The 63870-nt window shown below is 29.3% G+C and overlaps 1 protein-coding gene across 2 annotated transcripts; it reads right to left on the bottom strand.

Moving 5' to 3' along the window:
• Window positions 1–5316: 5316 nt before the first annotated feature.
• On the bottom strand, window positions 5317–55673 carry LOC129958436 (UV excision repair protein RAD23 homolog B-like). 2 transcript variants are annotated; one of them, XM_056070927.1, is made up of 10 exons: window positions 55430–55673; window positions 43520–43598; window positions 37171–37250; window positions 32426–32499; window positions 26281–26428; window positions 25713–25785; window positions 19504–19697; window positions 14774–14840; window positions 13376–13524; window positions 5317–10827 (listed from the first exon to the last, which is right to left on the bottom strand). In XM_056070927.1, exons 1-10 carry the CDS (start codon window positions 55493–55495, stop codon window positions 10720–10722), a joined length of 1038 nt encoding a protein of 345 aa, XP_055926902.1. In that variant the 5' UTR covers window positions 55496–55673; the 3' UTR covers window positions 5317–10719. The 2 variants fall into 2 exon arrangements, with proteins under 2 accessions (XP_055926902.1, XP_055926903.1); XM_056070928.1 differs by lacking the exon at window positions 55430–55673 and adding an exon at window positions 47367–47514.
• Window positions 55674–63870: the final 8197 nt, after the last annotated feature.

The following is a 63870-nucleotide window of genomic DNA, read 5'->3' as shown; positions in this document are numbered from 1 at the left end:
GAAAAAAACGCGTTATTGTTTTCGCCTTTTAGTTGCTTCAAAACGAAGAAGAGATTATCGAAATCTATATTATCCAGTATATATATATATATATATATATGACTAAATGTATCATAAATTGAAACAAATGCCAGTTTAGATAAGATTTACTATAATATACAGAGTAATTATAATTAAACTTCCCCTATAAATAGCATCTCACAATGCAAACGAGTGAAAGGATTGCAACGAAATTTGGTATATAGACTATAAATGACATGCGCTTACAAAATTAAAAAAAAAAAAAAAAAAAAAAAAAAAATCCAAAATTTCCACCAGAGGGCGCATTTTCCGGAAAAACATTAATTTTAACACAATAAACGACCAAAACGCAATACAGAAACAATATTAACATTTACTGACTAGTTTCTGATCACTTGTCATCGAACTATATTAAGTAAAGGTAAAAAAAAAAAAAAAAAAAATAACAGTACGCTGTTAGAGAAAAAACAGTTCAGTTTGCAGAAACAAGAACAGATTAGAACGAAATTGCACAAGAGGAGCAATTGTTAATCATGTCTAGGATGATGTAGGGAAAGGTGCTCCATGTGACCACCTTCATTCACCTGCAAAATTGCAAGTCGCAGGACAGTGTGTTCAGCAGCAGATCGTAACTGATCAGTTGTGGAGCTTCGCACATGAAACGTTATGGAGTTTTTTGTCATTTAATGTCGCAACAAGATACCGTCATCATTACAGCCAGAAACATCGACATGGAAACATGACAACGTCTGCAAACGTTTCATACTCTAACCTGTTTTCTACGAAAGCATGTAAATCTCGACTTTTTTCCTAGAACAGCTTTTCTCGGTTTCACATTTTATTACTCCTAATTCTCGTTCTGGATTGCTAATATTGTTTCTGTATTCCGTTTTGGGCATTTATTGTGTTAAAATTAATGTTTTTCCGGAAAAGGCACCCTCTGGTGAACATTTTTTAACTAAAAAATTTTTTTCCGAAATTCCGTGAGCGCATCTCGTGTATAGCCTATATACCAAATTCAATCCGTTCAATTCAATATACCAAATGCAATCCGTTCATCCGTTCGCGTTGTAGGATGCTATTTATAGAGGAAGTTTAATTATAACCACCCTGTATAACTGTTTATTGTTTGTATCTTCAGACCTCTCCGTCCGCATGTTTTCTTTCTTTTTGTTTTTGCTATTTTCTTTATCTTGTTTTATTTTCTTTTTTCTTTAATTTTCTTAGCACCTAACACATATACATATGAAATTTTGTTTGAATTGCTAGTCCTTGGTTTTTAGGATAATAAATGATGAACGACTTTCTACGTTCGAGCCATTATATAAGAATTTCATTGGGCGACATTCTACGTTCCAGCCGGTTGAAGAATTAATATTAGTTGAGATTGCAGTGTATATGTACCAAGCATAAAATATTTATACTGTTCATTCACGGATTCGAAAACCGTCGCGCTTTTGCGCATGCGTTTATTTAGTCAAAATAAAAAGGGTGAAAGGAAAGATAAATAGAAATTTTAAATTTAATAATAGGGTGAACTCAGATTATCCGTGGACATGGGAAGCATAAAAAACTGCTGATAACTTATAATATTATCGGAAAAAGTACTAATACACAATAAATTGCTTTAGAGTAATAATAATAATTATTATTATTATTTATAATTGTTATTATTATTATTTATTTATAATAATAGTTATTATTATTTATAATTATTATTATTAAAAGGCCTAAACATCAAATTATGATAAATAAATGGTAAAATTTGGCAATTCGGTTTTCACAAAATAGTATTTTTTTTATGCTAAACACTTTCTTGTTATTGAATTTTTTGATAACATTTTGATATTAACAACAATAGATAATCTCGGTCACATTTAATGATATTATATAAAATTATTTTCGTGCCACTTCTGAAAGCTTTTTTGCCACTTGAACTGTCATAGCTATATAAGCAATCAATACACAAATTTGCTTTAAACTAAAATAGTACGGTAAGAAACGACACGACACTCTCAAATATGTGGAGAAAACTTGAACGAAAAAGTATCTAATGGAGCGGAAATCAAGGTCGAAAACTTCCGGAAATGCGCTCATCCTTTCGTATCTCCCTCCTTAGCGAGGTAGAATCGTTGAAGAGGGGTAATCTTGGGATACTGAAACGAACAGCATGTGCAGCATAATTTTGGCAGGTACGTGGCCGAAAAGTTGACACTTTTGAAATAAACTTCAATTTATTTCACCAAGCACGTTCACATTTTATTCACGGCAGGGTATATTTGTATAAAAGGAGAAGCAATGATAAAAAGAAATGTCTGTTTACATCACGACACAAGAGCGAAGTATTTGAAAATTTTTTAAGGGCTTTTTACTGAGAGATAGAGATGAGAAGACAGGGATTTCTTTGACAGATGTCGATTTAGAAAAGGGAATCTTGTCTTTGAAAGGAATGTGTGGGTGTTAGGAATTTTTATCCTTTCGCTCGGAGGGTGTGAAACTTGCAATGATCTTTATGAATTTTTTAGAGAGCATGTTAGAAATAATTAAATAAAAAAGTGGGATTTGGATCAGGAAATAAAAGAAAATTTTAGAATAAAGTAATATGGACTGATTTAGGATAAAAAATATAAATTAATTATGAATTTAATTAAATTAAGAGATATCATTACATATATGTATGTATGTATATAAACATAATTTTTAAGTTTGAGGCTTTAGTAAGCTTTTGGTGGTTGTAGAGCATATCGTTAATTTGAGAATTTTTAGCGAAATTCTTTCTTTTATATTTTCAAACAACCAGCTAGAAAGCAGAAAGTCGTCCCAACGAGTTTCGCCAATAACGAATGGAAAGTAGAAAATCTATCTTTGTATATACAAGCATATAGGGAGATTCAGGTGATAGATATCGTCGGTCAGTGGGTTAACGAATAGTTCTTATGGTCAAGTTTTAACATCTCAAGTACCAAAGTCTATTGCATGCAGTTTACTACATAAATGAAACTAAAACAAATATCATCTGAACAATGTCGCCTAATAAATATTCATAAATTTCAAAAAGAATCAAGAGATCTAAAACGGTGGTTTATAATTTTCTAAAAAATCCTGGGATGTATGGTATGAAAAAGCGAACTGGGTGACCAGAAATTCTCATCGTCGACAAAAAAGAATGATTGTAAGAAGAGCTTGCGAGAAAAGAGAAACCGCAAATGAAGTTAGACAAAATTTGAGTTTACCATGCTCAACAAGGACTGTTCAAAATGTTTTGAGTAAACATCCTCAAGTTTCTTATGGGAAATTAGTGTCACGCCCCCCTCTTACAAATCATCATAAGAAAAGAAGAGTTTACTTTGTCAAAAAATCCATTTCTCTTCATCAAAAGTGGGCTGATGTAATTTTTTCGGACGAAAAAAAAGTTCAATCTTGATGGACCTGATAGTTTTCGTTATTTTTGGTATGATCTGCGAAAGACCAAGGAAGTGTTTTCCAGGCGTCAATGTGGTAGTGGCTCGGTTATGGTATGGGGCGCTTTTGCGGCAAATGGAACCACTCCAATTGTATTTATCAACCATAAAATGAATTCGGACAGGTATGATGATATGTTAGGAGAAAGTTTGTTACCTGAAGCGCCACTAATTACTTCAGAGGACTATATTTTTCAGCAGGATAATGCTTTGATACACGTTTCTACGAGTGCAAAACTCTGGTTTGAAGCTAATTCTGTAAATTTACTTGATTGGCCGGCGAGAAGTCCCGATCTTAATCCAATCGAAAACTTATGGGAACTTCTAGCCCGAGAAGTTTATAAAAACGGCACACAGTATCAATGTACACAAGATCTTGGGAAAAAATATCCGTGGACATTTTTAAAGATCTTTCAGGATCTATGACCTCTCGGCTTATTCAAGTGATTGAATAAAAAGGTAGTTTTCTTGATTATTGAAACATTTTTTAAGTATTTTACAACATGTCCTTATAATTTTTTCCGTATTTCCTTTAATGTTAAATTTTGTAAAATCAATATTTTGAAGCTAAATTATGTTTTTTATGTGGTATAAGTGTTATCACAAAATTATGCAGCAGAAGTAAGAAGTATAAAAAGTTCATTTGGGTGAAAGGGAAATAAAGCATATTTTCATGCAATTACATGTTGTCCTTATACTTTTTTCGCGCACTGTATATACTTACGTTCATGCTCTTCGGTGTGTCTGACTTACTGCGGGTAAATCTCCCTAAATTTAAAAGTAAATCTACATAATGTTTTTCTTCTACATGCTCTTGCCTTCTGTAAAAAAAAAAAAAAAAAAAAAAAAGATGGTGGTGAAAGAGGAGGCATTCACTCACTACTTAGTTGGCACTTTCAAATATGGACAGTTTTAAGTTTCTGAATTTTATAAAATAGAATCACTAGTGCCTTCCAGGTTTGATTGAAATTTGCTTCCGGTAATTTGGTAAGATTTATTGGCAGATAAAATTTTTCGATCACCACTTCCCAAATTAGAAGCCAAATTTGCATAGACAGTTGATTCGAAAAGTGACTGAAGTTGACCAACGACAACAAGCCGGCAGATGCTACAGTGCGACATGAGCGAACAAGTCGCTAAATGCACCAAGAAGTTTCGCACTTCCACCGCGATGAGGCACGGGATCCCAACTTTTGATTTGCATGAGAACTCTTAATTGTTTTTAAAAATCGAGGAGGAAAAAAAAATGGAAGGTGTGTGAACCTACTGGTCGTTGCGATTTTTAAGAATTAAAACATCAAAAAAATAAAGGTAATCCCAATAAATACATTTAATACCTTCAGTTATGATTGTGATCTTTTCTGGGTTTACTAAGTTGTCACATTGAGATTAAAATCGGTTGTTTCCGCAATTAGGTAGCCAGGCACCCTTTTTTAAAACATTTTTTCGTTGTCTTTTTTTTTTTTTTTGGTATTTTATGGAGAACCAACTTTGTCAATATTAAGCCTTTTTCAATAAAGAAGATGCTAATGTTTTTCTGCCGCTGTCGTCAAAATTTGAAATCTGTTCCCCCGCTTCGTCATTGTAGGCAATTTCCGAATCCAACACAGTAGAATGTTTATTTCTGTAAAATATAGGAAATTTTTCAAAAATTGGTTGATTATATCAATTTCACCCAATGTTCTTCTTGGCTTCTTTCGAGTAGAAAGTAATTAGCATTACAAATTGTATGACTGCTGAAACATTTTTAAAAAATTCAGAAAAAGTTTGGTGACGTAATTTTACCATTCAAAAATACTGATGTTGTAAGTGAGAAAGAAAAAATATATATATATAATTTTTTTTAACACTGAAACAGACAGCAAGTTTATTAGAATACTGATTTCGGAAATCATAACATAAATTCATATTTTCTTCTTGCACAATAACATATATGAAACTGACGTGATGACAGGGAAATGTGCGAGATTCAGTCAGTAAACAATAAATATTAAAAGTATCAAATGCATTTTTATATTACTTACTTGCCAAGACAAAGTGAATTAAGTAAATGTAGGTCAATTACTTTAAAATATCTCACAAATGCAAGTATTAAGCTCTTTTACATAATTTAATTCATCTTTAGTATTAGTAAGGAAACAAAATACATTATGAAATTCATTTTGAAACACTGACAATTACTCTTTTTGAAACATATGAAATTATGAGTTGATAGTAAATACTCTTTATGGATCAAGAAAATTATCTGCATTGCAAGATATAATTTGTATATCATTACTTTTTACCTCACATAAATAAATGAGCCATTACATTATGACCATCTAACTTTCAAAAAATGAGTACACATAACCTTAAATATAATTTGAAGAGCTATACCACCTGTTTTCATATAGATGATTGAGTGTCAAACAGAATGAATGAAGTTGTCAATTTAGGAAAGACCGAAGACCATATTGCAACAAATTCACTTCACAGAAACTTCTTATAAAGAACAAAGTGGTTTCTAGGGTTATCACATATCCAAATGAAGCAGTATATGAATGGAGCAATTGACATATCTTCATATAATCATATATTATTTTAGCTTAATGAAATCAAAATGGCCAGATTTTTTTACATTGTTTGCAGCAATGGCACACATGTAATGGCGAAAATTAAATGGCAATTACAAAATTTATCCAATACTATGTATTTTAGCTCATTGCAATCTTTCTAGTACAGAACTATGTATTCTATGATTTTATATCAAATAACCAAAATGTGTCTTCTAAATGACTGCATAAATCACACGGATTTTTTTTTTTTTTTTTTTTTTTTTTGCCAATTTGGTTTTAAATTCCAATGAAAAGTGAACTGCCGGTAATTACTTATTATGAGGTTCAATTTGATAAAGTACTGAAAATGGCTTAACTTATTTCAAGGTTCATTACTCAGGTAGTAAATAGAGACCGGGAACATAATGCTATATAATCAAATATTGAAAAGACACATTCATGAGATATTTTTAATCTCATCCTCTTCGTATCAAACATGATTGGCAATACCAAAATATTTATCATAACAAATCAAGTATATCATTTTCTTTTAAGCCCAAATTGAAAATTCTGGGATAACACAGTTTAATGCAGAGAAAAATTATCAAGATAATCAATAAATTTATAGATGAATTCCTAATAATTTCACATTTATTAACAATATTATATCATATACGAAAATAAAAATGCTTGATATCAATATTTTGGCATCAGAACCATCACCAACTGCATCCTTACAGTGCCAATGTCTAAATGAATAGCACACTTTAAAATAATGATTATAATTAAGTTGCTTTTTTTGTTAAATAGTCGTAATGTAACAGCTCAGCAAATTATAAATGTGCACACGAAATTAGATTGATTTGAACTCTTTATCATTTTACACGTGGATGCAATAGACCAAATGGAAAGCAGCAGGTAAACATTTGTTCTCGATTCTCCATTTATCATACTGTTCACAAAATACCTCTGTGCAATTTCAGCTCTTCCAGCCAAAAAAATTTTTGAAATATTGCAATTAAACTGCTTTATAGCAAAATTGAAAGTTGTTATGCAAATAATAGTCTTTAACATTCTAAATTATGAAAACAAAACAAAACAAATAAATTTAATATTTAGTATAAAGAGTTATGCACCACAGTAGTTCAGAAAATATTTGAGTTTCCAATTTTTATTTTTAACACATATGTAATAAATCTAGAGCATTTTATTCAGAAACTAATAAAAAATGTCTTTAGAGTACACATTTGATTTGTTCACATTTAATGAAAATAAAATAAAGATACTAAGGAAAATTCTTAATTATAACAAAAAAAAAAAAATCTACAAGTGTACTCAGCGCGAATAAAATTTTAGTCTAAAATTAGCAAAATTCATGAAAAGTGATTGATTAAAGCATAAACTACAGTAAATGTCATAAATATATCATTGACATACATACACACACATACATACAAACACAGATATTTTCAGTATATGAGTATATGATAGAATTAACAGAGGTAGAAAAAAATTTCACAAGTATGTAATTGAATGTGCTTCAGAACTGAGTTTGTTAATATAAAAGTTAGCAGGGGGTCAAACAAATAATCTATATCCCAATGGAGTATTCTAATACTGGTTAATGTTCTCAGCACCTGAGTATTATTCAACTATGTAAACATTTTTTTTTTTTTTCAAAAATAATGCACTGAAAAGAAACAAGGTACATAGAGAGAAAATCTTACTTCTACTGAGTGGGAAAACAGCTTTATATATTAGCAGAATAATCTGCACAAAACTAGTCATATTGCAGTTAAATCAATGACAGTTGCCAAAAAATGATATGGATACAAAGATCCAACACATACATTCAGAAACGAGCATATACTATAAATTACATTTTAAGGTAATTAAAAAGGAAACATATCAATTAAAAATTCTCAGATAATAGATTTCATCTTAATATATACAATATTTTCAAAATAATAATAATATTAATAAAAAAGAGTAATGTAAAAAAAATCGCATTCATAAGAATGATATTAAAAAGCAGAAACACTAGGCAGATAATCACGCCTTCTTCTAACCAAACACAACCAGTATACCGAGTTAATTTTAAACGTTTACTAAATTCAAAGTTTACAGGCTTTTAGATTGTGCATCTTACAGCTTTGAGACTTAAAAATGAAATTAAGTATGAAGAATAGAAGCAATGGATATATAACTAAAAAAATTAAGAAAATATTCAAATTGTGAAAATATGGATTAATTGCAATTTCATTTTCAATACAGATAACTAACAAACCTTTTACACAAGAAGCAGCTTGTCTGAGGATTATAATTTCTAAAAGAAAAAAGTTCATTTTTTTACTATATGTTTACTGTATGCGATCATATACTCCTGAAAAAGAAAATTTGCTGCAAAGAAAACAACAAATTCAAACTTTTATGGGGGATAAATACAAACACTCCATGAAATATAGCATAATCTACACCTATTTACACAATTAGACTCGCACAAAATTAATATCATTGGAAATAATACCATAGAAAAGTGTGAATATTGCAAAATCTCAATGAGATCAGAGGGATTTTAATGTTTCATAAACAAGAATTCATTCATTTGTATTTTAGCTACAAGGTGAAATATTTCTCACATTCTCTGGAAAGACAAATTGGTATTATGAAAACTAAACCATTTAGTTTAATGATAAAACAAATATTGTGAGAAAAAATTTCAACAGACAATATGATGTAAAGGCAATACACCCTGGTGAAAATCTGAGAATGCAAAACAATATGTTGAATTTCGGAAATTTTCAACTGAAATTCAACAGCAATTAATAATTTGATACAAATAGATATTACTTTGCAAGATATTTGGTTACAAATCTCTTATTGCATATTAATATGAATCCCTGATAGCAAAAACAGACATTTGTGCCAAACACAAATAAACGAAACTTTTTAGAAACCACATCATAGAGCATAACAGTTACAAGAAAACAGAAATGTAGCTCCATCCAATAATTCCTTTTTTAAAAATAATCATCAGTAATAAACACCCATATTCTATGGTAATTTTATTCGAAATATCTTGCTTCACAGCATACTAGAATATTAATTTCAAATCCAAACTATTTATTTATAGATATGAATGATAAAGGAATGTTATTTAAACTTCGGAATTGACCTGCGTATGACTATTTATGTTAATTGTACCAATCTCTTTCAACCCTTTATCCATAAAGCATATTGATTTTTTAATACGACCAGGAATGGAATATTCTAACTAAAATTAATCGTTTATTATTTTACATTAAAACCATTTCACAAATTTATTTAATAAATTTTAAACAAAGTCTTTATTCCATTTTATTTCTAAAAATATAAACAGTCAAAGAACTTTTCAAAAATGCTCAACAGACATTACACATTTTGCATGCCTAAAAATATTTGCACCAGTTTCTAGCAGATACATCAATTGGAAAAACTCGTATTTTAAATGTATTTTGTTCGGCTAAAAGAAAAGGGGGGGGGGATGGAGTGCGTAAACAAGAAGTAACATTCTTCAACCCATGAAATGTCTTGGAAGAAGCTTAAATGATCTTATTATGTAGGGAGCAAAATGTCAAAACAATATTAATGGCAGGATCATTTTAAAAACACATACTTTGCTTTCCAATCAAATTTTGATTTATATTTTAAAGATAAAAATGCATTTTTCAAAAAAATTTTAAGTTACTTTCAGTTATTTTACATTGTGAAACAGGCAACAGTAAATGGAAATAATGCTTCCCAAAGCGATACATTCAAACATACACATATACATCGATACACAAAACAATTATTAGAAGATACTACATTATTTTCCACGGGGAAAAAGGTTTCATTTCGATTTTCAATAAATAAATAATAATAAAAGAAATATCTTAGAATAGTTCAGAAGATTTAACATTTAGCTTCATCAGGATTATTGAAAAATGATGTTACACCAAAAACGATCAATAACAGTGAAATGTTATTACATGTATAACTGTAGCAGATATGATTGATACATATTTTGAAACTCATCAAGATATGAATCTCACCAAAGAGAGGAATGGGAAATCTATAAACTTATCTTCAAAGACGAATTAGTAAAAACTTAAAGGAAAGCAAAAGTAACTATTCCTTAAATAAATTATTTGAAAATACGAATTTAATCTATATTTAAATGGAAAGATAGTTAAATATTTCCTCCCCTTACTTTAATACAGAATTCCCATTCTCTCCAATGATTTTCAAGCAAAATAAAATAGCACTCAAAAAGAGATGCAAGGAATGATTCATTAAAGTTTTCAGGTTTTGAGTATCCTATACAAAAATCAACTCTCAGTAATCAAATATAAGATAAAGAAATAAGCATAAGCAGCCACCAAGAATGTTTTAAGCACAGAATTATATATTTTTCATATAATTCTGTTGCAAACATGAACAAATAAAAGTATACATACAAAATACTTTAAAAAACAGAGTATTTTTTCATAACAGAAATAAATTCATATTTAACCATAAGATAATGTAAAAAAAAAAGACCCTTTTACAACACAATCTAAATTAAGTACAGAAACAATAATGAGTACATCATTGCACTGAGTTTTTCAAATGCAAAAAAAAAAAAAAAAAAAGTTATGAAATGAAGATGAAACATTCAAAATGAGACAAGTTTCATAAAAATTCTATTCAAACTTTTGTGAAAAAAGGTAATCAGCAGCAGCATTTTCATCTCGGTCGCAGACAAGATAAGCTTCAACGACTTTGTTGTCTGAAAAGCCAAGCTGTTTCAACTAAAAAAAAAAAAAACAATTAAATGAAAATTTGCAAACACTTAAATGCAAGGCAAAAATGCAAGTCTCAAAATTTCATAAATATTTATTAAACTAAAAATCAAAACTGCTGCTGATGCACATAATTATTTCGGCTATATCAAGCAGGCCATGTACTTCTAGAACAAGGGCTTATCTTATTTTATTGAGTAAAATTTTAAAAATATCATTCTAAAAATACATACAAGATACAACAAAAATATATACAATTGTACATATATTATATACAAAATCCCCATCTCCCCCCTCAATACTTACACTAAAGAATAAAAAAAATAATAATAATAAAAGCAAAGACAAAATAAAAGAGTCTAAAAATGTAATCAATGCAAATAAAATCACATAACAGCACCAAAATTAAATAACCAATATATTAGTCATAAGTTAAAAGTACAATATAAAAAAAAAGCATTAGACCAAAAATTTAATGAAAAGAAATAAACAACACTAATATTATCAACATAGGTACTTAAGTATGGAACTCAATGACACACACAAGAAGTACAGTTAAACCAATTTATTAACTCAACTCTGAACTCAGAACACAGTGACTGACAGATCTGTTTTTATACTAGCAGGGAAAGTTCCTGAATACTTTTCTGGAGACAGTAAGAAAAATCCAGAACACTTATCTGGTAAACTAAAGAAAGGTCCAGAATTTTCTGGAACATAAAATAAAGGAAAACATAAAATCAAGGAATTAAATATTTACACAGACTGTGAATCGCATCGTCTCTAGCGGGATTCGAACTTACGATCTCTTGCTTATGAGACCAGTGGCCATGGAGAGTTGACTGCCTCTTTTCAATGTGGCAATATTAAAACTAAAAAATTGTAAAACCAGGGGTGTTTGTGGGACCCCAAAAAATCCCCGGAAACTTTTACGGACTTACTACCGACATTTTGGAGTTTCGAGAAGGGGGGGGGGGGAGAAATGGAAAATTACGATTATGAAGTATTGAATGACCTAATTATAAAAGTTCAATGAATTACTTTTTTTGCAAAATTAAGACCTTTGAACCCAGGTCACGTGATCGCACATCTGGTCGAACGAAGTCTCTCCCTTTTTTTTCTGCCGCGCCTACTTGCCGAAAAGAATCCAGAAGAGAATGTCCGAGAACCGGGGGAATGAGTCATAACTCGCAATAAGGAAAGAACAAAAAAGAAGTTTTTCCCCCTTTTCACGCATTATCACTGCCTTTGGAGAAAGAAAGGAAAAGTTTTCACCACACACACTGACCTTGCGTTTTCTGCTTTCAAAGCAAACAAAATTACCCAGATCAAAATAAATAATTCATTATTATTCCTACTTCCTTTTGAACGACGATCCCCGGAATTTCCGGGTATCGAAGTTCAAAATCCCCGGAATTCCGGGGTTTCCCCGGAGCACAAACACCCCTGTAAAACTCCCTCCCCCACCTCCAAAAAATTTATTCGTTAAAAGAAATGGAAAACTTTTTATTGATGTGAATATGTAAGAAGACTAAAGGATAAATAAAATCAAGTACATAGTTAAAACAAATTGTATATACAGTTAACTCATGATAATAGAGCATGGCGATAAAACAGCCCCGATACACGATGGCAATAAAAATAACACAAATTAACAGGAAGAAGCTTTTGCACGATTTTAATTTACGAAGGAAGACCTAGAAATGCACTTTTGATTTAACATACAATAGAATTCAGGATCTAGATTAAATTTGTTGTTTCACTTAAAGAAAAAATGGCCAACTGCTTTTTGTGTGCGAGTATGTGTTAAATAGCATACCTTTTTTTGTATTTGTGGTCAAATAATTCGGGATTAACAGTCGCAGATAATTGAGAGTTTACTGCACCATAATTTAAGTGGTCATGACAAATTAAAAAAATTACTATAACATATCTAATTCAGAATGTTGTTTCAAAAATTGAGACACATTTTTCTTAAAAAATTGTCTATAGATATAGAATTAAAAAGAATTTCTCTTCTTATGCACACAAATCTGATATATACATTCTGTCGTGCATAAATAAGTTCTTCTGAGAGAAAATAATAAATTTATCAAAGTCATTATCATCAATGTATAATTTAAATTATAAACCAATTTCATTTATCAAGATTCAGTGCGGCCTTACAGCCTACAATTTAATTTCCATCTAAAAGCGGAAAAACAAATGTTAAGATTCAAGGCTGGAGCCAGGCATAAATTTTTTAAATATGCGTAGCAAAAAAAAAAAAAAAAAAAAAAAAAAATATGGAGAATCAGAATCAAATTACAACAATGAACCCAAATTTTATTAATTAAACTAAAAATTTGTAATAAATTAAAAATTTATTTTAGAAAATAAAATGATTCTCAATGCTTTTTTAATGTAAAAGCATTGGTTTAAGGAAACCTGAAAAAACTATTTCCTAAGCACGTTATTTAAATAATGCATCAATAAAGAAAAATGCGAACTTTTATTCGAATATTTATAAATAATTGAATAGTATAATCATGACTTTTTAAATAAATAAAGCACCTACACGTTCAATGGCTTCGTGGTCTCTATCCATTAACGTTCCAGTCATACCAATACCAGCTGCTGCACCACCCAACGCATCGGTAAAAATATCAAACATACCATCAGATCCGGAGAACAAACCAGAAGGAATATCCTCTGCAGACATAGCGGCTAAAAAATGTTAACCATATGATAAGTGATTTGTAATCAATTAGCACAAAGAGAGATGTAAAAATAGTAAAATATTTTGAATGTAGAAACTTATAATTATAGCAATAAAAATTCAATAAGAGAAAGTAAAGTTGCAATAAGAGAAAGTAAAGATTATTCTGTATTTGTAAGCAAATTTATACATAAATAATCTTAAAAATTAAGCATAGTGTGTAACGCACGGGCATGTATTCTGAAGGATAAAATATCCTTGTGCGCAAATTATTAGTAATAACCAGAGGCAGTGGTTTCCCTAAACTTTCTTGCATACTACCTGATAAAGTCGTTATCCCAGAGCATGTCTTGAATGGCATTGGTGCACAACAGTTACGAAATATTAACCTTTGGCGTGAATGTAGCATTTTTACTGAATCAATCATGTGATTTTTGGGAGTTTTGGCGATTGATCTCTGGCATGCATTTAATGGCATCTAAAAATCGAATTTGAGTTTTAGGCGAGTTTTTCCAATCAATTGAAGTTAAAATGTGACCCAGAACTACACTTGTAGTCACAAAATGGAGTACCTAATTTGATATATTTTAGTTATTGAGTTGACATGTTTCTGAAAGAACAGACCGACACGCTAGTTAGATTTGACTCGTAATTTGATAGGTGTCTACACAACAGATGCTAAATCTAAGCACCGAATTTTATCCATCTCGCTCTTTTCATTTTGTAGTTATCGTGCTAACTTATATACGAACATCCGGAAAGAGACTTCTGGTTATTCAATGCAAATAAATTCATTAGCAGAGATACTGATAAAAACCACAAGCGATTAGTCGTCAGGACCGTTCTATGAAAGATCAGCTGAAATCTCACGGCAGAGTTAATCTTAACTCTACAATTCAACTCAACAATACAAAAAAGCATTCAGAGCATCCCTCGTCTTTGGTACTTATGTATTTGTATTGCAGCACCTTCCAGCCATCCTTAGCACATTGGCTTAAAATTATGAAAATTAAAGGTTTCATTCACTTGACCCAATGGTTTCTCTTGATGTTATACCATCTCTTTCCAGAGAAATATTTGGTAATATAATAGCATATTGTAGAAAATTTTTAAAACCTTATATTAAACAAAATTATGAAAACAAAACAAAATTATGAAATGCTGACAAGTCAGAATGCATTTAAATATTATTGGACATTGTCAATGCTCCCAGAATTAGCAACAATATATAAAGTGGGATAAATTTAATCTACATACCTGAATTCATGCTTTCAAAAGCACTACGGGGATCCATTCCAACTGCTCCTCCCATTTCAGCATAATTCTATATGGGGGGAAAAAGCTATTTTTACTAAAAGAAACACAAACATCATTTGCCTGAAAATAATTATTATTCTTTTTTCACTGAAAGTTTCAAAAAGAATTTACACATTGGTACAAATAATATTTTCCATAGTTTGCAATCAAGTATTATAATACAAAGATTTGCAATTGCTAATTTTCCATAAATTCTTACAGATAAAAAAATGCAACTGCCAGCATAAAGCAAGTTTCTGGTTCAGCACAATACTAAAGGCTTTTAATTTTGAAGCTTCCAAGAAGGTTGTTAAAATAAAATATATAAGGTTAGCAAGAAATAAGTTACCCAATTCAGAGGGCTCTAAAATGCGTTCAAGTGATCCAAATGAGATAAAATTTGAACTACAGATTATTGAGATGATGCGCTTTACATTTAATAAATAAAAAAAGTACAAAAATTCACCGTTAGGTGGCATTGTCATACACATAAAATCATTTAATATGGTTTATAATTGTTAAATAAAGTAAAATTAAAATTGCTCAATATGTCCCCCTTCATTTTCAACTATATGTTCTAATCGGCGAATCATATTTTCTATAGATGACCGGAGTGTGTCTGCCGGAATATTAAGAATATGGCACCGAATGTTGTCCTTCAGATCTGGTAGAGATTTGATGGTAGATATTGTCCTACAAATGACCCCACAACCAAAAGTCGCAAGAGGTGATTGTCCTGCGAGCGAGAAAACCATGGTATTGGGAAATGATGGCTGATAACTCGTGATTCTATGAAATACTGTATTCACAATCGCTTTACACAATGATCAGTATGAGGTGGTGCACCGTCCTGCATTAAGATGATGTCTTGACGGCATCCACGCTGTAGAAGAGTTGGGATTACAAAATCCCTCAGCTTATCATGGTACCTTTGCCCTGTGACGGAACAGGTTTGGATTCCATTTGCGGTTATCTCTTCAAATAAATACGGTCCAATCATAAAGGTAGCTGTATAACCACACCACACTATCACTTTTTCAGAATGCAAGGGTTGTTCCTGGATAACGAGAGAGTTGTGGGTGTTAACTTGCCCATTGGGACATAAGTCGACCTCATCACTCCACAGAATGTTTCATGGCCAAGTTGTGTCAACCACCAATCGAGGAATAAACTGAAGTGCAAAAGTTTTACGGTCCTCTAAGTCCCCGTCCTGCAACAGGAGCACAGACTTGGTTTTGTATGGATAAAATTACAAAATCTGCCGTACGAGTTTTCTTCCAGTTGAATAAATCCATAAAAACGGCATATCTAGAATACGGGAAACAACTGGCAAACACACTATTATGCGGCGACTGACTGCTGCCTTCAACAAGCGCGGTCGCAACCTTTTCGACGCTAGAAGACAGGGTCCCCCCCCCCGTTCTCTACCTGGAAGAACGCCAAGTTGCCCAGTTTTTCCGAAATTTCTGCATTCCTGGATACATAGGACCCCTTCGTATCTGCTTTATACGACGAAATTCCCTTAGAGCTGCAACGGAGTTTCGTTGGTTCTGGTAGAACAATTTCACCAGTAGTGCTTTTTCCTGCAACGTAGGCATGACGAACAGAGAAGAAACTAATGTTCGTGCAGAATCCGCCTTCTTTTTATCCAAAGAAAAATGGTAATAGACATGCGCTGTAACGCAAATTATGTTTAACATTTTCAATATATGCAAATAAATGCTATGTGTTATGCCATCTATTGATGAATTTTTGTACTAAATTTTTAAAAATAATTAAATGTAAAGCGCATTATCTGAATAATCTGTAGGTCAAATTTTACCTTATTTGGACCAACAGAATGCATTTTAGAGCCCTCTGAAGTGGGTAACTTATTTCTTGCTAACCCTGTATTTTATTACACAAATATAATTTTATGGTAACAAATTAGAATTCCATTTTAAAACAAATAAAATATTTGTTCCTAATTAACTTTATTAATTATCCTGTTATTAAAACATATTCAGCCATCACAAGGATATAAGTAATAATAGACCATGCTTCTCTATGCATAATAGATTTCATTAGCTAGAATTTCATCATTTAATATTTCCTTCACTTCACTTACATTATCATTTGTATTTCTGGCTGAAACAACATATTTTTCCACTACTGAGAAAACAAACAACATTCACCAAGAAAAATATAAGTAGTTTAATATTTTTCACAGGAAGAAGTTTGCTTTCAATAGCACTTATACATTGGTTTTTGATCAAAGATTAAATACCTTATTTTTGCAAGCATTTGCACTAATACGGTAGAATGTTTTATAAATTGCTCACTAAGTTACAGATAATTTTAGGTAATTACTATGTAGCAAAAATTTATATTCAAAAAATTTTACTAATGCAATCCATATAAAAATTTAAAATAAAATTTAAATATCTTTACTGACTCTAAAGCTTCAAAAAATTACTCAAATACAAGAAGTAGGAGTACTGAATAACAGAATTAATCTCACTGTAGAAAAAATTAAAATACCTCACAGTTGACTTAACTGGTTTTTACAAAAGTTAACAAATTGTAAATACTAATAAAACTAAAAGTTTAAAACATTAACAAATGGAAGATAAACATGAACTTTGGTAAGAGGAAAAAATTTGTTTTGCCCATTAGTTATATATTTTAGCTTTTAACTTCAATCAAAATATTAGTTATCTCTTCAGAAAGGGGGAAGTGGATCTTTGTACAGGGTTGCCAGCATTTCTGTTATTTGAATTTCCCTGACACTTCTAGGTTTTTAAAAAAATTTCCCCGATATTTTTCGGATGTTTCTAATATCTTCAGAACGATTTCGCTTTATTTTATTCTCTCTAATTATTGTACAATATGTTCTTAACTTTATTTGGAAAACTGTTTTACACTTTTAACTAAAATCAATGAAAAATAAAATTTAATTCTCAGGGAAAAAAAAAAATACCCGCATCAATTTTTACTTATTGAATTTCAGATACCCTTCAATTATATAAAACTCTTCCCATTTTTTGCCAATATATTAACCAGCATTAGAAGACACAAGCCCATCTAGACCAATTTCTTGCCAACCAGTCATATCTCAGAACTGTTTGTCAAATTTACTCACAAAAAATGCAGTACAAAAACACATGCAAATTGGTGGAGTGGTTAAGAATGAAATAATCCGTTTCCTTCCAGTCGAGTCTCCCCTAACCATACTGTTTACCAACGTGCCAATCAGAAACGAACAATAATTTTACTAACCAAAAAAAAAAAAAAAAAAATTCATTGACAAATACAAAATGAAATCGCTGCATCAAAATAAGAAAATTCTTCAATGAAAAAAAAAATGCATTGACTTTTAGCTCACCAACTAAAATAATAATAATAAAAGTCGTTAGCACGCTGGCTCAATGCTTAACCTGTAAAATGGAGAAAAAAGTGAAAAATTGGTCCTAAACAATTTTTTTTCTTTATTTCATAAAAAAGAAAAATGTTTTAATGGTATAAATTTCCAAAAAGATAGTATGAATGAATTCTGTAAATTTTTGAGACAAAGTGTTTTATAGACATCAAACAGTGCAAGAAAAATACTGCCCTTCTCCTTTTAAAATTTTTTCTTTTTGAAAAATTACTAGAGGCATATGTATCTATAATGTAAGAAACAAATTAATTTATCGTGTTTATTTAAAATTATAGAGCATTTTGCTGAACGTATAGTGAATTTTAAACTATAATAAAATTTAAAATATGTTAACAGAAGATATTAGCAATATGTCCATTTCATGCCGTCCATAGCATCCATTCATATGAAGAGTTTAGTAAACCATGTTCATAATGTTTAAAAATAAATAAAAAAAATATTTTACGGAAATAATAGCAATAACGTCAGATATTTCATAATTCAACAAAAAGATCACCAAGAAGAGGAAAAAATAGTTATTGTAAAATGCTTATTTAATAAAAATAAATTGTTTTGGAACTATTGTTTGGTCAATATTTTACAAGCTGTTTTGAATATTAACACCCAAAATTCATAATCTCACTTTCATAACACATGATATGTCGATTTAATGTTTGAAGGTAGAAAAGGGAGGGGGAGAGTAACTCCATATGTATCTATTTAAATAAAAGAGACCCATTAAGGCTTAAAATCATAACAATAATAGGAGCTGTGCTTTAGTTAAGCTGCCTTTTCCCATAGTACACAAAACCATTTTTGATAATTATGGTGACAGCTCGTCGTTCTGGGGAAAAAAAAAACTTTTGGAGAAAATATTATATATTTATACATATGTACAATAAAATTAGATATGATGGTTAATCTTCTTCCATAGTCTGTTACAGACTATCAGTAAAAGTCAGTTACAGACTATCAGTAAAAGATTTTCATTAGTTGCCAACGATGTTTCATTCTACTTATGATAAAATACCATCACAATATCAAGTACAATAAATATTAACCGATTTATATATTAAAAAAAATCCAGTTTTATAATAATTTTTCCTGACCTCTCCCGGAATTCTCTGACGATTCCCGGTCGGCTGGCCACCTTCTTTTAGCACATTCTTGCAGTATTTATAACTTACTCCAAATACATCACATTACTCTTAATTTTATTAGAAACTTTGCAATTTAAACAAAAAAACTTTTTGGAACCAAAAATAACAAATAATACATCAAAGTCACAACATACTTGGGATACTTGTGCTAAAAGCTCAGGATCAGGTTCACGTGAACGATCATGTTCTCGAGTAGTATGATTCTGATACTCAGCAAGTGCTTCGGTGAAGAGCTCAAAGATTCTATCTTGACTTGGAAGAATAGACTCCCTTGGATTTGGAGGATCAGGTCGTGTCATATGACGCAAAAGATTGGCATCTGAAATATCTGGTTGAGAAAAAAAAATCATTTAAAATACTTAAAAAGGAGGGGGGGGGATATCATTACAAAAAAATTACCGCACATAGAAATTGCATTTAAAAATGCATAGATTATCAATCCCATTTTCCAGAAAGAAAAAAAAAAAAGAAACATTTTCGGCGGGAAATAAAATTACTCTGATTTAAAGCCTTAGCCAAATTTGCTACACAACTCAATACTACTTCCTTTAAAGTATCTATTTATAAAGGACCTATTAATAAAAAATAACTAATTTATTATAATCCCTCAAATTAAATCACTCAAGGAAAAAATATATCTTAAAAAAAATAATAATAAGGGATAATGTTAACTTTCAGTCACCAACCATAACAAGATTTGGTTAAATCAAACAATTTAAATTTACTCATTAAATGGGTGATTTGTTAACAAATCTGATATTTCAGCTCCAAACAAGAAATCATTTTAAATGAAGTTTCATGTAACTTTCAAATCATTTACTAATATAAAAACCAATTCAAATGATGAATTTAATAGTAACTGTTCAAAATTTTTCTGAATAAATTTGTTAAATTTAACACTTTTTAAGAAAAAACTTTATAAAAGTAATTAAAATTGATCATTTACTTACACATATTACATTACTTTACAGCACTTTAAATAATGGAATTGATTGCAAAAGTTGGCAACTCCAGATTTCAGAAATTTGCTTTTATTTGACACCACACAGTGAAATTTGATGGGATAGTTCTCTCCTATATAATAGAAATATTCACGCTGCTATGTTCGATCTCTTTCAGTTCTTAATCGATTAACAGTTTCATATTTTTTTTATTGTCTGCTGTTTCTTGACTTTCTGCTTACATTTAATAATACTTCCTTACCCAAATTATTGATTTTACTTTTACACAAGCCTGTAAAATGCTTGAATTACTGACGTTTCTTTAATACGTGTATGAATCACAACAGTAAAAATGCAAACTTTTTTTTTTTGTTATTATCACCGAATTATTGAATATAATATTCATCCAATTTGCACCTCACTTCAAAGAATCGCTTTAATCACAAATGGAAATAATTAAGCAAATACCCTCAGTATATTGTCGCTATTACACTACATTTTGTTCTAAAATGCAAATACTTTCTACTTGGTTTTTTAGTTAATCTTTACCCTTTACAATTTGAATTATAAAATGGGCACACAACGATTTTTTTTTTTTAATTTCCATCTTTAACACTTCCATTCTTAGCTCCTTATTGTGGTGCTAGAAGGACGTCTTGATTGGGGGGCTGCTCCTGCTCACCACCGTCACTGGACCAGAGTTAGAGAGTTGGATACTAGACTCTATACAAGACGATGAGCAACGAAGAGCAGACGGCTCTTAGAAAGAATTTTAATGAATATGACGAACTGTAACTAAATGACGATGACGAACAGTGTTTTTATTTCCTAAGCATTTTACTTTATTTTAAAAACTTAAAAAACAAAATTATTTTGTTTGGATGTAAGAATTTATTTGAATTTAAAGAGAAACTTAAGTTTGCAAAGTAATAAAAAGTGATTCTGCAAAAAGTAAAGGTGGTTTTGATAGAATAAAAACAAAATATGATCTAAATCATAGACTTGATACTTTTGACAAAGTAAAACTAAAATCTGAGCATGGGGATAGATTTAACTCTAAAAACGAAAGCGCGAATAAAGTAAAATTTAGCGGTGGTCCTGAAAAAATGAAATATAATGATTTTGAAAGTCGTAAAATTTGTTTATGACTGTGGGGACACAAACCACATCCCAAGGTTTTGTATTCATAAGGATAAGTGATTTAAATGTTTTGAATGTGGAGCTTTTTGCCATAAAGCTTCAGAATGTCCAAGAGTAAATTCGAAGTAGCTTACCAGAAGTCGCAACCTTGGATGTTAAGTTTAAGCCTACACTTAACAATAAAGTAACGATTGATAAGTTAAACGTTAGTTCACTTATCGATACTGGAAACCAAGCGACATTGCTTAGTAAATCAATGTTTTTAATAAATTAAATGTTAAAAAAATTTGTGCCCATTGAATTCCACCTTAAATGGATTTTGCAAATTTTAGATTTCGTATCTAAATAGTTTTAAGATATTTGAAGTTTTTAAGTGTTGTCAGTCTAAAATTGTGAGGATGTGGTTAAGTTTCATTTTCATTTCAAAGAAATTTTCCATTCTTAAAATTAGTTACTTAAAAATAGCTTTGAATAAATCAAATCCTTACATTATATGGCAAGCATCTTTCATTACTCATTTCTGTTTAAGCTATACGTTTGTTTTGAGCTTTCTTTACTAACTAATAAACATAAAAACTTTTATTCAAGACCAATATTATTTTTTACATTAACATTTTTTTCTTGGAAGCTCCTTTTTTTACTTGCAGTTACATGTTTTGTAGGCTCTTATTTATATTTGTAATAAAAAGCATCACAATCGAAACGTTCTTGAGTTCCTAAGACACATAATGATTAGAAAAGATGTCAAACTAGTGAAAACAACAATTCTGAAAATCAGCTTTCTACATTTACTAGTGTGACAAGACATCAGGATTCAAATTTTTTAAATACATGTATACACAAATAAAGTAGAAGATATTCCTGCATACAACTATATAATTGTGAATATTGAAAATAAAATCATTTAAGTACAAAGTTGAGCAATAAAAAAAAATCTAATTAGTTCAATTACTAGTTGTTAAATTAAAATTAGAAGGTTTTTACATACAAAGATGGGTATTTAAAAAATATATATATATCAAAATGGAAAAGCCGCAAATCTTAGTTCAACGAAGCTACGAAGCTCGCCCGAGTCGCATGGATATCACTGTGCACAATTCCTCGACCCTCCCCCTTTTGAGTGTGATTGACTGATTACTATGGTGCATGTTTTGTTCCATTACAGATGCTCACCTGGATGAATTTGGGGGACAGGGAGGTTTTTAAAAACATTCAAAAGTTGTTCCAACATATATTTGCATAGTAGCTGTCTGCTAAATAGAGACGTTTTTTGTATTGTAATCCCTTAAGAACACAGGCTGTTACTTCTGTTTTTTAGTGGTGGGGATTTCTTTTTTATCCGAAAGAGAAACTTTAGTATTCCGAGATACCTGAATCAAAATGACCTTAGAAATGAGACAGTTTTAATCTGTTTAATTATTATTTCAGAAAAGAGTACTGTTTTAACAACTTTTATGTTTTTTTTTTTTTTTTTTTTTTTTTTTTACTTTAAGCTGAATGATCTGTTATTGAAATAATTGAAATTAAGGTAATTAAATAATAATTTGAATTAAATATATATTCAATCATATTGAGTTTAAATAGTCTTCTTGAGCATTCTTTAAATAGAAAGGAAAAAAAATTATAAACAGAGTTCTACAAAGATGATTAGTTAGTGTCTTCTGCCATTACAAACTTTAAATGCATTTCCCTCCAGATCTTTGTTTTCGTTGATGCAAATGTATTCTATTCAAGATAGCTTATTGAAAATTTCTGTGCACATTTTCATATATGTGCACTAAAAGAATTAATAGGTCAGAGGATTAATTATTTTTTAATAAATGTTTAAGTTGATATTTTTATATTATATCTCTTTCAGGCTTCAGCTGGGAAAATAATTAAAATTTTACAGTCACATTTTTAATCCCATAAAAACTTTTGCTGCCAATAGCCCAAGAAATAAAAATCAGCTGAAATAATTTTTTAAAAAATAAGTTTTTAAAAAGTTAATTTTTTAAATATTAAAATTACAATTTTCGTTAAACTTGCTTTGTCTTCTAAAATCACTTGAATAATAAAATATACAAAAAGTTCACTAATTACTTTTAATATTGCTTCCCATATAAAACTTTTGATAGTTTGAAAACTCCTCAGCTTTCAATAAGTTTGTGACCAAGAGATTGTCTTTCTTGAATATAATACCAATTATAAGATATTTTTTTTAATATAAAGAAAGGATTAAAAAAGAAGTAAAGGATTTCTAAATTTGAATGATCTCTAAAGAGAATTCTATACTTATGGCATGAAATATTGAAGGGAGACATCATGGAATGTATAAGTAGCAGTAATTTTATTTCCTCAATTTTCATATTTTGAGATTCTAAATGAAATTATATTTGTATTTTATAATTTCATTTCATTAGTTTGAAATCAAAAATTTCAGTAAACATTTTTCAATCTTATAAAAAAGATTTTTTTTAAATACTTCAATAATTTAAGATATTTAAGAATTTTTCAGTATATGAATACTATACTAAGTACTATTCACTATAAAAGAACTTATAGTTATTTTAGTAGCTGAAAATACAACTATTACTTTAAAATAATATTTGCATATAGAAATAATATAGAAATATTTTCCTCCAAAGATTTTTTAATTAAAAAAATCTGGCACTTTAGATAGTTACTTCCTGGTATGAAGTATAGAGAATGTACTGTAATCGTCAAAAAATTAGAACTTGAGATTCTGACCAAACTCTACATTTCAGACCTCCCTAAATTTAAAAAACATTTTTCTCTCCTTAATATTATGTCTATCTGCGAATACGATAATTAAAAAATGCTTTAAACTAATATGTAAAATTTGGTATACAGACTTAAGATCAAATCTATAGATTTTTATCACACGTGAATGAATCCATTCAGAGGAAGTCTATTCTGTCATGCTGTTCAAGTATAAGTGAGCTTCATAACTATAAAATGCAAAAAGAGTTATAGACAGAAAAAATTTGGCACACAGGTTTAGCCTCTAAAATCTGGTTATTTGTCAACTTTGAACCAAATCTGTTAGTCTGCCCTTTCATACGCATGTAAACTCAATTACTCATAAATGAATTGGTTTATATCAATGAATTCCGATATTTGATCTTGTGATTGCAATGCCAGTTCCATGTCAAATTTTGATAACAATCTATTGGAGGAGGGGGGGGGGGTAAAATCATTTAAAATACATCTTCTAATGATAGATTCAGTAAAAATGCTACTTCACACTTAAGATCTATATTTCATAACTATCATTCATAAATGCAATGCAAGATATTTGCGATCATATCCAAAATTTTATGCAGAGAAGGGGGAGGCAGGACTTATACTGGCGAGTATTGAGTTATTTTACTTTGATGAATAAACCAAATTTAATTTTTATTAGCACAAATGTCATTCAGTTAGTGCAAAATATCATTCAAAATTCAAGTTTAATATCAAGTATACAATTATTCTCACTTGTTTTGGTTATCGTGAGATTCAAATCATGTGAAAATTTATTTCCACTATCACTATAATGCATTTCGTTTGAAATTATGTTCTTAACTTTTCATTTTCTATTACTGCTTGCAATATCAGACAATGTTTATTGTCCCAACACTATAAAAATTGTTAATTACTGCAATTAAATATTTATTTATTAATTAATTGATATAAAATTGTAAGCATTTCTGAAGCTCCTGTAACCAAAATAGAGAAACTATATTCAAATTCTATTTCCATCTAATCTTCCACCCCAAATGTAATGGATTTTATGGTATACTACTCAATATAAAAACCAGATGCAGAAATTTGTTCATGAGAAAGTGAAAGCTCCCCAAATAAAATAAAATGGGATCTTTTCAAAATATAATGAGAAAATCATTGCTGAGTTGATGAATCATTGATGTGTTATACTTATTTAAAAATAAACCCAACCTGATGTAAACAAGGTTTCAACATTTTATAAATAAGCTAATCAGTTACTTGCTGGATATTTTTCTAAGTAAAGACAAAATTAATCCCACATGGATAATTCTTTTTTTTTTTTTTCTTCCTTCAAATAAAATAATAGTTTTTAAAGAAATCTGCTAAGTAAACTAACAAATAAGCCAAATTTTCCAATATTGCAATGATTTCAACAACAAAAAAGATGAAGAGAGCAATAATAATTTTTTTAATACCATGAACACTTAATTACATAGTTATATAAACCAAAAATGCAAATTATAATTTTAGTTGTTTACTCCAACTTGACTTACCATTTGGATCCTCAGTGGGTCTTGACTGGCTGGCAGATGGCGGATTACTTCTTGATGGGCCTGGATCAATACGCTGTATAAAAATACATTGACTTTTAATATACATTTCCTTGCCATATGAAATAATGAAACAAAATTGTTGTAATTTTTTATGAAAGCAGTATTTAACACTAAAAGAATGCTTGAAGTTAAGATATGTATTTTTTAGTTATAATGCTATCTCCCCATTCCAGTTGTTTTCCTCATTAAGTTAAAGAATTTAATTAACAGAGCAAAATGCAATAAAATATTTTCTTAAACAATACAGTATACAGAAAGACACACAGCAGTCAAATAAGATCGATTTTACTAATGTATTTGCATTTGCAATTAAAATTATTATATACACACACCTCATTTTGCAATTTTTTTTATTTTATTTATTTATTTATTTTTTGTTATAGCAAACCAGACAACAAAAATGCACAGGACAGAATTTTATGCACAAGAATTTTGTTATTTGACTACGAAAATTAGGAAGTTATTCAAGTAAGTTAAAAACCAAGCCTTTGTCTTTAGAAATACTCACATTAAACAAATAATCCACAGCCCGATCAGGATTATTAAAGCTGGCACACAAAGCTCGCTCAACATCTTCTCTTGAGAAGCCCAGCTCAACAATGTGCTGAACTAACTGTTCATGTTCAGCACATAAAATGCGGTCACGCTCAGCAGAACTAAAAAACATGATGTACATGCTTAAATAGATAATAACAATTTTATAGAGAAAAATTTCATGAATTTGTATAAATATTAATAATGCCTTAAACGCCAAAGTAGTTCATCTTTCCTTGAATAGCTTCAGCAAACCTAAGGTCTATAATCTTGGTCTAAGACCAATGATGTCTAATGAGATGATGAAACTCAATGTTTAAATATTACTGTGCTATTTTGATTAAGACATAACACATAAAAAATAAAATGTGTATTTCTTGAGATGTTTATAAAACAATTAATTTTGGGAGTAAATTAAAAAGATTTTTTGTACTAACAATGTAACGTCAATAATGTGTACGCCAATAATGTATACACGATTTTGTCTGGAAACGATTTGCCATCAACTGGGAAGTTTCATCATCCCACTCCTATATATATATATATATATATAAAGAGTCCTTCATGAACGAATAGGTCAAAACGAATGCAGCATTAAATGAAAAACTAGTCAGCTTGCCATTTTTCTGAATATGAAGCTAGTTTGAGAACAATTGTGTGGATACTGCTGTTCCCATTTGCAATTAAGTGGAACTTGCTAATCTCATTCATGAAAGCCACATAGATAGTTTAACACAGTCAAGGACAGTGCGGTTATAGAAGTCAAATATTTATCCCATCCATAAATACAAATTATGCCTATACCCATCAATAAAAGAAAAATCTGCAAAAATATGTTTTAGTTGCCATACCCAACAAGAACATTACTAAATAAACTTTTCGAAAAAATCACTTGAATCCAGAAGATAAATACATGACTTTGTAGTTCTGCCCACATTTTAAAACTTCCTTGAACGTTATAAATTATTGAATAATGAGATAAATACAGCAACACAGGCTGTTATCCCCTGAATGCTGATCAGCGAGACAATATGGTTCCGGAAATTTCAAATTTGGCTAAACTCGAACGAAAGGGTTCGCTTATTGCGGTTGTATGGTGAACACAGTCAGCAACAGGCTTCGATAACAAATAATGACGCTTATTAACACACAGAAGATAAATCACAGCCGAAACGTAAACAATACATAGCAGCCCACAAGTAATAATCGATAGTAAACAACAACAACACATAAAGCGGCCAGACAGAAAGCAAGAGGAGGTAATCAATGTACCTATTCACTAAAGTCTCTGCAAAAGCATGCTTATCTCCACTATCTCCTCGCTTTAGCTGTACCAACTTCCGACTTACTACTATACGACTAGCTAATTCATATACGACTCGATGCTACTTCGATACTTATCCCCAAAACTCGGCTCCTGGTTCCATTTCTCAATCCACTAATTGCTTGAGCTCCACCCAATGCTGAACTTCACTGATCACTTCGCTGAACTGATCCAACTAATTCGTCGTTGATTCGTCGTTGAGTTTTTATATTATTGATATTTCGCATCTTTTGATTTTTATAGTAAGGTTTTAACTTAAACATACCAATAAAATCTACTTAAGTGAAAGGCATTACTTGAAAAATAATATGAAAGGAATCAATCATATGCTAATGGCAAATAAATTCAATGGATCTGTTCTCACTAACAAAGCAGTAATGTAAAGTCTTAATATAAAAGCTTAATTTACACTGAAATATTAACTGAGCATAGTTGCCTTGATAAGCATATATACCTTTCAAATCAATAGCAATCTATATTAATTTAACTACAAACATTAAAACTATATGAATTAAAGTGTATTGTTTTCACAATTACCAAAATGTATTTTTGTTGCTATCAAGAAAGAATTTATTCCCAGATGCAATAGCATAAACTACAAATTGGAAAAATTTCTTAATTTTTTTTTTTTTTTGGGGGGGGGGGGTCTTTCCTAATTTTTTATTTCACCAAGGTGCCATTCTTAAAAAAAAAAAGATTCTAAGAGAATATTCATACATATAAATGTTAGTTTCATTTACTAAGAAATTATTTTGCAAGACTTTCTTTTTGACTGCAATCTAAGACATCTACATCAAGGAGGTGTTATGGTTTCTTTTTTTTTTTTTAAGCAGTAATGTACACTGGTGTAAGAAAGTAAGAGAATTTGCATATTTTACCGAATTGCATGAAAAGAACTGAACTGAAGGTAAAACCACTGCTTCTAGATAAAAATGCAAATGCTGCACGGTTAATAAGTAAGCGTACACGTGTGTGTAGGTGGAGCCAGCAGAAAAACAGGCTTTATAAGCGCGTGGAGAGTAAGACGAATTTCGTTCGCTAGCACACATTGGCGAATATCTTGGTGTTATTTTGCAGCAATCGATGAAAGTCACATCGGAACAGTAAAAATGAGTAACCACCAACGTTTAGATGATGGAATGAGGTGGCGAATTGTGGGTAGGTTAGGGGCAGGCCAATCACAAGACCAGATAGGCAGAGAGTTTTATTTAACGCCCAGCGTCGTGTGTAACCCAGTTCCAGGATACTGGATCCATCGAGAGAAAGCCTGGGCAAGGTCGTCAAAGAGCGACGACGGCCAAAGAAGATCGCCATTGGTACATTTTAGCGAGGCGTAACAGAGGGGCTACAGCTTCTCAGCTCTCTCGGGACCTGAATGCAGCCACAGGAACCATGTATCAAGGGTGATTTGTTCCAGAGACTGAATGAGAGAGGATTGTTTGCCAGAAGACAGGCTGTTTGCGTCCAGCTCACGTATACGAACAGGAGAGTCCGATTAGCATGGTGCAGGCAACATAGTGATTGGAGTATGGAGCAATAGGCAGCCATTCTGTTCACCGACGAGTCCCGTTTTAGCCTAAACATCGATTTTCGCCGTACTTTCATATGGAGAGAGACAGGAACTCGCTACTTACCCTCCAATGTCCGCGAAATCGACAGTTATGGCGGTGTAATAGTCTGGGCAGGCATCATGTTAGCTGGCCGCACACCTCTCCACGTCTTTGACAGAGGCTCTGTGACTGGTGTGAAGTATAGGGATAAGGTCTTGCAGCCCTATGTTCGCCTTTTCCGGGGTGCAGTGGGCCCCGAGTTCATCTTACTGCACGATAACGCGAGGCCACATAGAGCTCTTCTGGTCGACGAATTTCTCGAGAGTGAGGATATTCGCCAGATGGATTGGCCAGCCAGGTCTCCAGACTCAATCCTATAGAGCATGTCTGGGACGCTCTGGGGAAGGCAATTACAAATCGCAACCCCCCTCCGAGAACCATCCAGGAACTGAAAACAGCGTTGGTGAATGAGTGGGACCAATTGCTACATGCACTGATAAACTGCCTTATTTCCAGTATGACATCACGTTGCAAGGCGTGTATAGCAGTAAGAGGGGACCATTCCTCCTATTAACCCATTTCTTTTGTGTATTCTGCAACCGCTGTTTCAAACCTTCAAACTTCCATGAGTGTTACCCATAAACATGTGTGTCTATTACAACTGTTGAATGTTTATTTTGTTTGCATTATATAAACCTATGTTCACCCCAAATTTTATTAAAATCCGTCCAGTAGTTCTGGAGATCGTACATCAAATATGAAAATTCTCTTAATTTCTTACATCAGTGTATTTATTTAAATAGATAAAAAAAAAGCCAATTATTTTAAATGGTTTTTTTTAAAATCAATAGTTATTTGTATGCAGATATTACATAAAACTAGACAGAAGCAGATGTTTATTACAAACATAATATGTTGATTTAACTTTACCTGCATAGAAAATATAAAGTTAAACATCAAATAGGAAAAGAAAAAAACTAAGCTAATGCTTATATTGTGGGTAAACATTTTCAAATTTGTTTGTAGGCTATTTCCAAAATAAGGATAGTTTATCAAGAAAAAATTTAAGGTTGTGAAGAAAAAAAACTTTAGAAATAAATGTATTACATTTTCATACAATAAATATAGGGGGGGGGGATAACTGCTATTGCCAAAAAATGAAGCTTCATGTATTTAAAAAAAAAAAAAACTTTAACTTCACAAATGGTGCCCTCACAAGAAACTTTCCAAGAATAATACAAAATAACTACACATGTATTCCATCACACTTCCAAGATTATGGCTTCTATCTATATTCAATACAATTGGAAAGTTCCAATTCAGTCAATGACATAATGGGTCACAAGTAATAAAGGAAACGGCCAATTCGTTTGAGAACGAGAAAGTCCGACACATTCCTTCTAAAAGTCTTGAGTACATCAAAATGATGAATAAACAATTTTGAGCTGGATCCTTTATTTTTTCAAGGCAAGGCAAGGTGCTGTTTACAGCATTCTAGAGTACAGATTTTTTTTCTCCTTAACACATTTGTGCTACGAGTAGAAAAGATGATAGTGCAAAGTTGCTGAGTCAAAACTGTGCGTGTGTGGGGAGAAGGGGGTGAGATAAGATACACTAGACAAGCCTCCACAACAAGATGGTCAGAGATGCCTGTAATTTACCATTATCCTAGTGAAAAACAGCCTCAATGCAATAGGTCACTTTTAAATATTTCTGGTCAATTCTCAATTTTTTTCTCAAATTGAAAAAAATTTCCAATTCTCAAACTTTCTACTTTATTTAACTAAATTATCTATTTGATTAGGAGGCAGCAGCAGCTGCTTAAAATAAAAATGCCTTTCCAATTTGAATAGCAACAGAACACAACGTTTCGGGATAGTATATTTCCCTTTCAAGTGGTTTGTGATGACTCATTTGAATAACTACATAAAAATTTTCACTCAGTACTGTATTGTTTATCATCACTTGCGTATTGATACCCTTCTATTGTGTCTGAGTAATGAATCACATGTGGAAATTTGGTGAACAGATGCAAAAACGATCTTTTCAGATAATGAATATTTCAAAAGTTGAAAACAACTATCCAGCATTTCTATATTGCTGACACAGGGAGCTATCAGAAACTTCTCAAATCAATACAAAAGTTACCTTCTCAAGATACATTTGATTTTATTATATTTTCAAACCAATATTTTATTAAATCCATGAGAAAATTAACTTTAATACGTCTAAAAAAGTATTTATTCAAAAGAAGACCAAGCTAATTAAATCAGAATATATTTCATCTGTAATTCTTCAAACAACAATGACCAACTCAAATGATCTGAAGCAGATATCGCACAACAATTAGAGAATTTGTACTAATTTTGGCACTGTTTGATTATATGACACACACACAGGCTTGGAACAAAAAAAAAAAAAAAAAAAAAAAAAGCAGAACTTTATAATACAAGAAATTGTACCAGACATAAATACCAAGAAGTAAAATAAATATAATTAATTGAACAATAAAACGAATAAATTTATACAAAATGTGCAGGAAATATTCAAAAATGTTGAAGAATTATTTCATAAAAAGAAATTAAATAATCTCAAGAATGACACAATTCAACTCCAAAATTCCATGAAAATATATCATGTTTGTAAAAAAAAACTAATTTAAAAGTCATACATTTAGTATTATTAAAAAAGTGTTAAAAGTATAAAATTGCTGTGTACTTTTTTAAAATCAATCGGGTCCCTTATATAATAAAATAATAATTAAGAATGAATGGTTTTTAAAATCACTTCCCTAATTAACAGTGACAAATAAAAAGTTTCATTTCTTTTACAATTGAAAAAAAAAATAACAGGGGGAAAATGTTGCAACAAAGCTACAATATAATAAGCCTATTAAATGAAACTACAAATCATTAAATTAGCTCCTAAATAATAAGTTTAAAATTAAAAATTACTCAAGAAAAGTATTATCTTACTTTTCATGAAGTATTCAATGTCACATTCAAAAGGGAAAAAAAGTCATCAAAACAACTCAAATTGAAAGCAATGTTTTTGAATTAAAAATAAAACTAGTAATGCCTTTCTCTTACTTAAAAATTTTTAGGAAATATAAAGAAAAAAGATTGATAATCTACATCCAGTTTCATGACACAACGCCATTGGAATAAAAAATAATGTAAATGAAATGTCAATTTAACCAGGCTTTTGAAATATTACAACGAGCAATTATACTACAAAATTATTACCTGCTGCTTGATGCATCCATAGATGTACTTTCAAGAGGATCTGGTTCTTCCTCCTTAATAACAGGTCTCCTGGGCTATAAAGACAAAGGAGTATGTATACATAAACATGCCTATTTAAAAGAATGACATTACAAAAAGCAATACTACTTCAATGAATCAAAGCTGAAAACATTTCACATATGTAAAAAATTTCTTGGAAAATGTATTGTAAATCAGTATTAAACCCTAAATTATTAAAATTATAAAAACACAAGATAGAATTTTGTAAAAAGCTGTGTAGATACATTATTCATTTAAAATTTGGTTTAATCAATTCACTATTTCTGATTTAAAAAAAACAAGTTATATAATTTCAGTAACGTTCAATTAGCTGAACTCTATCAGAGCCAAAATTTGAATATTGGTGATACCCCATTACAGCAAGAAATCATCACTATGATTTGGTAAGTCTTCGAGCCCCAATAATGAACCATAATTCCAACTGCAAATGCCTAATCAATGCTTTGCTGTATATTTCAAACACGGTACTATAAAAGGTTGTTGAAACTGTAAATTAATAAAAGTTTGGATGCAACTCCCTTAATAAAATATATCCTTACTCCCTTACTCCTCCCTTTATTTATAATATGCTGTTGCTTCATACTCGCACTATAATGTGTAGAATGAAAACTCATTTTATAAATTTAAGAACATTTTTAATAAAATGAGGCAATATTCTATATTATTTTATTGTACTGATACTGTAAAATTTTATAAAGGGAGTAGAATTCAAACTTTTATTAATTTACAGTTTCAACAACGTTTTATAGTACCATGATTGAAATATACAACAAAGCATTGATTAGGTGTGTATGTATGTATGTGTATAAACTTTAATAAGTGTAACAATGCTGTTAATTACTTTTAAATTTAAAGCTATTTTGCAAAATTTTTTTAAAGAGTGGAAAAAAATTGAATGAAAAAGGATGCAAGTAATGTGCTTAAGCCAAAAGCATCGCTTAGTCGTTTTCCCTTTTCTGCTGTTCCAGGCACATAGAAGAGAAACCACTCTCGGAGGCCCTGCTTATACACACTCTTTAACAGGAATATCTGCAGAAGCATGGAAGACAAAAGAACCAATTTTGCATCTTTAACTGCAACATTAATGTTATAGGCAAGAATTAATAACAGACTTACAGTCTCCTTGTACACAAGACAAGCTCTACCTAAAACTCTTTACAGTAAATTCTTCAAAATACCTATCAATCTCTCACAACAACTGCTCCCCCCCCACAACACAGTTAGTAGATGAAAATTCCACTTGACTGGAGGGAGAACAATGCAATTCACAATATGGTTCCAATCTAAAGAATCTTGAAACACTAATAAAATGGTATCATTATCGCAACAGATAATGTCACATCTTCCTCTGTGAAAAGCAAGTATTGCATCTGTGTTCAGAGAAGGTGCTTAGTGAATTCCAAAATCTGTGCCTTTTTAGATATTTATTAACGATAACATGGGTATATAGATACTAACTAAACTATTTACAAAGCTTTAATTCATGGCACTCCTTCCAAATTCCATCCGTTGGGTTCCGTGCCTGCCATACAAGTCCATGTTTTCAGGGGTGGCACATGAAACACTATGTAAACAAGAGACAGAAGCGCCATCTATGCACAATCCACAACAGCAAGCAGAATGTATTTGTAGAAAACAAAGTCACCAGCTCGAATTACATTGTCCTATAAATGGCAAATGTGAATAGACAAACCCTGTAAAGAGTCCCCCCCCCCCCCGAGGAGTCAGGTTGATTTCACAGGCTTTGAAAACAACATATTATCCTAACTAATAAATCTGAAAGGAGAACAGTAATCATATCAAACTTCTTTACTAAATATTTCTAGCATACAACACATTTTGAAACAATGGATCTCACTGTTTTCCCACCCCGTAGAATTTAAAGTCTCTCTCTCTGTCAAAATTATTAGTAGTATTTGAGCTCCAGCATCAGTATTTTTTTTATTAAATAATGAATATTGTTCGATATATAATGTTTTATCAAGAAAAAGTACTAGCATTTTAAAACCTCTGTTCTCCTGTTAATATAAAGGTTTACATTTTCCCCTCTGGTGATGTTGCATTTATCCTTACATTCTGCTAGAGTTTATAAACTTCCATCACGTTCATTTAAGAAACATTTTCTTGGATCATTTAATTACGATTCTATTAGCTTCTAAAATTTCATTTCAATCAAGGCCGCCTTTCTCATATTCTTCAATAAAAATTTCTAATTAATCAAAAAATCCATGCCACAAGGTTGATAATTTTGTTGTTCTTTGAAAATATTTATAATAAAAATTGTTTTGAATGGCAATGAGCTAGAGAGCTTACATTTTTTCCCTATTCTTTAATAACTTCATCTCCATTGATAACAAAATTGTTATTTGTCCATTCTTCAGAAGAGAAATGTATCTATTTCCAATCATATCATTAACAAAACAACCCCTATTGGATTCATCAAACCAGGCATGCACTTCCCCGATTTTCTGCTTGTTAAATACCTAATTTTCTTTGCTGTACATAGAAACTCTCCAAGGTTTTATTTTAGTACTCCAAAGCAACACGGTTCAGGAGACAGTCTTTAAAATCAAATTTCTCCAAAATCAATTTGACAAAATAGATGCGAAAAGGCAGGAAAGTGTGGTAGCAACTATAATAGTAGTGTTCTCTATGGGAAAAACAAAATTGACTACGGAATAAATATCCATTCTGTCCATGCCAGTTGTATCTCTAAGTTGTTAAGACAAAAGACCAAGGCGGCATTATCTGGGGGGGGGGGCAAGTGCTTCTCCTACAGCAACTGTTTACTCCGCCACAGTTGGCAAAAGTATTCACCACATCAAAAAAGTCATGGTGAGCATTTCATTAACAAATATGATAATTTAAAAACCATATTAAAGTTTATATATTGTAAACAAGTAATAGTTTAAGCTACATTTCGTTGATAGAATGGCAAGTCAATAAAATATCGCATTTTGTTGATAATTTGTTGGCCCACTGGGAATTCAATGTGGTGGATGTTCACAATGTTAAGTCCACAGATGTGCAGACATCTGATTAAAATGCTATTCATTCAACTTACCATTTCCACTACTTCAGATTTTCTTATTTCATTTTATAAAGTATTATTCTGCAAATATTATCATTATCCAACATTATTTATAAATTACTATTGCTCTATTCGATTCATTCAAGAGTAATTCATTTTTGTTATAATTGAAATATTTTATAAACATTAAAAGCATAGATCCAAAAGATGAAGAACACATTCCACATTAAAGTTCAATTAAATATTTCTATGATCATACTACAACAAAATTTAGGTGATTTATTGTTGCAACCTATGCTTTGATCTATATACTAAAACCTGGAATGAAATATAACCCTATTTTTTCATGAACTAGAGTTTAGTGCAATTAAATCGTCTCATAAAACTCAAATACTGGTTATCTTTTCATGGCCAATAAAAGAAACAGGGAATTTTTTTTTACAAGTATTCTAGCAAATTTTTAATGACAGAATAGGTCAGTACCTGAATAAAGACATACACAACAATGAATAATAGTAATACATATTAATCTTGCATAATTTTCAAGATTCTGAGGACATGAAATTTACTCCTTAATAAAGTTGCTTAAATGTTTAAAAAATCATTCAGATTTCTTAAACATTTATTTGTAATATCTGTTTTTGAAAATTTAATGAAAGCAAGATTTTGACACAGACTCAAATAAGCAATTCTTCATTCTTCAACTTTTTTTTTTTTCTCTCCCCATAGTTGTCTCCTCCTGGTGAAAAGTTTTTAACTGTTTTTCAGCAATACCATCATTTAGCATTGCTTGTGATAAATAAGCAAATTTATCATGAGGACTGCATTAGGACTTCTACCTATTGTTGGTCATATTTTTGAATAATATAAATAATTTTGATCAGAAATACTGCTATTAGAGATTTAATCTTCTCCCTTTGAAATTTTATTCTCAAAATTCAGCAAACAACATACAATTTTGACTCCACAATTTCTTTTCCTATTTCAACATCCTCATCAATATGTATAAAGAGTAATAGCCTAAAATTTCCTTCAGAATTAATGAAACAATTGCAAGAGAAGTCAGTCTCCAGGTTAGATAAAATGGCAAGAATTAATTAACATAGTAATCAATTAGTTGAACAATACTTATAGCATGATTACATTTAATTTTTTAAATAATTCTTTATGTAAAAATTCAAACCCTTTCCCCCAAAATTTGTCTTCTTCAATCCAGGTTGACTACTTTAATCAATCATTCAGCCAATACAAATATAAACATAACATAAAAATTGTAGCAAGAATCCTATCATAAAGTATCACTTGAAGTAAATGCTAGTTAATTACAAAGTGCTGCTGTTAGCAACCAAACTATAATACTCCAGTTTTTCTAAATTTAGCATTTCTTATTAAATTGCTAATCTGCATGGCCTAATTTACATTTTATTGTTTGCATGCCTATCTTATTACAATGCTTAGAGCAATTTTAATGCACAAGTAAATAATAAAAGAAATGGAAGATGAAATTTAATTTCCATATAAATAAAATAATACTTTTATAAGATTTAAAAGTGATAAAAGAATGAAAGCTAGTATATGAAAGTTATTTACTTTGGTTATGTACAGAAAAAAGGATCCTGATAAATTGCATAATGAATTGAAAAAGAATACATACCTTTTTCACTACCAAAATCACAAATTTCTTCTCTTCCAGATCGTAGTCACAAACTCGTTTAGTATCATGAAGGAATTTTCCTGTAAATGAAATTTTCAGTTGTAATAAATGTATAAAGGAAACAAAAAAAAAAGCAAGTTGTTTGAAATTATTTCAAAGAATTGGATATTTCTTCAATTTTGACATATAAAAATAAAAAATTCCAATTATAACACCATGGCTTCATATTTTCTTTAAAGAAAACTCCCTTTAACCAGATAATCTGCTTCTGTATAAACAGATTTTTTTTTAATAATATTCCAATAAATATTCCAAACGAGTAGGTGCAGGTTTCATTATAATTACAAATATAAGCTACACTTCTTGGCTTTCACTTTCAATCTTTATCAAGAGTGTTTTCTTTAGTATTGGGTATTTTGATTTTTCACGACTTAGCCATGTAAAAATTTAAAACTTTCATCATATTAAGACAATATAAATTTTTTCTCACCCCATTTTTATATTTATTTAATGCAAAATATACTACATATTTCCATATATAAGTCAAAAATTTTTGGAACTTTTCCCAAACATAAATATGAGGGTGAGTTTTTATGGAGAAGCTAATGATGTAAAAATGTGGATACTTTTCTGTTAGCCAGGCACAGGCGATAAATATCACCAAATATAGCACTTTTTATTTCTATAGCTTATATTTCTTAAGAAAAAATTAATTTTAAATTGAATGTTATTCGTTTCGTTGGGAAGATTTTGGGGGTTTTGTGAAAATGTATTGCTTTATTTTCGAAGTTGTTCATTATTACTGATTTCCTGCACTGTCGCCACAACGAATTGCGAAGTTCTGTTTCAATTACAGAAAAAGCAGAGCAACTATGCTGTTGCAGGAATTTTCAGTAAACACGATCACGAAGTTTGAAATCCGTCGAAAAGAATTTCTATTTCAAGAAAACTTCTACCAAACAAAAAATGTAACAGAAAATAAGACTAGCATAAATACAACAAATCATATACCACACAATAAATGAATAGAATATATGTGCTAGCTTTAAAACTATAGTTCCACCTACTCTACCAGCTTGGCGATATTTTTGCCTTAATGGCGTCATGTTTGAGCATCAAAGGATTTTACTTTATCATTTCTATTTCAATTTATATAAAGGTTTCGAATTTTGGATAAATTTTTGAAGAAAAAACACATTCGGAAATATACAGAATTATATTTATGCGATTGGAATGAATTCAATGCAATGTATTTTTCAAAGATTCATTAATAAAAATGCATTAATTTTTGAAAATTAGTTCATTAACTAAAAATTCTTTGCCTACTTCTCTTCTGGAAGTCAGTATTTAAAAAAAAATTACTATTTTTTTTTAACCACAAGTTGTGCAGCAAAGATGCGCTTGGTTGTAATTGGGGGTGTTATTAATTTTAATTGTGATGTTTATTTTAATATTTTACTAAGGAAAGGTTTTACTTCACTTGATTTTTTTTTTATCTCCCACAATCTGGGTACATCTGACATTACTTTATATTGTATTGCATATCTGATGACTTTTTTTTTATTTGAATGTGTTTGACCATTTACACTAATATGAATTTTGTAATATGTATACTAACTTTCCTAGTCCTTTCAATAGGGTTTTCATATAATAAGAGACCAATTTCTAGGTGCAAATCCAGCCCCTCAAAGAAAAAAGTTCCAATTTGTACCCCATTTGGAGATAAGCTTCAATGAAAGTCTCCAAGCTAGATTCCTAATAGTTTATGATATCTCCCCCCCCCCCTTCTTTCATATGCCATTGGTGTTTTGGATGCAGCAACATTTCTTTTAATTTCCAAACAGAATGGTTCATTACTTAAATAATTTTATCTCAGTGGTTTTAATTGTCTAACTTTTCATTAGAAATCATTTTATAGTACTAACATTTATTCATGTGCTCTTTTTCCATTACGAAGGCAAAAATAGTTACCAGTAGAAATATTCATCTTCACAATGGCTAAGTTCAGGAAGACAAGGAAATGAATCACTCAATTGATCAGCGGACTAATTTTCAAATGGAACATGCCTCTATTATAAATTACCATGGTGCTAAGGCAATGTTACATTATTGCAGAAACGGTTTTGAAGAAAATGCTTTTATTAAAATTTATTGAATTGAGATATACAGATACCTAATGATTCCTTAAGCAGATTTTTAAAAAAATAGCACATTTGATAAGTTTATGTATAACTGGACAACTTTAAATACAAGCAAAAATATAAAAACTACAGCTTTCTGGTCAATTGGGCCTTTTTTTATTTATTTATTTAGGCTATTTCTCATGTATACGATAACAAAATATTAGCAAATATTAATAATTGAAAACCAGTAATGTAAAGATATATTGTAAACATACTATAAATAGATATAAAACCTATGAGGAAAAAAAGTTTTGGGAATAATGAAAATTTATTAATGTTATCTGTATTTTTAATCAAAAATGTTTAAATAAAAAAAATGGAGAACTTTTAAGAGTAATAAAATTTACTGTGTGAAACATGCTTGTTTGAACTGTGTTAGACAAATTATATATGTAAGAGTATACCCTATTTCATTCTGTAACACTACATGTCAACATTACTTCTTGTATAAATTTTTTTTACAACTACATAATGTGAATTTAGATCAATTTTAACTCCATAGAAACTAATCATAATTAGCTTTAGTACCAAAATATTATTCATCATAAAATAAACACAGCTCATGAATAAAGAGAATTTAATTACACACAAAAAATGTTACTTTTAAAGTGTTAAAATACAGATTTACATATAGAAATGTAAATAATGGTACAAATTCTTCCTTAATCGTTTCTGGAACAGTGGCGGCAATAGAGGAGAACAATTTAAAAATACTCTATAAAAAAACTATTGACTTTAAAATCCCAAAAATTTCTGGAAAAATAGCCTTTAGTGCCCTTTTAGAAAAATAGACGACAGCATGAGCAATTTTAGTTTCTGTTATGGCATTAATTTTATGTTAAAAGTACCCTGATTTTTTGCCTCTGTTTTTGATAAAAGTTTCATTTCTTAAGAAGTCAAAAAAAAAAATCACTTAATTTTCTGCAATATCTTTGAGGTTTTGTTAAATCTTCAAATTAATTTAAGATTGGACCAAATTAGCTGATTCACAGGTGTCCTCATTTGAGGACACAACCCATTTAAGATGTCTGTTTCTTTGTTCGACTCTCTTCTGTGCCACTTCCTCTCTTCATGTGAAAGGCGTAATTTGATATTTTGCAGAGAAGGATGTGATGTTGATTCTGTGTTCGGGGGAGGGGGGGAGTTTTGTTTATTTATCTTTAAATTCAGGGGGGAAAAACATGTTTGAAGTCAGAAAACATTTCACATTTAAAATTTACCTTTTTTTCTAGACTGTTACTTACGTTTCATTTTCATGATCTGCTTTATATTTTGGTATTTTTTTTTCTGTAAATATTCAGTCTTATATAGCCATAATTTTTTTTTAAGCTTTTTTTCATTATTGCATTCAACATGTAAAATTTGTACAGAAAAAGATTTTTTTTAAATTGTCCATAATTCTGCTGTTGCCGTAATAATTTACGCAATTATTTTGAAATATTTTCTTACACAGAGATTGCTCTAGACAGGCGGTGTCCTAATTTGCGATCCTTGCGAAAGGAGACAAGTTAAAAAACACAACCTATTAATCATACTGATTGTGTTTTTTTTTTTAATTATATTTCAAAAATTTTACTGATTTATGCCAGAAAGGGTTAAAACATGGACTTCAGGAAAATAAGATGACTGGCAAGTCTTCAAATTAACTGAGATTACAGTTACTGCCACTTTAAAATGAAATTCAACATAGTATTATACCCCACCTTCCCCTACTATAGAATGGGCCAAAAAAGTTTTTTTTTTTTTTTTTTTTTTTTTTTTGCTATATTGTAAAAAAATAATTGGTATCTTCCAACTTTTGAAGTTTTTAGCTGTCAAGTACTCATGTCCTTAGGATTAAAATTTACTTTTTCGAAATCAATCCATAACTTCCAGCAGCACATTCCTCAAAATTAACAACAAATGCATAAAATTAATTTAATGTGAAATTTTTAATTCCTAATCATCACCATAACCTTCATGCATCATTTTGTGGATGATTCACAATAGTTCAATATATATTTAAGTTCAATATTATAATAAGAAAAAGCTCATTTAAGTTAAGCTCATTAAGTTTTTTTTTATAGTAACACATTAACTAAAGAAGGTTAAACTCTAAAACTAAACTAAAATATAAATTATTATCAAAGAACAAATGGCAAGAATACAGAAAATAAAATTAGCTATAAAAATATCGTTATGCATTTTAAATTTTTTATATGGTATTTCATTCTTTCTTCTCACCAACTAAAACTTATAAATCTGATTTATGTAAGGACACAGCCATTGCAAACCTAATCTTTTTGTTGGTATAAAAAAAATAAGGATAAAAAAAAAACATCTCCATAAAATGTCAACTGCCATAAAATTAAATATTTAAGAACTGTGGATACAAGATCTTGTCAATTTGAAGTTAACAGTAGCAAATGCAGCACTCAGATCGTGCCAATATAATAATTTACATCACAAAGAAAACATTTCCTATATACCTAGAAAGACGAGAAGTGGTCATTTTGACCACTCTTTTTAATGGACCAAAAATCACACTTTTTTTTAATGAAAATAAGTTGTTATAATATTTAATTATTAACTTTCAATTCCATCCTATATTTTTTATGTGGTATAATTATACTTGGTAATTTTGCTTGAATACAGTTCTGCTTGCATGAATGCAGCTTTATAACATAAACAAATTTAAAATAGAAAACAACATATTCTGCATATTTTTCAGTAGTTAAAAGTGACTATAATCTGTCTTCTTAAATATACAGATTTAAAGTGTTAATAATAAGCAAAAACATAATTCTTGTTCTAAACATTCTTTATAAATAATTAGGAAAAAACGATGAGCAAACAAGAAATTGAAGAATAAACAAGAAAAATATGAGCATTTGAAATTTGTTTGTGGTCAAAATGACCGCTCCCAAAATTCTAGTGTTTAAAAAGAAAGAAAACTATTTTGAAACTGCTCATTCTACAATTGTTAAATATTAAAGCCAGGAAATAATCGATACAAAAAGCCTAAAGCATGTGCCCTTGTAACAACTCGTAAGTTTTCTGAAAACTTCCTTAAAATTATTAACCCGGCAAATGATTAAAAAACATTTTATCCATGCTAATAATATGATGTTGGTCACGACACTAAACAGAAAATTCTTCAGAGAATTGGGCATTAGACAAATTTTGAAGGTAAATAAGTTGATTGTTAATAAACATCAGAGGATTCAGATAATAATAATGTAGAATATTCCAACTGCAAATGTTTTCATTGTCTTAAAATAAATTTATTATATACTATTCTTTAATTGGAGGATTGATTCATACACTGATGTCTTTCAATTTTATAGAAAATCACACTTACAAAACAAAACAAAAAAATTGGTAGGACGGTACACTACATATTTATGCATAGAGCTAAAGAGCAGCCCACCAGTAGCATAATATTTATTTGTAGGTGAGAAACAATGCTGTTGCTAGTACTTTTCAAGTTAATAGTATCTGATTTAAAAAAAGTATCCGGTTAAGGATAAAATGCTATGCAATAATAATAATAATAGTTGAAGCATTTTCTTAAATTTTCCTAAATTCTTAATACTTTATGTATTCTTATGATTCATTCCTTGCTAATAAATGATATTCTAGCTTTGGAGCTTAAATTTACAATATTTTATCATAAATAAAAATAAAACTTTTTTTAAGATCTAAAGAACCTTTTGTATTGCATATATTTCAAATCAATTCAAAGACATGAAGAGGATAAGAACAAAAAAAAAAGTATAACGAAGACATTTCATACATCTTTTACTTACTTTGAAAGGAATGAGGAGCCAGAAATTATAGCCCAATTTCGATAAAATAAATTTTATTCTTCTTATGAGATTGAGCACTAAACAACTAATGTCGTAATAAGCATATAGAAAGAAAGTTTAATATTTTAAAAATTAATGAAGGGTAGTTAATAATTGACACTTCTGACTATCAAGCCCCGTTTAGATAAACGATATATAATGAAAAAAATTAATAAAACAGATTGATATCTCCCCATTTGGCACCTTTTCAGCAATACGGTAACATAAAAAAAATTTATTCTTTTTAGCTCACTAATGTATGCCATGTTTTTTTATGAGATTGCAATGTTGCATGAGCCAATTGCATTCAATTCAAATGTAGTCTTATTTCAAATTTACCTGCATACATCAACTTTGTATATTTAGCAGGAAATGCATCGCCTCTCACTTTCTCAATGTTTTCTTTGAAATGCCTCACCTGCAAGAAAAATAAACACAAATGATAAATTCATAAAAAAATATCTGTCTAATATTGACACTGTAATCATGAATACCTTTAATTTGCAAATTTATGCTTCTAAATATTTGTACTATTTTTTTTATGTACCAGTTATGTTAGTGCCATAGTACAACAATCATCAGAGTGTACTTAATCTGTAATTAGATCTCCATTAATTAACTCTTAATACAGAAATACAATGCAAAGAATAATTGGATAAAATGGTATTATAGCAAATGATAATAATTTGAAATTGGAAAAGTTTTTAAAAGTGATTATCAGTTACAAAAACAAAATTGCTTTTTGTAATTTGATCATTTGTGTTTCCCATGTGAACTCGCTAAAGACAATTAACATAATTTGTCAAGACAGAATAGTACCAAAGTAAAGTAGTCAGCCTTAAGATAAGAGAAATTAAAGTTTAGTTCAAGTTGTTAGTAGCCTCTTATAATAAAAGAGTTGCAGTTTAACATTTTTTTAATATGAGCATCCCACCCCAAACAAAACGTTCTTAAAAAAAAAAAACACGATTTTCAAATTTCACATTTTTAAGGTGCTCGATTTTCAGGGTTTTAAGATATGATTTGCCTTTTCCTGTTAATAATTTTCTGCATACAACATAATTATTCCCCAATGTAGATTTAAGAAGAAATTTGGTTGAAAATACTAACAAAATCAATACATCCATTATTCTCATGAACAGATACTTTTTTGTTAAGATTATTCCTTCTCGCAATCAATATCTACAGCATTAGCAAGAGTTTTATGTAAAATATCATGACTTTACATACATCTCCCAACCTCCTAATTTATTTTAATTCAACAAGGCAAGCTGTAAAGAAATTCACACTAAATCAACGAACAGCCAAAATTTTATGACTTTGGATTTTTTATTCAGATACAGAATTAAAATATTAGAAGACAAATATAAATTTTCATATATATATATATATATATAATTAATTTGTTTCCGAGTTACAAATTTTGTATATATTATTATTTCTAAACAGCAGAAATTCAATAAAGATTCAACCAAGAGTATAACTAAAATTTAAATTGTTTTACACATATTTTTTTATAATGTGTTATGAAAAAATACATGATCTCATTAAAGTTGTTTTTTTCGTAAAAAAAAAAAAATCAAAATCAAAATTTTTGAAAAAGGAAAATATTTAATCTATTTTTAGCAACATTTATGTAAAATTTTGCAATTTTGTTTAAATTTGTTTTATTATGAACTGTTACTTATGAAACGATTTTAAATTGGAAGTTAATAATAAAAAAAAAATTGAATAAATTTTGTTATAATAACGCATACAAAAATGCAAGAGAATTGGATAACTAAATATTAAAAAAATATCACAGTGGACGATAAACTAAAATACGACATCAAAGAAGATATGAAAATTTACACTTCTTATCATTTACATTTGAGGTAGCAAATCACTTCTCAAGTTCTTAAAATGGTATTAATATAAACGATTTAAACTTAAATAAAAACATAGCTATAGTAAAGATAATTCTGAAATTATGTATGTGGAACCTGGTTTTTATTATTTATCTTGGTTAACTAGACTAAGATTAGAAATAATAAAAATATCAGAAGAAGAAAATAGAAAAGTCCAAGTTAGAGAATTGATTTTTTTCCCCCAATCAATATCTGATGTGAGGTTGTATGAAGATCTACAAGTAGAAATACATGATCACCTTAATGATAAGTTTGCGACAGCAAATAACAGAAAAATTTGAAATTTTCACAATTCTTTAAACAACAACTTTATTTATAAAACACAGTCCTTGTTCTTGGACATCGGTTTGAAAATTTCATCCTCATTACAAAATTCTTTACTGTAAAATTTTAGATCTGGAGTTGTTAAATCACCCCCTCCCTTTTTGTTTTGATTCCTAAGTATTGCTTACATCATATTTTCATTCAATTCTGGTGCATGACATTTCTAAAAGAATATAGATTGTAACAAACCCATACAAGAAATATACCAGAAGAATTATGATGTATTACATGCATTCTTAACACAATCTTCTATAGATCTAGAGCCAACAGGATAATGATGAAATCGAATATTGCTGGTTAAACAGAACTGCTGCCCAAGAAGGCTTGGTATTTAATGTATTAATAAAACTAGTTTTTTATAACTGAAAATAAATGTAAAATTAATAAACGATTCTCTTCTAACAATGACTTCAAGTAATCAAAGCCATAGTCCAGTAAAATCCTAGTTTAGTGTGCCCATTATTTCACCAAGGATGGCAAACAGTGCCAAGTAGCCAATCAAGAAGGCTGACCATATAAACAATACTGTGAAACAGTTACTTATTTAAAACTATTAATAATATAGTTACCCATCATTTTTATTAAAATTATGGGATTTATTGATCACATTTGTTTCATCTAAGAAGACTTTTTTAACTTTTAAGGATAATAACTGCTGAATCTCCTTAGATTTCTGAAATAACGAACTTCTGCAAACAGGTAGAAAAATTTGAACATGTGGTGCTTTTGACATCTTATAAAGGCACCGGCAGAATTTAAAAAAAAAAAATTTTTAATTTCTACGGTTTCACTGGCAGCCTGAACCCAGAAGCATTACTAGCTCATTAAGGATTCTGAGAATAACTAGAACAGCACAAGTAAAAATAGAAGTATCTGTTCCTAATAGCCTCGCATCTAGAGACTGGTGCTCTTAAGAAGAAATTAGAAGGAATAAATACATTTACTCGATTTGAAGAATTCTCACTTTCAGTAGGAAACAATTTAGGAATTCCCATAAAAAAAAAAACAGCAGAACTTTTCAGTGAAGCAAATGCTGTTCAGTCGGCGCCATATATATTGCGAAATGTAGACATCAACTTCTCAAATACAATATTTCTGATCATCTCAATCATCAGATATTGGATTATTGAACACTTGCAGATTAATCAAATAATCGCATGAAATCCAGAAAAAGAACAACAAATCACAAAGAATCCCATTAGAATGTTAAGATAATATTAAAATGGAAAACTGTGAAATAAAGACAAACAATTCAAAAAGCTCAAGCAGATGGGTTTAGTTTTGTTCTGACAAAATTCGAAAACAATTTTATTAAAATAAAATAATTTGGTAAGAATTGCAAAAGAATAAATATATGTTCATAGTTCACTTTAAAAATAACACTAAATGTTTTATTAATACTTTTAATTATAAAATATAATTTAATTTAATTCCTTAATGGACGTTTATTTGTCAATTATTTTTAATTCTCATTTCTTACAAAATTGCTGCAGTAGATAAACAACTCAACAAGGGTAAGAAATTGTAAACAAATCAGTATTAAGGTTACTAGGAAAATTATTCTTCCTTTTCTGTGTTACCATATAAGCAACAAACTCAGAGGTACTCTAAAATAGGATTCAACCCCATATTCCACACTTACAAACACTGAATCGCTCTAACAGAAGTTTAGACACTTTTTTCAACTAATTGTAAGGTGTAAAAAGCGTAAATCTTCATGCTTTCTTTGATGTCATTTTTTAGTGTTTTTATTCACAAAGAAACTTTTAAAGCATTATTTAATCAATATTCTTACTTTTTGAATGAATTACAGCAAAATTGGAAAATACTTTGAAAAACATACAAAATTTTCAAAGTAAAAATTCCTTTTTACTTTGAAGCTATTTCCTATCTTAATATTTTATTAAAAAAAAATTTAAATATAACATACAGGAATAAAAATAGTAATAAATTACAAATAGATAGCAATCCTCTGAAGATAACCAATTCCACAGAACAGCTAACAGAATATTGCAGGTTTGAAAATCCTGTTACAGAAAGCTGTAGAGTGCAGACTGCAACAGAAACCTTGTTGTTGCTTGAATGAGAATCATTGCAATAGTCAAAATCTTGTATTGTTCCAGTTTGACTTGGATTAAAGAAAAATGTTTTAAAATAAAGATGACACTTCTTATACTCATTTTTTATGATACTGTATAAGTACCATCAAGATAAATATTACTAAAAAACAGGGCAAAATATAAAGTTATACCTTTAAAAATTTTGAGTAAAAAAAAAACTTTTTTTAACAAAAAATGTTACAGTAAATTAATTGTGTTATATATCTTATAAAATTCCATTAAAAACTAAACAATTATAGAAATTTCAGCTAAGTTAAGCAGGTCTTGGGTTACAGCTGTTTAATTTTTATTAAATATTCAAAATTCATAAAAATTTCATACATCTAAAAAAAATGTTAACTTCACTACTATCACCTAAAAGATAAGTACAAAAATAAGGGGAAATTCATTACAATCAAAATCATTGCCTTAAAAAATAATTTTTAAATGGCTAATTTGGTATGAAATGATTCGGCTATTTTTTGAATATAAAAAAAGTATAATCAATAATAAAAGTATTTCCAACAAGAATCTTGATACCTGTAGCTCATTTAATGCTGGCTCAGTATTACAATATTTTTAAATCATTTATTTTCACAACTTAAAATTTTCAGATTTTTAATTTAAATTTTATTATTTACTATGAGTGGTTTCGCTTTTCTGCATAAATCTATTTCAAAAGGAGGCAACAAAAGACTATTTGCAATTTTTAGAAAAAATTTCAGCAGAAAATACTTCAAAAGGGTTTGAACATTTAATCTCTTCCCCTACTTAAGCCACAAGTAATTAGCATTCCCAAGCAGAGACCACCAAAACCATCCGATCTAATTTTTTTATTGATTTGTACAATGATCATCATTACATGCAATAATATACAAATGTGTGGTTGGGATATTACATGAGCAGACTGCACTTGCAGTATTTCATACTTAGGCTGAGTGACTGATATGTGAGGCGTTTGAATTATTGCTTTATTCTACTTATCAATAGTACAAAAAAAATAAAGTAATCATGATTGGTTAAATTAAAGAAATTTAAATATGACATATCTATTTTCTATTTTGCAATATTTTAATTGTATAATAGTTAATGCTGTTTAGATGTGGATTTCATATCTATGACTTCAATTTATTTATAATCAATAAATTTGCATATTAGACTTTCAATTTAAAACCAGTTTACCACATTTTATAGATCAACAAAGTTAATTTACATTTATCTTTTCACAATTTCTCAGGGCCATGAATAACATTTTTCATGCCGCTCCTTAATTTAATTTTAAGTAAAAGATAAAAAATTAAGTAGGAGATTCACAACATATAAAAAATAAAGAAATCAGCGAGGGGGAAAAAAAATCAATGTTTCTTTTATGCTGCTACAATGGGACAAGTTACTGATAGAAGAAAAATATAATAAGGTAAAAAATTAGTAAAAATGGTCAATATCTTCTGCTCTTGTATAGGGTGTAAAAATCATAGGAGAAAGTAGGGAGGAAAAAAAACTAATGTTTTTCTTAAATTTTTAGAATTTATCTCTATCTGCTTATTATAACTTTAGCTATTAAGTACTTAACTTATGAAGAGAATAATATATATAATTCTGGCAGTTATATGGTCAAAAGGAAGAAACATTTTGAATGAACTTCAATTTGTTTTACCTTGGAAGGCATAATTTTTACATTGGAACAAGAGTGTAACGCTTATGTTGCACCAGAAGAGTAAGTCAAGAGCAAAAAAGATAGAATTTTCCCCTTTAGAGGGTTTATTATAAGATTCTGATAGGGATCCCTCTGACACAAGTTAATTTAGGCAAGGAAATCTTAGGTATATTTTACAAAGATATTTATGCATTAAGGATTTGTATCCCTTCGCTCATGGTGTGGGAAACAAGATAGTCAGCAATTTTTTTAAGCAGGTGTTAGAAGTAATTAAATAAAATAGTGGGATTTCGATCAGGAAATAAGTGAACGTTTTAGAATGAAGTTAACAGGCTATAGAAAATTACTTAAATCTAAATTAAGAGATATCCTTACATATATATTTTCAAAACCAGTTCTATGCGTCTCGTCACATATTGCTTCAAAAGTAAATAAGTGAAATCATTTCAATGCACAATTTTTAGTTTCTAATCTACGTAACCTTCATGCATAATGTTGTTGACGAATTACAATAGTTAAAAGTAAATGCAAACAAAAGATTACTTAGATGCAAAAAATTATCAACTTCATTAATTAATGTATTGCTGTATATGGTAACAAACTGGAAAACTAAGTTCCAATACTAGAACATTATTTGTAAATAATGAAAAGATAGTAAAAATATAGAAAATTATTTTTTAAAAAAAAAAGCTTTAAAATGTTTGTAATAGAACTTTAAGAAACATTTCAGATCTCGGTTTCTTATGCTACTTTAACAATACCCTTTTTGGTCTGGGAACAAATATGTATTGAACACTCCCCACCACATATTTGTTGGAAATAAATTGAACTAATTTATTCACTACTTTGGCTTCGTATTAGAAACTTTTTTTTACACACTGTACATATACAAAATTAATTTTCAACTGATTTGTTTACATCTCTGAGATGTCAAACTATAACAGAGGTACATTTTAACTTTCTATATCTTTATACAATTCTTTTAATTTGTACAACTTTCTAAAAATTATTATACAGTAAAAACTGTACTAATAAATTTTATTGTAAATAGATTTCTTAAGATTATTTTATTCCATATCTTGAAAAAGTAGTAAACCTTAAAATTAATTATAAAAGGAAAAAATATATAATTACGCAAAACTCCATTTAAAAAAAAATAAAGTAAAAAATTTAACTAAAATTTCTATTTTTGCAATAACTTTCGTTCCTTAAGAAACACCATCTATACTTATAAAAAACTCAATGGCCTCAACTGGCGCTCTACAGGCCAGATCGTTCGACCTACAGCTACCAAATTTGGCACATGCATACCTTGGACGTTGGGAATGTGCACCTGGGGTACCTTTTTTTGAATTTTTAATTAGAATTTTAATTATTAATTAAAAACTAACTTTCCCGCCAAAAATTTTTTTCATTTTCCCACCACCAAATGAGTAAGGCTTCATTTTTTTTCCCACGCTAAAGAGGAAAGACGTAAGAAATTTTTGGCAGATTATTTCAAACAATTCTGTTTATTTTCTTAATGTTTGATGCATTTAAAACTAAACATTGTTAATTAATCAATCTTTCAGATTCATTCTGAAGTACTTTTGAATTCAAATAAAACAGAATAAAGGAAATTAAAAATTTCTAATCTGCATAGCGTTACCCCAGCTGTAGAAAATTCACGCATTTGCATTACCATAATTGGCATTGAAAATTCACATATGCACATTGTGTTCTGATTGTTGGCATCTCGATCTTCAACGGATACGGACTTGGTTTTGAAGGCTTAATATGTTTTCGACAGATTATTTCAAACGATTGTTTATTTTTTTAGTGTTTGATGCATTTAACACTAAACATTGTTAATTAATCGATCTGTTCATGATGAATCTGGGAAAAGTTTGTTGAAAACTTCTTGAGTTATTATATAAATTAAGAAAATTATTCTTTAGTGCCCATAAGGTTTAAATACTCAGTGACTCTGTTTTCAGTACTCATATTTTTAAAAAAATGCTTCATTTCAGTAAAAAAAAATATTATATTTATTGCAGTTTAATCATTTTCACTTTAATTTAAAGCATAAATTCTACGGGAGCTAACAGAAAATTAGAGAGATACATATTACGTTATGGCTGAAGGCATTTATAATATTACGAGTGAATTATATGACTATTAAAATTTGGTGTTAAAATATTTTACTGAAGAAGAAATTAAAATAGGAGTTCCATAAGATATTTAATTATTAAAATTTTAACGTGCATTAAGATTGGCGAACCGGCTGGTCGCCAAAAGCGGATAGTTTTTTTATAAAATCAAAATCCTAAATCATCATAAATTTTATCAGAACCCTTAATTCATTATAATTTCTAGAAATAATAATTCAATTTTTATACTAATTTAATTCAAACTACTATAAAGTTCTTTAAAATGATACCAAAAACAAAGATACTGCTTAAAATTGACAAAACTATGCTGGTTTCCAATGGCATGCAATTCGATTTTTTTTTAATTTGATATGTTTTTGTTGTGCTCCCTACCCTGCTCATTTCACCATTTTGAGTTCACACCAAAAAAGCTAAACTGAGCATTTCAATGATATTGCTCACTCCTCTTAAAAATAGCCAATGGCAGCCATAATATATTAACTAAAAATATTATTATATATTTTCATCAATTGTCAAAAATTATCTTAGGGGAATAATATTACAGATGTAAGAGATCCCTTAAAATTCCTTATAAGAGTATTCATATACTCAATTTAGTCAATATTACTCTTTATCAGTTTATTTAAATAATATTTTTAGTTGAAGTGAAGATTAATGTGCCCCCAGAATTTGTCGCCAATATGGCAACCCAACGGAATGCTTTTCTAGAAACCCTAATGCTGTTTTTTTTACTATTTTTTACAATGGTTGAGTTGTACATGAACTACAACTATTTTATGAAAAAATGTTAAATTAAAAATATTAAAAGTTTTTTTTACAACTAATAAGACACTGCAATTTTATTTTTAATGTGAATACGAACAGAAAATATTCTTTTGCAACATTTAATTGTCAGTATGTGCTTTAAAAAAAAAATCGCCTGAATTCTTACTTTATGAAATTGTCTGCAGTCTTACTTTAAATGTCAGCTGCAATGGAAAGATCTGGTGTTGCAAAAAGAAAGGATTGAATCCGTTTCTATAATGCCTTTATTATTTCTTTTCTATTGATTATGTACTGTTCCTGTTATCCACACAGTCCTTATGTTCAATGTGTTAGCGAAGCTACTAGGTTCCTGCTCCCGCTGCTAGCAAAGTCATATGATGTTTTTTTTTTTTTTAAGTAAAAAAAATTCTGCCTGGTGCCTTCTACAGATGCCGAAGGCATCGCATGTTCTAACTTTTGCTCTGCACCCAACAGACAGGCGCAGCCAGGCTGAAAAAAACAAAACTTATCAGTAAAAAATCATAATTATATTGTGGAAAGTGGTAACCATAACCGTTTCGCAGAAGTGTTTGTTTACTTTGCCTGCCATCTTTATTGGTGACTTGGCATCCTTGGCACAGCAAAGGGCATACTAAACTTTACTTTTACCATATTTTTCTTTCCTTCAAGGAAAGTAAGATTTCAAAAATGCAAAAGGCACGGAATTTTCAGCCATTAACTTTTTTGTGAACCTTAAAACTGAATTAAAAATATCTGTCATAATGATTTCAAAAAATATTTCTCTTCATTACTTATAAAAATTATACCGTGCAATAAAAAAATTAAAAGATGTAAGAGAAAAAGTATTATATAAGTAGCATAATAAATCTCAATCTAGATTAATACCAACACTAAAAAAAAAAGATTACTTTTTTTATTAAATTAACATATGATGAAATATTCCTTATTTTAAAACAGAAAATGCAAATCACAATTATTAGAAATAAATGAAATATATTATTTTCACTCATTCTTTGAAATTCGTATTTTTCCAGATGTTTATTTATTTGTAACCAAAAAATTTGTAGACATTGATAGATATACAAAAGATTAATAAATGAGCATAAATCTGCACTTAGTAGGAAATAAGCATTAAAGTAATAAAACTATGTATAACTCAATCCCACTCTAATTTTCTAGTGCCTCAAAGTAATATTGAAACAAAAATAAGAATAAAATCTATTTCATTTAATTAGTCTTCAGGTATCCAAAAAAGCATTTTGATGTATAGTTATTCAGGCAAACACACTCATGTAAACTACATCAAGAATTATTTCAAAAGCAATATTTCAAACCAAGCTGTCATATAGGAAAGCTTATTTAAAATATGAACTGCACATACACAGACAGGAAGAAAAGAAATTCTTATAATCAATTATATAACTTTTAATAAATGCTAGTACCAATAAAGTGCCTCTAGCCAGCTAGGGAGAGTTGTGGCATGACATCTCTAAAGAGTAGTAAATAGTCTTATCAAAATTCATTATGTTAATCATTACACTCCCCAATCAATACATCAATCTTCCCAAATAAAAAAAAAATCAAAATATGAAATAGAAAAAGGATAGCAGAAGCAGAGAAATACATTAGACATGTTTTATGGAGTTTTGAGACTGACAGGATCATATATCTGACATACTCTTGACGAGTTCAGAGTTGGTAAGATTACAGATGTAAAACATTTACAAGGTTAAAGACATTTTTAATTTGCTTAAAACATAAAACAAAATCCATTTTTAAGTTAAAAAGTGTAATTTTGATAGTTTTTTTTTTCATCAAAAATTCCTTTTTTTTTTCTTCCATCTCTTATTCCTTAAGAAATTTTCTTTATCTGATAAAAGATAATAAGCAATGAAATTTCTAAATTCTTCTATTTTAGATTGACTTTTCCCTTTTTGTAACAAATTTTTCAAATAACTCAGCAAAATTTTAGTTTTTCTTGCTTTAGTTGCCTTTTTAGTTCCTTTTAATGTACTATTCAAATAGCTAGCTTCTTTATCCTTATTTGTATTGAGTTTTATCATATGCCCATTGCAATTACTTCTCTCATTTGGGGGGGGGGGCTTACTTTATAAGTTTTTAAAATATCTGCTTAGTTCTAAAAAAATATGCTTTTGAAATGCATATTTAACTGTTTTGAAGGTTTCAAAATATGCCCCCCTCCCCTTTTTAATGCACTGTGGTGATTAACACAATGTAAAATTTAAAAAAAAAAAATCAAGATTAAAAGCCTTTATGAAATATATAGTCACTACTTTATACACACAAGACAGTTTTCTAGATTAAATAGTTTTCTTTTTTGGTCTTAAATAAAAATATTACTTTTGAATACAATAATTTTACAAGTCAAGGGGTGTTATTTGAATGTAGTCATTTTTTAAAAAATAAATACAGCCTTGAAAAACAAATTAACAGAATGAAAAGATTTAATCTCTTTGAAAAAAAGCTTTTTATATCCAATATATAATACTATTCAAATCTTCCAGTAGATAATCTCAAAATCAATCTAAAAACAGAAGATTTTTCTTATCTACAATCTGAAAATAAAAGAAATTAAGTACTGCTTTTAATTTTTGATAAGTGGTTATGCACTTTAATTTTCTTTCACAATTTAAACTACTTCTATAAATATAAATCGTTTATATGAATAACTTTAGATAAATTCAGATTTGTATCTTAAAAAATAAATAGTTTTATTTATTCTAATATTGAAAATTATTTTATATAAAGTGACAATTTTGTTAAGTTAAAAAAAAAAAAAAAAAACTTTAAAATGGGCGAAATTAAGACTATTTTTAAAATTAAGAAGTTCATAATTTCAAATTTTTTATACAATAATATTCAACAAGATTATATGAAAAGATTTCATTCTAAATTGGGTCTATTTGAAATCAAGAAAGCTCACATGAAGAGACATAGAAGATGTTTCTTTCAACATGGAAGACACAGCGATATGTCGTCCATTAATATTCGACAAACAATGGTAGTTAAAACTTCATTTGAAAATTATTAAAAAATACATCAAAATCCAGGCAGAAAATATTTACACAATAGAAATAACAAAAAAAAAATATTTTTCTTTTAATACAAATTTAAAACTGCTACATATTGTGTTAATCGGAGAAAAAACAGATAGCATATTGCAAAGCAATATTTTAAAAATATTTAATGAAAACCGCTAGAAATTAATGTCTAAATAGCAGTGAAGCAAACCTTTTCTACAATTTTATGTTGCACAATTGAAAACCAGAATTATAAAAATTAACTAATTTAATTCGAACTATTGTGGATAAACAGAAGCCACTTACCGTCTGGGTAGGATCAACTTCAACAGTAAATAAATCTTCTTGTAGAGTTTTCAATGTTATAAGCATGGCTTAGAATCTATGAAATCTACAGAGATTACAGAAGAGTATATTTCAATAAACTAAGAGAATCCGAATATAGCTACAGATAATAGACAATCTAAAAAAAATTTAACTCTACAGACTAGACCCACAATCTCTGAAAACCTATGTCTTCAATAAGCTTACAAAATTCAATCGCGCATGCTCAGAAGCATAACGCTCATCTAAATTTTACATCAAAACAACTGCGAGCCTATTTTTTATATTTATATTTTAATAATCTAATTAAGGCATAGAAAATTAACCATTGAAATGAAATATAGGTTTTAAAGCATAAGCACAATGATTTTAATGTCTTAGTTACTCCAGTAATTAACTATTGTAAATAATTTACAGTTACAAACAGGATAAGAAGAACCAATGAAAAATTTTGAAAAAAAAATAAAAAATTATTACTTTTCGAATGTGTTAAATAATCTCTTATTAATATATTATCCAATATTAGATCCTTCTTGGACAATAGTTCAGTTAAAAATTGTTAAATTTGTTCAATCGGCCATATCCATCAACGCGAAATATCCTCGATTCGAGAGTATGTCCACCAACCCACCGTTTTGTTAAAAGGTAAATCAAAATTAACTCTAAATTATATATATATATATATATATATATATATTCTAAAAATTTGAAGGTAAAACCAAGATAAGTAATTTGTTTCAATAGTTTGGAAAGTGTAAAATTTATTAACTTACGCATTCATAAAATGATGATTACTGAAGAACAAACTTTGAATATCGATAAATATAAACATTACAGTTCAGTTTTGACAATACTGTGAAAGAACAATTCAGGTAGCAAGGCAGTTTTAATGTTTACATATATAAAAAAAAGTAAGTGTCTTATTTTATATTCAAATACTAAAGACTGTACAAAAAAATCCGCTTTCTTAATTATAATCGAAACTGTTCAAACATTTTCTTGTTAGTTTCAATTATTATAATTAATTGTTTTTTTTATATAGAGAGATATGACTTTCTTCTTTTCTTCCATTCAATCCAAAATACTAAATGCGTTTAGCAGGGAGTTTAATATAAAAAAAAAACTGGTTTTAAACAAAAAATTTTAAATTGACATTGGGAGAGTAAAATTTTAGTAACTGAGAAGTCTGCGTAATCTTAGTTGCAGAGGATTTGTTATTGCATCCTCATATAGATATGAATATTTACTATTCAGGAATCATGCATATATTTCATATCAACTCTAAAATTACCACAATTATTGTATTGTAATTGTTATTCAAATTTGTCAGAATTTTGTCTTTAAGACTACAAGTATTTGCTCATTCAAATAAAGCTCGAAACTCTGATAAGCAAAGAATATAATTTTTCCAGAGGCGGCGACATAGATTTGCAGACGGGGGGGGGGCAAGACAAATCCGACAGGGGGGCAAGCACAATTTCTCTAATTTGGCTTCAAAATAACTCATAATAATTAATGTTACATTTAATAAAGGAAAAATTAAGCATTATTTAATTTCTTTTTTATTCAGATGCTGATCCTTTCTTTTATTGTTAAAACTTTACAAAGGTATTTGTAAGAAAATATTCTCAGTTTCTTTTACTAACCATCAAAAAATTGTCAATATTTGAGTCTGTTTCTTTATAAGATTCTTGAGATTTAATTTCTCTAAGATCTAATTTTAGGGAAAATATAGTCACATTCCATTCTAGATTGTAGTATATAAACACAGATTGCACCAGAATGACGTATCATGCCAAATGAACAAATGCATACTCTTACTATCTTATATCAGAAGCTATATAAAATGAAAGTTGAAACAAAAAGTTTTATAAAAGAAACTTTTTTAGAAATCCAGAATAATAAATAAAAAATATTCAATGTTTTCGCCAAGCACCGACTTTTCTGCGTAGTCCCCTACCTAAGATATTTGTTAAGTAAGGATTGCAAAAACGAGCAGGAATTAAAATGTGCTTCGAATCCGAGGAGAATAAGTACGCGTATTGAACAAAAATTTACTATATATCGGACACGAACAATATAGAATGCGGAAAAGATACAAAGATGTTGTTTTTAAGAAGGCCGGAGAAAATATTTTGTAAATATATGTAAAAACTTACTATTTTATATAAGATATGAAAAATGAATGCTTAAACGTTACATCCCTTTTGTATTTATTTCTATATATATATATATATATTTAGGCTTAAAACCCAATGTATTTTAATAAAAAAACAATTAGATCTTGAACATGAATTCACCTATCTTCATTGTTAGGCATTCGTTCTTATGGTTAAGTACTTTCTTAATTCGAAGTTATTTCAAGCCTATATTCCTCCCAAAAGGCGAGTTTTATCCCCTCAATGGGGTCAATTCATGTGACGTAAAAGTCACATGTCATGTACTTCTTGCGTATGGCATTTAAGTTACATCTGCACCGCTTTCGTCGATCAGTCTGCCATTAACGTTCTCCGCCAATTATGAAGCGGATTTTTTTGTTTACATTTAAGTTATAATTTTTGAGTCATTTTCTTTCCTCTTATTATGTGTTAACAGAGGAAATACTGGTGTGCTGATGGATGCATGCTTTAATGCGAAACACAAGAGTGACTGTCATGATAAAATGTTTTCTTATTTTACTTCCAACAATCCTGACTTGAGATGACAGCTTTGATATAGATTTTTTCAAGCCTTCGAAGTCGGTGATATGCTCCGATCATTTTCAAGAATTCATTCAGGGTGTGTCCATTTATTAAATATAGCTATTCCAGTAATTTGTTAGAAAAAGAAATCGGTAAGCGATTTGCAGTCAAAAACAATCAAACAAAATCCTGAGTGCATTTCTAATTTACTTCATTCACATTTGATGAAATTTCTGATAATTTTGAATATGCTTAGAAGGTTTTAAAATGTTTACATGAATATTACATTGCATTTTTTTTACAAAATCTTATCTAAATTTAATTAATGTAAGTAAACAAACTCCTGTAGCAAAAATAACAACTGCTATAATGCTAAACTTAGGTGGAAGTGAATATTACTAGTTTTCTTATTACATTTGTAGATTTTTGATGGATTCAAAGTGAATTTATATCAAACAACTTTTCTATTGTTAAAAATGAAATGTCAATAGTTTATTGTATCTAAACTGAAATTGACTGTTATCATAATATCCTGTTATAACACTGTGCACCTCAGTGATATCTGTTTTAATAAATAAAGGTCTTTTCATTGAAAATCAATTTCCATATCATTATTTATTATATAATTTTTATTACCAACTTCATTGCTACATGCATGTTTCACTTTTTTTTTTCTATTTCTTTAACCTATCAGTTTTGAATTATAAAAATCTGTGAAAGCATAAAAGTGTTTCTTTCAACTCCTCTTTATATCCTATTTAACTTCTCTCTATATCTCTCTGTATATATATATATATATATCATGACCTTACTCTTGTTTATTAAATTTACTGTTATGTATGCTTTTGTTTTATTTTATGATATTCATTCAATGTAATTTTTAGCGATGTAACTTTAGCATTTAAAAAAATGTCATAAATGTTCTGCTTTAAAAGTATATTGTTCAACATTATGCTTTTTTTAGTGATAAAAAAAACTGTTCTTTAGTATGTAGGATGTTTATGTTAAATAAAAATGATTTCATCATTTACATTGACATTCTTGTCATACTGTGTTTATATTATTTCTAAGTGTCTAGAAAAATAAATGTTGATAAATATTAAATAGTTTTTTTTAGTTTTTTTGAATTAGTGAGTACATTGAAACATACATTTGATCATATTTTTTCAAATAATTATCACATATATTTCATCTCTCACTCTCTCTCTCTCTCTATATATATATATATTTGTAATGTGTAAATAGAAATTATGAAAGCGTGATTTTGTTTGTTTTCCTTTAATGATTTCTACAAATTAAAATGAAACTATTTATTCATAAGTTGCATAGATTTAAGAAAAGATATCCATACCTTTTATATTTCATAATTTGAAACTGTAAACATAATTTATTCAATATATGCTAATTTGAGTTTCATGTTCTTTCCTCTGAGCAAACTGAAAACATCAAAGTCTCAACATTTATAAAAGTAATTCAATTTTAAAAAGTAACTCAATATTTAAAAAATATAATAATTTTATTAGTAAGCTTTAAAATATTAACTTATCTAAGAGTAATAATTATTTTTAAAAAGAACTAACTGGGGGAACTATATTCATAAGATTCAACATTGAATAATATTTAAATAATATGTAAAAAAGAAAATATGTAATTTTTCCGAAACACTGCCATAGTCATTTGTCAAAATGCATCCTTCGGATAAAAAAAAGGGGGGGGGAGGATATGGGAAAGGGAAGAATAAAGCGGCACCAAACGAATTAAAAAGCGATGTTAATTAATTATGAAAAAATAATAATTCCATTGAAAATACTAATTTAAACATTAATATAAGAAATAAAATTACATAACTAAGAAAATTTGGAGACAATAAGTCAAAATAATATCTTTAAAAAAAATCAGAAGTTTTTAATTATTGATCGGCTAGCGTAATATTTACTAAACAATGGTTTCGTCTACGTTATCGGCAGACATCACGACATGCGCAGAACGGTTGAAAATTGAACAGAAGCGGTTTGTTTGGTACCTAACACGTGACCGTGAATTGACCCCCTTAAAAGATTGATAAACGACATTTGAATCAAATGCCTGAAAATCTGTGGATATATTCTTCGACATTCATCATATTTAATTCATAGTTGGCCACCCAACAGTGATCGGCAGAATGTGGAATCTTATTCACTTGTTGGATATATTGCCAAATCTAGTGCAAATTATAAGCCAAGTGAATGACATTTCAATCAAATGTCTGAAAATCTGCAGATTTAACATCTTCGGCATTCACCGCATTGAAATAATCGTCGACCGACCAAAACTTGCTACCAAAATGAGAATATCAACCAAAAATTGTCAGCGGAATGCAAATATCTTTTCCACTTTGTCGGACAAATTATAAGCTCGTTTAACGACATTTTAATCAAATATTTGAAATACATTATACTGCTGACATACATCAACAATCACTGCATTGAGTTCATTGTCGACCGACCAAAAATTGTCCGCAAAAGGTGCGAATAACCTTGTCGATATCTTATTCACTTGTTAACTTGTCGGTTATATTGTCAAAAGTAGTACAAATTATAAGCTTAATGAAAGACATTTGAATCAGATGTCTACAAATCTACGAACATAACGTCTTCGCCATCCATTGCATTCAGTTCTTAGTTCAGCTATCAAAAATTGTCCCCAAGATATGGCATATTCAGAGGCGGCAGCAGAGATTTGCTGACGAGGGGGCAAGGCAACTCCGACAGGGGGGCAAGTGCAATTTATCTAATTTGACTTCAAATTAACACAGAATAATTAATTTTACATTAATTAATGACATTGATTTTATTAATTTTACATTAATTAATGACATTGATTTTATTAATTTTACATTTAAATAACAAAAAATTAAGTATCATTTATTAAGTATAATTATTTTAAATTAATTATTATAATTTTTTTTATTCAGATGTTGACCCTTGCTTTCACTCTAAAATTTATAAAGATATTTGCAAAAAATGTTCTCAATTTTTTTTTTCCCTGACCATCAAAAGATTGTCAATATTTGAGTCTATTCTTTTATGAGACTCTTAAGATTTAATTTCTCTGAGATCTAATTTATTTCATTCTAGATTTTGTATATAGATAGAAACACAAATTGTGCCAGAATGACGTGTCACGATTAATGAACAAATGCATGCTCTTATCATTTTATATCAGAAGCAATATGAAATGATTACTGAAACTAAATTAAAAAAGTTTTATAAAAGAAACTTTTTTAGAAATCCAGAATAATAATAATAATAAAATATTGGATGCTTTCGCAAAAAAAAAATTTTTTTAACGTAGTCCCCTACCTAAATTAATTTTTAAATAAGAAATGGAACAACGAGCAGGAATTCAGATACATTTCGAATCCGTACGATGTATTTCTAATTAGTGTGTGTGCTCAACAAAAATTTACTATAATTTGGTCATGAACAATTTAGAATGCGGAAAGGATACAATGATGTTGTTTCTTATGAAGGTTGGAAAAAATGTTTTGCAAATATATGAACGAAATATTTTATATAAGAACTGAAAAAGGTTCTTGTGAAAAATTGACTACTTAAACATTAGATTCTTCATCTATTTATTCTTCAATGTACATTTAGGTTTAACAAACCAATGCCTTTTATTGGGAAACAATTATATCTTGAATAGAACTCCCCTATCTTCATTTTTAGTCACGTTCTTATGGTTAAGTACTTTTTTTTCCCCGAAATTTTGCAAATGAGCCTATAAGCCGCTCAAAAAGTTAGTTTTATTCCCTCAGTTACATGTGTTGATTTTCTTAATCCCTTCATATACAATGACAAGTCTGACTCGCGCATAGAATTGCTAAATTTTTAATTTTAAATCAGAAATTAAATGAAAGCATTAAATAATTTAAAATGCACAAATCACTTGAAAATCCAACATTATCTCAAATACCTTTATATTATTCTAAGGATTAAAATAATAATAATCGTCCCAAAAACGATGTGCCATTTAATTAAGAATTTAAGTAAATTTGTATATCAAGGGGTTAATATGTTATATATAAATATTCTATGAATGACTATTTTAATCATCTTTTTATCAAGCCATCCTTATCCAAAATCTATTAAAAATTTAGAAGAACCTGTAATTATATAGTCTTTGCCACAAAGACAAAAAATTGGGAAAAAAAAATTAAAGATACGCTTTCCAATTACATAGTTATAATATTGAATGCAAAATCTGAAGAATTTAGGCAGTAATTTATTTAACAAATTTAATGCACAATTGAATAAATTTTTTTAGTGTAGCTAAAAAGCTGTCATACCACATATATTTATTTTTGTCGTCAATTGCGGTCGGTTTTATTTCTTTAGTGTAATAATTGCAACCTGATAAATTAGACCGCATTAAACATATATTTTACTGTGAAATTAACTTAATTTACATTTAAGCAATTTACTTATTCCAGGAATTTATATTGAATTCACATAATTTCACTACAGTTAAGTAACTCTTCTTAACATGCATATGCACAAGAATGTCGAAAGAAAAGAGTGCTTTATTAAATTTAATTTAACCATTAACTAGATTTTTGTCAGACAATTCTCATAGTGAAATAGATTTTAAAAAAAATCCCTAGTTCGTTACCGAGGAAGTAACAATTAGATGAAAAAGATGATTTATTTTAGAACTTGAATGATGAGACAGGAAAACCACCTCTATCGCCGTATTCATGTGTAATATAAAAGCTTCAATTTCCCTTATAATTCCACTGGCAGGTAATCGGACTACTCGATGAAAACAATTTTTTTCTCCAGAACCTATGATAACATCTTAGCGGAAAGATAAAAATTAGTCGGAAAAAATGCGATAACTTATTCATTTGCCAGTTTATTGATTATTCTACTAAATAAAGTACAAATTATAAATTGAATGAATGGCATTTTAATCAGAAGACTGAAAATTTGAGGACTTAAGATCGTCGACATCCCTCGCATTGAATTCTTAGTCGACCGATTACAATTGTTCGGTAAAATGTGATATATTGTTCATATGTCGCCTTGTAGGTTATATTGCCAAAAGTAGTGCAAATTAACAGTTTGATGAACGACATTTGAATTGGGTGTCTGAAAATCTGTAGATATAGTGCTCAACATTCATTGCATTCAATTCATAGCCGGCCGTCCAAAAATTGTCAGCGGAATGCAAATATCTTTTCCACTTTGTCGGACAAATTATAATCTCGTTTAACGACATTTTAATCAAATATTTGAAATACATTATACTGCAGACATACATCAACAATCACCGCATTGAGTTCATTGTCGACCGACCAAAAATTGTCCGCAAAAGATGCCAATAACCTTGTCGATATCTTATTCACTTGTTACCTTGTCGGTTGCATTTCCAAAAGTGCTGCAAATTATAAGCTGAATGAACGATATTTGAATCAGATGCCTGAAAATCTGTGAACTTAAGGTCTCAATTGTATTCAGTTCTTAGTCGGTTTATCAAAAAATGTTTCCAAAATACGTCCTCTTATTGACCTGGCACCCTGTAGATTATTTTGCCAAATATAGTCAAATCGCTTTAACCATTACTTGGATATTTGGAAAGTTTACCATATATTAATTTTAAGGCAGTTTTTAAATAATCATGTTCGATGATGCGCAATTCTCTACAATCATCCTGAAGTGGTGAAGACTTTTGCCGACAAAACTCGCAATCTCTCGCCGA

Source organism: Argiope bruennichi, chromosome X1 (genome assembly GCF_947563725.1).
Source record: "Argiope bruennichi chromosome X1, qqArgBrue1.1, whole genome shotgun sequence".
NCBI classification, from domain to species: Eukaryota; Metazoa; Arthropoda; class Arachnida; order Araneae; family Araneidae; genus Argiope; species Argiope bruennichi.
The sequence above is the reverse complement of the archived record's forward strand: the minus strand, read 5'-3'. Positions and strand labels throughout refer to the sequence as shown.

What these genes read in the sequence shown, in the direction of transcription:
- LOC129958436 (XM_056070927.1), bottom strand. Translation starts at nt 55,495, where the DNA reads ATGCTTATAACATTGAAAACTCTACAAGAAGATTTATTTACTGTTGAA. An exon ending in TGATTTTGGTAGTGAAAAAG is followed by an intron (nt 32,500 to 37,170) that starts GTATGTATTCTT and finishes TTGTCTTTATAG; the next exon opens with CCCAGGAGACCTGTTATTAA. An exon ending in ACCACGAAGCCATTGAACGT is followed by an intron (nt 10,828 to 13,375) that starts GTAGGTGCTTTA and finishes TTTTTTTTTTAG; the next exon opens with TTGAAACAGCTTGGCTTTTC.